Here is a 68,215-nt window from a genome sequence, read left to right as displayed (position 1 = left end):
GTAAAAACACGTGCGAGAGGGTGCATCCCGCAGGCTAGTCGAGTAAAAACACGTGCGAGAGGATGCATCCCGCAGGCTAGTCGAGTAAAAACACGTGCGAGAAGATGCATCCCGCAGGCTAGTCGAGTAAAAACACGTGCGAGAGGATGCATCCCGCAGGCTAGTCGAGCAAAAACACGTGCGGGATGATGCATCCCGCAGGCTAGTCGAGCAAAAACACGTGCGAGAGGATGCATCCCGCAGGCTAGTCGAGTAAAAACACGTGCGAGAGGATGCATCCCGCAGGCTAGTCGAGCAAAAACACGCGCGAGAGGATGCATCCCGCAGGCTAGTCGAGTAAAATCACGCGCGAGAGGATGCATCCCGCAGGCTAGTCGAGTAAAAACACGTGCGAGAGGATGCATCCCGCAGGCTAGTCGAGTAAAAACACGTGCGAGAGGATGCATCCCGCAGGCTAGTCGAGTAAAAACACGTGCCAGAGGATGCATCCCGCAGGCTAGTCGAGTAAAAACACGTGCGAGAGGATGCATCCCGCAGGCTAGTCGAGTAAAAACACGTGCGAGAGGATGCATCCCGCAGGCTAGTCGAGTAAAAACACGTGCGAGAGGATGCAACCCGCAGGCTAGTCGAGTAAAAACACGAGCGAGAGGATGCATCCCGCAGGCTAGTCGAGTAAAAACACGTGCGAGAGGATGCATCCCGCAGGCTAGTCGAGCAAACACACGTGCGAGGGGGTGCACGCCGTAGGCTAGTCGAGCAAAAACACGTGCGAGAGGATGGATCCCGCAGGCTAGTCGAGCAAAAACACGTGCGAGAGGATGGATCCCGCAGGCTAGTCGAGTAAAAACACGTGCGAGAGGGTGCATCCCGCAGGCTAGTCGAGTAAAAACACGTGCGAGAGGATGCATCCCGCAGGCTAGTCGAGTAAAAACACGTGCGAGAGGATGCATCCCGCAGGCTAGTCGAGTAAAAACACGTGCGAGAGGATGCATCCCGCAGGCTAGTCGAGCAAAAACACGTGCGGGAGGATGCATCCCGCAGGCTAGTCGAGCAAAAACACGTGCGAGAGGATGCATCCCGCAGGCTAGTCGAGCAAAAACACGAGCGAGAGGATGCATCCCGCAGGCTAGTCGAGTAAAAACACGTGCGAGAGGATGCATCCCGCAGGCTAGTCGAGCAAACACACGTGCGAGGGGGTGCACGCCGCAGGCTAGTCGAGCAAAAACACGTGCGAGAGGATGCTTCCCGCAGGCTAGTCGAGTAAAAAAACGTGCGAGAAGATGCATCCCGCAGGCTAGTCGAGCAAAAACACGTGCGGGAGGATGCTTCCCGCAGGCTAGTCGGGTAAAAAAACGTGCGAGAGGATGCATCCCTCAGGCTAGTCGAGTAAAAACACGTGCGAGAGGATGCATCCCGCAGGCTAGTCGAGCAAAAACACGTGCGGGAGGATGCATCCCGCAGGCTAGTCGAGCAAAAACACGTGCGAGAGGATGCATCCCGCAGGCTAGTCGAGTAAAAACACGTGCGAGAGGGTGCATCCCGCAGGCTAGTCGAGTAAAAACACGTGCGAGAGGATGCATCCCGCAGGCTAGTCGAGTAAAAACTCGTGCGAGAGGATGCATCCCGCAGGCTAGTCGAGTAAAAACACGTGCGAGAGGATGCATCCCGCAGGGTAGTCGAGTAAAAACACGTGCGAGAGGGTGCATCCCGCAGTCTAGTCGAGTAAAAACACGTGCGAGAGGATGCATCCCGCAGGCTAGTCGAGTAAAAACACGTGCTAGAGGATGCATCCCGCAGGCTAGTCGAGTAAAAACACGTGCGAGAGGATGCATCCCGCAGGCTAGTCGAGCAAAAACACGTGCGAGAGGATGCATCCAGCAGGCTAGTCGAGCAAAAACACGTGCGAGAGGATGCATCCCGCAGGCTAGTCGAGCAAATACACGTGCGGGAGGATGCATCCCGCAGGCTAGTCGAGAAAAAACACGTGCGGGAGGATGCTTCCCGCAGGCTAGTCGAGCCAAAACACGTGCGAGAGGATGCATCCCGCAGGCTAGTCGAGCAAAAACACGTGCGGGAGGATGCTTCCCGCAGGCTAGTCGAGCAAAAACACGTGCGAGAGGATGCATCCCGCAGGCTAGTCGAGCAAAAACACGTGCGAGAGGATGCATCCCGCAGGCTAGTCGGGTAAAAACACGTGCCAGAGGATGCATCCCGCAGGCTAGTCGAGTAAAAACACGTGCGAGAGGATGCATCCCGCAGGCTAGTCGAGTAAAAACACGTGCGAGAGGATGCATCCCGCAGGCTAGTCGAGTAAAAACACGTGCGAGAGGATGCATCCCGCAGGCTAGTCGAGTAAAAACAAGTGCGAGAGTATGCATCCCGCAGGCTAGTCGAGCAAAAACACGTGCGAGAGGATGCATCCCGCAGGCTAGTCGAGTAAAAACACGCGCGAGAGGATGCATCCCGCAGGCTAGCCGAGTAAAAACACGCGCGAGAGGATGCATCCCGCAGGCTAGTCGAGCAAAAACACGCGCGAGAGGATGCATCCCGCAGGCTAGTCGAGTAAAATCACGCGCGAGAGGATGCATCCCGCAGGCTAGTCGAGTAAAAACACGTGCGAGAGGATGCATCCCGCAGGCTAGTCGAGTAAAAACACGTGCGAGAGGATGCATCCCGCAGGCTAGTCGAGTAAAATCACGCGCGAGAGGATGCATCCCGCAGGCTAGTCGAGTAAAAACACGTGCGAGAGGATGCATCCCGCAGGCTAGTCGAGTAAAAACACGTGCGAGAGGATGCATCCCGCAGGCTAGTCGAGTAAAAACACGTGCGAGAGGATGCATCCCGCAGGCTAGTCGAGTAAAAACACGTGCCAGAGGATGCATCCCGCAGGCTAGTCGAGTAAAAACATGTGCGAGAGGATGCATCCCGCAGGCTAGTCGAGTAAAAACACGTGCGAGAGGATGCATCCCGCAGGCTAGTCGAGTAAAAACACGTGCGAGAGGATGCATCCCGCAGGCTAGTCGAGTAAAAACACGAGCGAGAGGATGCATCCCGCAGGCTAGTCGAGTAAAAACACGTGCGAGAGGATGCATCCCGCAGGCTAGTCGAGCAAACACACGTGCGAGGGGGTGCACGCCGCAGGCTAGTCGAGTAAAAACACGTGCGAGAGGATGCATCCCGCAGGCTAGTCGAGTAAAAACACGTGCGAGAGGATGCATCCCGCAGGCTAGTCGAGTAAAATCACGCGCGAGAGGATGCATCCCGCAGGCTAGTCGAGTAAAAACACGTGCGAGAGGATGCATCCCGCAGGCTAGTCGAGTAAAAACACGTGCGAGAGGATGCATCCCGCAGGCTAGTCGAGTAAAAACACGTGCGAGAGGATGCATCCCGCAGGCTAGTCGAGTAAAAACAAGTGCGAGAGTATGCATCCCGCAGGCTAGTCGAGTAAAAACACGTGCGAGAGGATGCATCCCGCAGGCTAGTCGAGTAAAAACACGTGCGAGAGGATGCATCCCGCAGGCTAGTCGAGTAAAAACACGAGCGAGAGGATGCATCCCGCAGGCTAGTCGAGTAAAAACACGTGCGAGAGGATGCATCCCGCAGGCTAGTCGAGCAAACACACGTGCGAGGGGGTGCACGCCGCAGGCTAGTCGAGCAAAAACACGTGCGAGAGGATGGATCCCGCAGGCTAGTCGAGCAAAAACACGTGCGAGAGGATGAATCCCGCAGGCTAGTAGAGTAAAAACACGTGCGAGAGGGTGCATCCCGCAGGCTAGTCGAGTAAAAACACGTGCGAGAGGATGCATCCCGCAGGCTAGTCGAGCAAAAACACGTGCGAGAGGATGCATCCCGCAGGCTAGTCGAGTAAAAACACGTGCGAGAGGATGCATCCCGCAGGCTAGTCGAGTAAAAACACGTGCGAGAATATGCATCCCGCAGGCTAGTCGAGTAAAAACACGTGCGAGAGGATGCATCCCGCAGGCTAGTCGAGTAAAAACACGTGCGAGAGGATGCATCCCGCAGGCCAGTCGAGCAAAAACACGTGCGAGAGGATGCATCCCGCAGGCCAGTCGAGCAAAAACACGTGCGAGAGGATGCATCCCGCAGGCTAGTCGAGTAATAACACGTGCGAGAGGATGCATCCCGCAGGCTAGTCGAGCAAAAACACGTGCGAGAGGATGCATCCCGCAGGCTAGTCGAGCAAAAACACGTGCGAGAGGATGCATCCCGCAGGCTAGTCGAGCAAAAACACGTGCGAGAGGATGCATCCCGCAGGCTAGTCGAGCAAAAACACGTGCGGGAGGATGCTTCCCGCAGGCTAGTCGGGTAAAAAAACGTGCGAGAGGATGCATCCCGCAGGCTAGTCGAGTAAAAACACGCTCGAGAGGATGCATCCCGCAGGCTAGTCGAGCAAAAACACGCGCGAGAGGATGCATCCCGCAGGCTAGTCGAGCAAAAACACGTGCGGGAGGTTGCTTCCCGCAGGCTAGTCGAGCAAAAACACGTGCGAGAGGATGCTTCCCGCAGGCTAGTCGAGTAAAAAAACGTGCGAGAAGATGCATCCCGCAGGCTAGTCGAGCAAAAACACGTGCGAGAGGGTGCTTCCCGCAGGCAAGTCGAGTAAAAAAACGTGCGAGAAGATGCATCCCGCAGGCTAGTCGAGCAAAAACACGTGCGGGAGGATGCTTCCCGCAGGCTAGTCGGGTAAAAAAACGTGCGAGAGGATGCATCCCTCAGGCTAGTCGAGTAAAAACACGTGCGAGAGGATGCATCCCGCAGGCTAGTCGAGCAAAAACACGTGCGGGAGGATGCTTCCCGCAGGCTAGTCGGGTAAAAAAAACGTGCGAGAGGATGCATCCCTCAGGCTAGTCGAGTAAAAACACGTGCGAGAGGATGCATCCCGCAGGCTAGTCGAGTAAAAACACGTGCGAGAGGATGCATCCCGCAGGCTAGTCGAGCAAAAACACGCGCGAGAGGATGCATCCCGCAGGCTAGTCGAGCAAAAACACGCGCGAGAGGATGCATCCCGCAGGCTAGTCGAGTAAAAACACGTGCCAGAGGATGCATCCCGCAGGCTAGTCGAGTAAAAACACGTGCGAGAGGATGCATCCCGCAGGCTAGTCGAGTAAAAACACGTGCGAGAGGATGCATCCCGCAGGCTAGTCGAGTAAAAACACGTGCGAGAGGATGCATCCCGCAGGCTAGTCGAGTAAAAACACGAGCGAGAGGATGCATCCCGCAGGCTAGTCGAGTAAAAACACGTGCGAGAGGATGCATCCCGCAGGCTAGTCGAGCAAACACACGTGCGAGGGGGTGCACGCCGCAGGCTAGTCGAGCAAAAACACGTGCGAGAGGATGGATCCCGCAGGCTAGTCGAGCAAAAACACGTGCGAGAGGATGGATCCCGCAGGCTAGTCGAGCAAAAACACGTGCGAGAGGATGGATCCCGCAGGCTAGTCGAGTAAAAACACGTGCGAGAGGGTGCATCCCGCAGGCTAGTCGAGTAAAAACACGTGCGAGAGGATGCATCCCGCAGGCTAGTCGAGCAAAAACACGTGCGAGAGGATGCATCCTGCAGGCTAGTCGAGTAAAAACACGTGCGAGAGGATGCATCCCGCAGGCTAGTCGAGCAAAAACACGTGCGGGAGGATGCATCCCGCAAGCTAGTCGAGCAAAAACACGTGCGAGAGGATGCATCCCGCAGGCTAGTCGAGTAAAAACACGCGCGAGAGGATGCATCCCGCAGGCTAGTCGAGCAAAAACAAGCGCGAGAGGATGCATCCCGCAGGCTAGTCGAGTAAAAACACGCGCGAGAGGATGCATCCCGCAGGCTAGTCGAGTAAAAACACGTGCGAGAGGATGCATCCCGCAGGCTAGTCGAGTAAAAACACGTGCGAGAGGATGCATCCCGCAGGCTAGTCGAGTAAAAACACGTGCGAGAGGATGCATCCCGCAGGCTAGTCGAGCAAAAAGACGTGCGAGAGGATGCATCCCGCAGGCTAGTCGAGCAAAAACACGTGCGAGAGGATGCATCCCGCAGGCTAGTCGAGCAAAAACACGTGCGAGAGGATGCATCCCGCAGGCTAGTCGAGCAAAAACACGTGCGAGAGGATGCATCCCGCAGGCCAGTCGAGCAAAAACACGTGCGAGAGGATGCATCCCGCAGGCCAGTCGAGCAAAAACACGTGCGAGAGGATGCATCCCGCAGGCTAGTCGAGTAATAACACGTGCGAGAGGATGCATCCCGCAGGCTAGTCGAGCAAAAACACGCGCGAGAGGATGCATCCCGCAGGCTAGTCGAGTAAAAACACGTGCGAGAGGATGCATCCCGCAGGCTAGTCGAGCAAAAACACGTGCGGGAGGATGCTTCCCGCAGGCTAGTCGGGTAAAAAAAACGTGCGAGAGGATGCATCCCTCAGGCTAGTCGAGTAAAAACACGTGCGAGAGGATGCATCCCGCAGGCTAGTCGAGTAAAAACACGTGCGAGAGGATGCATCCCGCAGGCTAGTCGAGCAAAAACACGCGCGAGAGGATGCATCCCGCAGGCTAGTCGAGCAAAAACACGCGCGAGAGGATGCATCCCGCAGGCTAGTCGAGTAAAAACACGTGCCAGAGGATGCATCCCGCAGGCTAGTCGAGTAAAAACACGTGCGAGAGGATGCATCCCGCAGGCTAGTCGAGTAAAAACACGTGCGAGAGGATGCATCCCGCAGGCTAGTCGAGTAAAAACACGTGCGAGAGGATGCATCCCGCAGGCTAGTCGAGTAAAAACACGAGCGAGAGGATGCATCCCGCAGGCTAGTCGAGTAAAAACACGTGCGAGAGGATGCATCCCGCAGGCTAGTCGAGCAAACACACGTGCGAGGGGGTGCACGCCGCAGGCTAGTCGAGCAAAAACACGTGCGAGAGGATGGATCCCGCAGGCTAGTCGAGCAAAAACACGTGCGAGAGGATGGATCCCGCAGGCTAGTCGAGCAAAAACACGTGCGAGAGGATGGATCCCGCAGGCTAGTCGAGTAAAAACACGTGCGAGAGGGTGCATCCCGCAGGCTAGTCGAGTAAAAACACGTGCGAGAGGATGCATCCCGCAGGCTAGTCGAGCAAAAACACGTGCGAGAGGATGCATCCTGCAGGCTAGTCGAGTAAAAACACGTGCGAGAGGATGCATCCCGCAGGCTAGTCGAGCAAAAACACGTGCGGGAGGATGCATCCCGCAAGCTAGTCGAGCAAAAACACGTGCGAGAGGATGCATCCCGCAGGCTAGTCGAGTAAAAACACGCGCGAGAGGATGCATCCCGCAGGCTAGTCGAGCAAAAACAAGCGCGAGAGGATGCATCCCGCAGGCTAGTCGAGTAAAAACACGCGCGAGAGGATGCATCCCGCAGGCTAGTCGAGTAAAAACACGTGCGAGAGGATGCATCCCGCAGGCTAGTCGAGTAAAAACACGTGCGAGAGGATGCATCCCGCAGGCTAGTCGAGTAAAAACACGTGCGAGAGGATGCATCCCGCAGGCTAGTCGAGCAAAAAGACGTGCGAGAGGATGCATCCCGCAGGCTAGTCGAGCAAAAACACGTGCGAGAGGATGCATCCCGCAGGCTAGTCGAGCAAAAACACGTGCGAGAGGATGCATCCCGCAGGCTAGTCGAGCAAAAACACGTGCGAGAGGATGCATCCCGCAGGCCAGTCGAGCAAAAAAACGTGCGAGAGGATGCATCCCGCAGGCCAGTCGAGCAAAAACACGTGCGAGAGGATGCATCCCGCAGGCTAGTCGAGTAATAACACGTGCGAGAGGATGCATCCCGCAGGCTAGTCGAGCAAAAACACGCGCGAGAGGATGCATCCCGCAGGCTAGTCGAGCAAAAACACGCGCGAGAGGATGCATCCCGCAGGCTAGTCGAGTAAAAACACGTGCCAGAGGATGCATCCCGCAGGCTAGTCGAGTAAAAACACGTGCGAGTTGATGCATCCCGCAGGCTAGTCGAGTAAAAACACGTGCGAGAGGATGCATCCCGCAGGCTAGTCGAGTAAAAACACGTGCGAGAGGATGCATCCCGCAGGCTAGTCGAGTAAAAACACGAGCGAGAGGATGCATCCCGCAGGCTAGTCGAGTAAAAACACGTGCGAGAGGATGCATCCCGCAGGCTAGTCGAGCAAACACACGTGCGAGGGGGTGCACGCCGCAGGCTAGTCGAGCAAAAACACGTGCGAGAGGATGGATCCCGCAGGCTAGTCGAGCAAAAACACGTGCGAGAGGATGGATCCCGCAGGCTAGTCGAGCAAAAACACGTGCGAGAGGATGGATCCCGCAGGCTAGTCGAGTAAAAACACGTGCGAGAGGGTGCATCCCGCAGGCTAGTCGAGTAAAAACACGTGCGAGAGGATGCATCCCGCAGGCTAGTCGAGCAAAAACACGTGCGAGAGGATGCATCCTGCAGGCTAGTCGAGTAAAAACACGTGCGAGAGGATGCATCCCGCAGGCTAGTCGAGCAAAAACACGTGCGGGAGGATGCATCCCGCAGGCTAGTCGAGCAAAAACACGTGCGAGAGGATGCATCCCGCAGGCTAGTCGAGTAAAAACACGCGCGAGAGGATGCATCCCGCAGGCTAGTCGAGCAAAAACAAGCGCGAGAGGATGCATCCCGCAGGCTAGTCGAGTAAAAACACGCGCGAGAGGATGCATCCCGCAGGCTAGTCGAGTAAAAACACGTGCGAGAGGATGCATCCCGCAGGCTAGTCGAGTAAAAACACGTGCGAGAGGATGCATCCCGCAGGCTAGTCGAGTAAAAACACGTGCGAGAGGATGCATCCCGCAGGCTAGTCGAGCAAAAAGACGTGCGAGAGGATGCATCCCGCAGGCTAGTCGAGCAAAAACACGTGCGAGAGGATGCATCCCGCAGGCTAGTCGAGCAAAAACACGTGCGAGAGGATGCATCCCGCAGGCTAGTCGAGCAAAAACACGTGCGAGAGGATGCATCCCGCAGGCCAGTCGAGCAAAAACACGTGCGAGAGGATGCATCCCGCAGGCCAGTCGAGCAAAAACACGTGCGAGAGGATGCATCCCGCAGGCTAGTCGAGTAATAACACGTGCGAGAGGATGCATCCCGCAGGCTAGTCGAGCAAAAACACGTGCGAGAGGATGCATCCCGCAGGCTAGTCGAGCAAAAACACGTGCGAGAGGATGCATCCCGCAGGCTAGTCGAGCAAAAACACGTGCGAGAGGATGCATCCCGCAGGCTAGTCGAGCAAAAACACGTGCGGGCTGATGCTTCCCGCAGGCTAGTCGGGTAAAAAAACGTGCGAGAGGATGCATCCCGCAGGCTAGTCGAGTAAAAACACGCGCGAGAGGATGCATCCCGCAGGCTAGTCGAGCAAAAACACGCGCGAGAGGATGCATCCCGCAGGCTAGTCGAGCAAAAACACGTGCGAGAGGATGCATCCCGCAGGCTAGTCGAGAAAAAACACGCGCGAGAGGATGCTTCCCGCAGGCTAGTCGAGTAAAAAAACGTGCGAGAGGATGCATCCCGCAGGCTAGTCGAGCAAAAACACGCGAGAGAGGATGCATCCCGCAGGCTAGTCGAGCAAAAACACGCGCGAGAGGATGCATCACGCAGGCTAGTCGAGCAAAAACACGTGCGGGAGGATGCTTCCCGCAGGCTAGTCGGGTTAAAAAACGTGCGAGAGGATGCATCCCGCAGGCTAGTCGAGTAAAAACACGCGCGAGAGGATGCATCCCGCAGGCTAGTCGAACAAAAACACGCGCGAGAGGATGCATCCCGCAGGCTAGTCGAGCAAAAACACGTGCGAGAGTATGCATCCCGCAGGCTAGTCGAGCAAAAACACGCGCGAGAGGATGCTTCCCGCAGGCTAGTCGAGTAAAAAAACGTGCGAGAGGATGCATCCCGCAGGCTAGTCGAGCAAAAACACGTGCGGGAGGTTGCTTCCCGCAGGCTAGTCGAGCAAAAACACGTGCGAGAGGATGCTTCCCGCAGGCTGGTCGAGTAAAAAAACGTGCGAGAAGATGCATCCCGCAGGCTAGTCGAGCAAAAACACGTGCGGGAGGATGCTTCCCGCAGGCTAGTCGGGTAAAAAAACGTGCGAGAGGATGCATCCCTCAGGCTAGTCGAGTAAAAACACGTGCGAGAGGATGCATCCCGCAGGCTAGTCGAGCAAAAACACGTGCGGGAGGATGCTTCCCGCAGGCTAGTCGAGCAAAAACACGTGCGAGAGGATGCATCACGCAGGCTAGTCGAGCAAAAACACGCGCGAGAGGATGCATCCCGCAGGCTAGTCGAGTAAAATCACGCGCGAGAGGATGCATCCCGCAGGCTAGTCGAGTAAAAACACGTGCGAGAGGATGCATCCCGCAGGCTAGTCGAGTAAAAACACGTGCGAGAGGATGCATCCCGCAGGCTAGTCGAGTAAAAACACGTGCCAGAGGATGCATCCCGCAGGCTAGTCGAGTAAAAACATGTGCGAGAGGATGCATCCCGCAGGCTAGTCGAGTAAAAACACGTGCGAGAGGATGCATCCCGCAGGCTAGTCGAGTAAAAACACGTGCGAGAGGATGCATCCCGCAGGCTAGTCGAGTAAAAACACGAGCGAGAGGATGCATCCCGCAGGCTAGTCGAGTAAAAACACGTGCGAGAGGATGCATCCCGCAGGCTAGTCGAGCAAACACACGTGCGAGGGGGTGCACGCCGCAGGCTAGTCGAGCAAAAACACGTGCGAGAGGATGGATCCCGCAGGCTAGTCGAGCAAAAACACGTGCGAGAGGATGGATCCCGCAGGCTAGTCGAGTAAAAACACGTGCGAGAGGGTGCATCCCGCAGGCTAGTCGAGTAAAAACACGTGCGAGAGGATGCATCCCGCAGGCTAGTCGAGTAAAAACACGTGCGAGAGGATGCATCCCGCAGGCTAGTCGAGTAAAAACACGTGCGAGAGGATGCATCCCGCAGGCTAGTCGAGCAAAAACACGTGCCGGAGGATGCATCCCGCAGGCTAGTCGAGCAAAAACACGTGCGAGAGGATGCATCCCGCAGGCTAGTCGAGCAAAAACACGTGCGAGAGGATGCATCCCGCAGGCTAGTCGAGCAAAAACACGTGCGGGAGAATGCTTCCCGCAGGCTAGTCGGGTAAAAAAACGTGAGAGAGGATGCATCCCGCAGGCTAGTCGAGTAAAAACACGTGCGAGAGGATGCATCCCGCAGGCTAGTCGAGGAAAAACACGTGAGAGAGAATGCATCCCTCAGGCTAGTCGAGTAAAAACACGTGCGAGAGGATGCATCCCGCAGGCTAGTCGAGTAAAAACACGTGCCAGAGGATGCATCCCGCAGGCTAGTCGAGTAAAAACACGTGCCAGAGGATGCATCCCGCAGGCTAGTCGAGTAAAAACACGTGCGAGAGGATGCATCCCGCAGGCTAGTCGAGTAAAAACACGTGAGAGAGAATGCATCCCTCAGCCTAGTCGAGTAAAAACACGTGCGAGAGGATGCATCCCGCAGGCTAGTCGAGTAAAAACACGTACCAGAGGATGCATCCCGCAGGCTAGTCGAGTAAAAACACGTGCCAGAGGATGCATCCCGCAGGCTAGTCGAGTAAAAACACGTGCGAGAGGATGCATCCCGCAGGCTAGTCGAGTAAAAACACGTGCCAGAGGATGCATCCCGCAGGCTAGTCGATATAAAAACACGTGCGAGAGGATGCATCCCTCAGGCTAGTCGAGTAAAAACACGTGCGAGAGGATGCATCCCGCAGGCTAGTCGAGCAAAAACACGCGCGAGAGGATGCATCCCGCAGGCTAGTCGAGCCAAAACACGCGCGAGAGGATGCATCCCGCAGGCTAGTCGAGCAAAAACACGCGCGAGAGGATGCATCCCGCAGGCTAGTCGAGCAAAAACACGCGCCAGAGGATGCATCCCGCAGGCTAGTCGAGCAAAAACACGCGCGAGAGGATGCATCACGCAGGCTAGTCGAGCAAAAACACGCGCGAGAGGATGCATCCCGCATGCTAGTCGAGCAAAAACACGCGCGAGAGGATGCATCACCCAGGCTAGTCGAGCAAAAACACGCGCGAGAGGATGCATCCCGCAGGCTAGTCGAGCAAAAACACGCGCGAGAGGATGCATCCCGCAGGCTAGTCTAGCAAAAACACGCGCGAGAGGATGCATCCCGCAGGCTAGTCGAGCAAAAACACGCGCGAGAGGATGCATCCCGCAGGCCAGTCGAGCAAAAACACGTGCGAGAGGATGCATCCCGCAGGCCAGTCGAGCAAAAACACGTGCGAGAGGATGCATCCCGCAGGCTAGTCGAGTAATAACACGTGCGAGAGGATGCATCCCGCAGGCTAGTCGAGCAAAAACACGCGCGAGAGGATGCATCCCGCAGGCTAGTCGAGCAAAAACACGCGCGAGAGGATGCATCCCGCAGGCTAGTCGAGTAAAAACACGTGCCAGAGGATGCATCCCGCAGGCTAGTCGAGTAAAAACACGTGCGAGAGGATGCATCCCGCAGGCTAGTCGAGTAAAAACACGTGCGAGAGGATGCATCCCGCAGGCTAGTCGAGTAAAAACACGTGCGAGAGGATGCATCCCGCAGGCTAGTCGAGTAAAAACACGAGCGAGAGGATGCATCCCGCAGGCTAGTCGAGTAAAAACACGTGCGAGAGGATGCATCCCGCAGGCTAGTCGAGCAAACACACGTGCGAGGGGGTGCACGCCGCAGGCTAGTCGAGCAAAAACACGTGCGAGAGGATGGATCCCGCAGGCTAGTCGAGCAAAAACACGTGCGAGAGGATGGATCCCGCAGGCTAGTCGAGCAAAAACACGTGCGAGAGGATGGATCCCGCAGGCTAGTCGAGTAAAAACACGTGCGAGAGGGTGCATCCCGCAGGCTAGTCGAGTAAAAACACGTGCGAGAGGATGCATCCCGCAGGCTAGTCGAGCAAAAACACGTGCGAGAGGATGCATCCTGCAGGCTAGTCGAGTAAAAACACGTGCGAGAGGATGCATCCCGCAGGCTAGTCGAGCAAAAACACGTGCGGGAGGATGCATCCCGCAGGCTAGTCGAGCAAAAACACGTGCGAGAGGATGCATCCCGCAGGCTAGTCGAGTAAAAACACGCGCGAGAGGATGCATCCCGCAGGCTAGTCGAGCAAAAACAAGCGCGAGAGGATGCATCCCGCAGGCTAGTCGAGTAAAAACACGCGCGAGAGGATGCATCCCGCAGGCTAGTCGAGTAAAAACACGTGCGAGAGGATGCATCCCGCAGGCTAGTCGAGTAAAAACACGTGCGAGAGGATGCATCCCGCAGGCTAGTCGAGTAAAAACACGTGCGAGAGGATGCATCCCGCAGGCTAGTCGAGCAAAAAGACGTGCGAGAGGATGCATCCCGCAGGCTAGTCGAGCAAAAACACGTGCGAGAGGATGCATCCCGCAGGCTAGTCGAGCAAAAACACGTGCGAGAGGATGCATCCCGCAGGCTAGTCGAGCAAAAACACGTGCGAGAGGATGCATCCCGCAGGCCAGTCGAGCAAAAACACGTGCGAGAGGATGCATCCCGCAGGCCAGTCGAGCAAAAACACGTGCGAGAGGATGCATCCCGCAGGCTAGTCGAGTAATAACACGTGCGAGAGGATGCATCCCGCAGGCTAGTCGAGCAAAAACACGTGCGAGAGGATGCATCCCGCAGGCTAGTCGAGCAAAAACACGTGCGAGAGGATGCATCCCGCAGGCTAGTCGAGCAAAAACACGTGCGAGAGGATGCATCCCGCAGGCTAGTCGAGCAAAAACACGTGCGGGCGGATGCTTCCCGCAGGCTAGTCGGGTAAAAAAACGTGCGAGAGGATGCATCCCGCAGGCTAGTCGAGTAAAAACACGCGCGAGAGGATGCATCCCGCAGGCTAGTCGAGCAAAAACACGCGCGAGAGGATGCATCCCGCAGGCTAGTCGAGCAAAAACACGTGCGAGAGGATGCATCCCGCAGGCTAGTCGAGAAAAAACACGCGCGAGAGGATGCTTCCCGCAGGCTAGTCGAGTAAAAAAACGTGCGAGAGGATGCATCCCGCAGGCTAGTCGAGCAAAAACACGCGAGAGAGGATGCATCCCGCAGGCTAGTCGAGCAAAAACACGCGCGAGAGGATGCATCACGCAGGCTAGTCGAGCAAAAACACGTGCGGGAGGATGCTTCCCGCAGGCTAGTCGGGTTAAAAAACGTGCGAGAGGATGCATCCCGCAGGCTAGTCGAGTAAAAACACGCGCGAGAGGATGCATCCCGCAGGCTAGTCGAACAAAAACACGCGCGAGAGGATGCATCCCGCAGGCTAGTCGAGCAAAAACACGTGCGAGAGTATGCATCCCGCAGGCTAGTCGAGCAAAAACACGCGCGAGAGGATGCTTCCCGCAGGCTAGTCGAGTAAAAAAACGTGCGAGAGGATGCATCCCGCAGGCTAGTCGAGCAAAAACACGTGCGGGAGGTTGCTTCCCGCAGGCTAGTCGAGCAAAAACACGTGCGAGAGGATGCTTCCCGCAGGCTGGTCGAGTAAAAAAACGTGCGAGAAGATGCATCCCGCAGGCTAGTCGAGCAAAAACACGTGCGGGAGGATGCTTCCCGCAGGCTAGTCGGGTAAAAAAACGTGCGAGAGGATGCATCCCTCAGGCTAGTCGAGTAAAAACACGTGCGAGAGGATGCATCCCGCAGGCTAGTCGAGCAAAAACACGTGCGGGAGGATGCTTCCCGCAGGCTAGTCGAGCAAAAACACGTGCGAGAGGATGCATCACGCAGGCTAGTCGAGCAAAAACACGCGCGAGAGGATGCATCCCGCAGGCTAGTCGAGTAAAATCACGCGCGAGAGGATGCATCCCGCAGGCTAGTCGAGTAAAAACACGTGCGAGAGGATGCATCCCGCAGGCTAGTCGAGTAAAAACACGTGCGAGAGGATGCATCCCGCAGGCTAGTCGAGTAAAAACACGTGCCAGAGGATGCATCCCGCAGGCTAGTCGAGTAAAAACATGTGCGAGAGGATGCATCCCGCAGGCTAGTCGAGTAAAAACACGTGCGAGAGGATGCATCCCGCAGGCTAGTCGAGTAAAAACACGTGCGAGAGGATGCATCCCGCAGGCTAGTCGAGTAAAAACACGAGCGAGAGGATGCATCCCGCAGGCTAGTCGAGTAAAAACACGTGCGAGAGGATGCATCCCGCAGGCTAGTCGAGCAAACACACGTGCGAGGGGGTGCACGCCGCAGGCTAGTCGAGCAAAAACACGTGCGAGAGGATGGATCCCGCAGGCTAGTCGAGCAAAAACACGTGCGAGAGGATGGATCCCGCAGGCTAGTCGAGTAAAAACACGTGCGAGAGGGTGCATCCCGCAGGCTAGTCGAGTAAAAACACGTGCGAGAGGATGCATCCCGCAGGCTAGTCGAGTAAAAACACGTGCGAGAGGATGCATCCCGCAGGCTAGTCGAGTAAAAACACGTGCGAGAGGATGCATCCCGCAGGCTAGTCGAGCAAAAACACGTGCCGGAGGATGCATCCCGCAGGCTAGTCGAGCAAAAACACGTGCGAGAGGATGCATCCCGCAGGCTAGTCGAGCAAAAACACGTGCGAGAGGATGCATCCCGCAGGCTAGTCGAGCAAAAACACGTGCGGGAGAATGCTTCCCGCAGGCTAGTCGGGTAAAAAAACGTGAGAGAGGATGCATCCCGCAGGCTAGTCGAGTAAAAACACGTGCGAGAGGATGCATCCCGCAGGCTAGTCGAGGAAAAACACGTGAGAGAGAATGCATCCCTCAGGCTAGTCGAGTAAAAACACGTGCGAGAGGATGCATCCCGCAGGCTAGTCGAGTAAAAACACGTGCCAGAGGATGCATCCCGCAGGCTAGTCGAGTAAAAACACGTGCCAGAGGATGCATCCCGCAGGCTAGTCGAGTAAAAACACGTGCGAGAGGATGCATCCCGCAGGCTAGTCGAGTAAAAACACGTGAGAGAGAATGCATCCCTCAGCCTAGTCGAGTAAAAACACGTGCGAGAGGATGCATCCCGCAGGCTAGTCGAGTAAAAACACGTACCAGAGGATGCATCCCGCAGGCTAGTCGAGTAAAAACACGTGCCAGAGGATGCATCCCGCAGGCTAGTCGAGTAAAAACACGTGCGAGAGGATGCATCCCGCAGGCTAGTCGAGTAAAAACACGTGCCAGAGGATGCATCCCGCAGGCTAGTCGATATAAAAACACGTGCGAGAGGATGCATCCCTCAGGCTAGTCGAGTAAAAACACGTGCGAGAGGATGCATCCCGCAGGCTAGTCGAGCAAAAACACGCGCGAGAGGATGCATCCCGCAGGCTAGTCGAGCAAAAACACGCGCGAGAGGATGCATCCCGCAGGCTAGTCGAGCAAAAACACGCGCGAGAGGATGCATCCCGCAGGCTAGTCGAGCAAAAACACGCGTCAGAGGATGCATCCCGCAGGCTAGTCGAGCAAAAACACGCGCGAGAGGATGCATCACGCAGGCTAGTCGAGCAAAAACACGCGCGAGAGGATGCATCCCGCATGCTAGTCGAGCAAAAACACGCGCGAGAGGATGCATCACCCAGGCTAGTCGAGCAAAAACACGCGCGAGAGGATGCATCCCGCAGGCTAGTCGAGCAAAAACACGCGCGAGAGGATGCATCCCGCAGGCTAGTCTAGCAAAAACACGCGCGAGAGGATGCATCCCGCAGGCTAGTCGAGCAAAAACACGCGCGAGAGGATGCATCCCGCAGGCTAGTCGAGCAAAAACACGCGCGAGAGGATGCATCCCGCAGGCTAGTCGAGAAAAAACACGTGCGAGAGGATGCATCCCGCAGGCTAGTCGAGTAAAAACACGTGCGAGAGGATGCATCCCGCAGGCTAGTCGATATAAAAACACGTGCGAGAGGATGCATCCCGCAGGCTAGTCGAGTAAAAACACGTGCGAGAGGATGCATCCCGCAGGCTAGTCGAGTAAAAACACGTGCCAGAGGATGCATCCCGCAGGCTAGTCGATATAAAAACACGTGCGAGAGGATGCATCCCTCAGGCTAGTCGAGTAAAAACACGTGCGAGAGGATGCATCCCGCAGGCTAGTCGAGCAAAAACACGCGCGAGAGGATGCATCCCGCAGGCTAGTCGAGCAAAAACACGCGCGAGAGGATGCATCCCGCAGGCTAGTCGAGCAAAAACACGCGCGAGAGGATGCATCCCGCAGGCTAGTCGAGCAAAAACACGCGCCAGAGGATGCATCCCGCAGGCTAGTCGAGCAAAAACACGCGCGAGAGGATGCATCACGCAGGCTAGTCGAGCAAAAACACGCGCGAGAGGATGCATCCCGCATGCTAGTCGAGCAAAAACACGCGCGAGAGGATGCATCACCCAGGCTAGTCGAGCAAAAACACGCGCGAGAGGATGCATCCCGCAGGCTAGTCGAGCAAAAACACGCGCGAGAGGATGCATCCCGCAGGCTAGTCTAGCAAAAACACGCGCGAGAGGATGCATCCCGCAGGCTAGTCGAGCAAAAACACGCGCGAGAGGATGCATCCCGCAGGCTAGTCGAGCAAAAACACGCGCGAGAGGATGCATCCCGCAGGCTAGTCGAGAAAAAACACGTGCGAGAGGATGCATCCCGCAGGCTAGTCGAGTAAAAACACGTGCGAGAGGATGCATCCCGCAGGCTAGTCGAGTAAAAACACGTGCGAGAGGATGCATCCCGCAGGCTAGTCGAGTAAAAACACGTGCGAGAGGATGCATCCCGCAGGCTAGTCGAGCAAATACACGTGCGGGAGGATGCATCCCGCAGGCTAGTCGAGCAAAAACACGTGCGGGAGGATGCATCCCGCAGGCTAGTCGAGCAATAACACGTGCGAGAGGATGCATCCCGCAGGCTAGTCGAGTAAAAACACGTGCGAGAGGGTGCATCCCGCAGGTTAGTCGAGTAAAAACACGTGCGAGAGGATGCATCCCGCAGGCTAGTCGAGTAAAAACTCGTGCGAGAGGATGCATCCCGCAGGCTAGTCGAGTAAAAACACGTGCGAGAGGATGCATCCCGCAGGGTAGTCGAGTAAAAACATGCGCGAGAGGATGCATCCCGCAGGCTAGTCGAGTAAAAACACGTGCCAGAGGATGCATCCCGCAGGCTAGTCGAGTAAAAACACGCGCGAGAGGATGCATCCCGCAGGCTAGTCGAGCAAAAACACGCGCGAGAGGATGCATCCCGCAGGCTAGTCGAGCAAAAACACGCGCGAGAGGATGCATCCCGCAGGCTAGTCGAGCAAAAACACGCGCGAGAGGATGCATCCCGCAGGCTAGTCGAGCAAAAACACGCGCGAGAGGATGCATCCCGCAGGCTAATCGAGAAAAAACACGTGCGGGAGGATGCATCCCGCAGGCTAGTCGAGTAAAAACACGTGCGAGAGGATGCATCCCGCAGGCTAGTCGAGTAAAAACACGTGCGAGAGGATGCATCCCGCAGGCTAGTCGAGTAAAAACACGTGCGAGAGGATGCATCCCGCAGGCTAGTCGAGCAAAAACACGTGCGAGAGGATGCATCCCGCAGGCTAGTCGAGCAAAAACACGTGCGAGAGGATGCATCCCGCAGGCTAGTCGAGCAAAAACACGTGCGGGAGGATGCTTCCCGCAGGCTAGTCGGGTAAAAAAACGTGAGAGAGGATGCATCCCGCAGGCTAGTCGAGTAAAAACACGTGCGAGAGGATGCATCCCGCAGGCTAGTCGAGGAAAAACACGTGAGAGAGAATGCATCCCTCAGGCTAGTCGAGTAAAAACACGTGCGAGAGGATGCATCCCGCAGGCTAGTCGAGTAAAAACACGTGCCAGAGGATGCATCCCGCAGGCTAGTCGAGTAAAAACACGTGCCAGAGGATGCATCCCGCAGGCTAGTCGAGTAAAAACACGTGCGAGAGGATGCATCCCGCAGGCTAGTCGAGTAAAAACACGTGAGAGAGAATGCATCCCTCAGGCTAGTCGAGTAAAAACACGTGCGAGAGGATGCATCCCGCAGGCTAGTCGAGCAAAAACACGTGCGAGAGGATGCATCCCGCAGGCTAGTCGAGCAAAAACACGTGCGAGAGAATGCATCCCGCAGGCTAGTCGAGCAAAAACACGTGCGGGAGGATGCTTCCCGCAGGCTAGTCGGGTAAAAAAACGTGAGAGAGGATGCATCCCGCAGGCTAGTCGAGTAAAAACACGTGCGAGAGGATGCATCCCGCAGGCTAGTCGAGGAAAAACACGTGAGAGAGAATGCATCCCTCAGGCTAGTCGAGTAAAAACACGTGCGAGAGGATGCATCCCGCAGGCTAGTCGAGTAAAAACACGTGCCAGAGGATGCATCCCGCAGGCTAGTCGTGTAAAAACACGTGCCAGAGGATGCATCCCGCAGGCTAGTCGAGTAAAAACACGTGCGAGAGGATGCATCCCGCAGGCTAGTCGAGTAAAAACACGTGAGAGAGAATGCATCCCTCAGGCTAGTCGAGTAAAAACACGTGCGAGAGGATGCATCCCGCAGGCTAGTCGAGTAAAAACACGTACCAGAGGATGCATCCCGCAGGCTAGTCGAGTAAAAACACGTGCCAGAGGATGCATCCCGCAGGCTAGTCGAGTAAAAACACGTGCGAGAGGATGCATCCCGCAGGCTAGTCGAGTAAAAACACGTGCCAGAGGATGCATCCCGCAGGCTAGTCGAGTAAAAACACGTGCGAGAGGATGCATCCCTCAGGCTAGTCGAGTAAAAACACGTGCGAGAGGATGCATCCCGCAGGCTAGTCGAGCAAAAACACGCGCGAGAGGATGCATCCCGCAGGCTAGTCGAGCAAAAAAACGCGCGAGAGGATGCATCCCGCAGGCTAGTCGAGCAAAAACACGCGCGAGAGGATGCATCCCGCAGGCTAGTCGAGCAAAAACACGCGCCAGAGGATGCATCCCGCAGGCTAGTCGAGCAAAAACACGCGCGGGAGGATGCTTCCCGCAGGCTAGTCGGGTAAAAAAACGTGAGAGAGAATGCATCCCTCAGGCTAGCCGAGTAAAAACACGTGCGAGAGGATGCATCCCGCAGGCTAGTCGAGTAAAAACACGTGCCAGAGGATGCATCCCGCAGGCTAGTCGAGTAAAAACACGTGCCAGAGGATGCATCCCGCAGGCTAGTCGAGTAAAAACACGTGCGAGAGGATGCATCCCGCAGGCTAGTCGAGTAAAAACACGTGCCAGAGGATGCATCCCGCAGGCTAGTCGAGTAAAAAAACGTGCGAGAGGATGCATCCCGCAGGCTAGTCGAGTAAAAACACGCGCGAGAGGATGCATCCCGCAGGCTAGTCGAGCAAAAACACGCGCGAGAGGATGCATCCCGCAGGCTAGTCGAGCAAAAACACGCGCGAGAGGATGCATCCCGCAGGCTAGTCGAGCAAAAACACGCGCGAGAGGATGCATCACGCAGGCTAGTCGAGCAAAAACACGCGCGAGAGGATGCATCCCGCATGCTAGTCGAGCAAAAACACGCGCGAGAGGATGCATCACGCAGGCTAGTCGAGCAAAAACACGCGCGAGAGGATGCATCCCGCAGGCTAGTCGAGCAAAAACACGCGCGAGAGGATGCATCCCGCAGGCTAGTCGAGCAAAAACACGCGCGAGAGGATGCATCCCGCAGGCTAGTCGAGCAAAAACACGCGCGAGAGGATGCATCCCGCAGGCTAGTCGAGCAAAAACACGCGCGAGAGGATGCATCCCGCTGGCTAGTCGAGAAAAAACCACGTGCGAGAGGATGCATCCCGCAGGCTAGTCGAGTAAAAACACGTGCGAGAGGATGCATCCCGCAGGCTAGTCGAGTAAAAACACGTGCGAGAGGATGCATCCCGCAGGCTAGTCGAGTAAAAACACGTGCGAGAGGATGCATCCCGCAGGCTAGTCGAGCAAAAACACGTGCGAGAGGATGCATCCCGCAGGCTAGTCGAGCAAAAACACGTGCGAGAGGATGCATCCCGCAGGCTAGTCGAGCAAAAACACGTGCGGGAGGATGCTTCCCGCAGGCTAGTCGGGTAAAAAAACGTGAGAGAGGATGCATCCCGCAGGCTAGTCGAGTAAAAACACGTGCGAGAGGATGCATCCCGCAGGCTAGTCGAGGAAAAACACGTGAGAGAGAATGCATCCCTCAGGCTAGTCGAGTAAAAACACGTGCGAGAGGATGCATCCCGCAGGCTAGTCGAGTAAAAACACGTGCCAGAGGATGCATCCCGCAGGCTAGTCGAGTAAAAACACGTGCCAGAGGATGCATCCCGCAGGCTAGTCGAGTAAAAACACGTGCGAGAGGATGCATCCCGCAGGCTAGTCGAGTAAAAACACGTGCCAGAGGATTCATCCCGCAGGCTAGTCGAGTAAAAACACGTGCGAGAGGATGCATCCCGCAGGCTAGTCGAGTAAAAACACGTGCGAGAGGATGCATCCCGGAGGCTAGTCGAGTAAAAACACGTGCGAGAGGATCCATCCCGCAGGCTAGTCGAGTAAAAACACGTGCGAGAGGATGCATCCCGCAGGCTAGTCGAGCAAATACACGTGCGGGAGGATGCATCCCGCAGGCTAGTCGAGCAAAAACACGTGCCGGAGGATGCATCCCGCAGGCTAGTCGAGCAAAAACACGTGCGAGAGGATGCATCCCGCATGCTAGTCGAGTAAAAACACGTGCGAGAGGGTGCATCCCGCAGGCTAGTCGAGTAAAAACACGTGCGAGAGGATGCATCCCGCAGGCTAGTCGAGTAAAAACTCGTGCGAGAGGATGCATCCCGCAGGCTAGTCGAGTAAAAACACGTGCGAGAGGATGCATCCCGCAGGGTAGTCGAGTAAAAACACGTGCGAGAGGATGCATCCCGCAGGCTAGTCGTGTAAAAACACGTGCCAGAGGATGCATCCCGCAGGCTAGTCGAGTAAAAACACGTGCGAGAGGATGCATCACGCAGGCTAGTCGAGCAAAAACACGCGCGAGAGGATGCATCCCGCATGCTAGTCGAGCAAAAACACGCGCGAGAGGATGCATCACGCAGGCTAGTCGAGCAAAAACACGCGCGAGAGGATGCATCCCGCAGGCTAGTCGAGCAAAAACACGCGCGAGAGGATGCATCCCGCAGGCTAGTCGAGCAAAAACACGCGCGAGAGGATGCATCCCGCAGGCTAGTCGAGCAAAAACACGCGCGAGAGGATGCATCCCGCAGGCTAGTCGAGCAAAAACACGCGCGAGAGGATGCATCCCGCAGGCTAGTCGAGAAAAAACACGTGCGAGAGGATGCATCCCGCAGGCTAGTCAAGTAAAAACACGTGCGAGAGGATGCATCCCGCAGGCTAGTCGAGTAAAAACACGTGCGAGAGGATGCATCCTGCAGGCTAGTCGAGTAAAAACACGTGCGAGAGGATGCATCCCGCAGGCTAGTCGAGCAAAAACACGTGCGAGAGGATGCATCCCGCAGGTTAGTCGAGCAAAAACACGTGCGAGAGGATGCATCCCGCAGGCTAGTCGAGCAAAAACACGTGCGGGAGGATGCTTCCCGCAGGCTAGTCGGGTAAAAAAACGTGAGAGAGGATGCATCCCGCAGGCTAGTCGAGTAAAAACACGTGCGAGAGGATGCATCCCGCAGGCTAGTCGAGGAAAAACACGTGAGAGAGAATGCATCCCTCACGCTAGTCGAGTAAAAACACGTGCGAGAGGATGCATCCCGCAGGCTAGTCGAGTAAAAACACGTGCCAGAGGATGCATCCCGCAGGCTAGTCGAGTAAAAACACGTGCCAGAGGATGCATCCCGCAGGCTAGTCGAGTAAAAACACGTGCGAGAGGATGCATCCCGCAGGCTAGTCGAGTAAAAACACGTGCCAGAGGATGCATCCCGCAGGCTAGTCGAGTAAAAACACGTGCGAGAGGATGCATCCCGCAGGCTAGTCGAGTAAAAACACGTGCGAGAGGATCCATCCCGCAGGCTAGTCGAGTAAAAACACGTGCCAGAGGATGCATCCCGCAGGCTAGTCGAGTAAAAACACGTGCGAGAGGATGCATCCCGCAGGCTAGTCGAGTAAAAACACGTGCGAGAGGATGCATCCCGCAGGCTAGTCGAGTAAAAACACGTGCGAGAGGATGCATCCCGCAGGCTAGTCGAGTAAAAACACGTGCGAGAGGATGCATCCCGGAGGCTAGTCGAGTAAAAACACGTGCGAGAGGATGCATCCCGCAGGCTAGTCGAGTAAAAACTCGTGCGAGAGGATGCATCCCGCAGGCTAGTCGAGTAAAAACACGTGCGAGAGGATGCATCCCGCAGGGTAGTCGAGTAAAAACTCGTGCGAGAGGATGCATCCCGCAGGCTAGTCGGACCGATTTTATGACAGCAATTTTATTCAAGATACGTGCTTCGTCAGGCCGTACCACGATAGTAAGAGCTCTCCTTGATCAGGGCTCCGAAGTCGCACTTGTCACGGAAAATTTAGCTCAATTGCTTCGTGCAAAAAAGACCCGTAGAAATGTTACGATTTCCGCGGTCGGCGGAGCCCACGTGGAAACTGTGCGATCGTCTGTCGAAATTCACGTGAGTCCAGTCCACTCGACTACTCCGTCGCTGGTCACAACTGCGTTGGTTATGCCAACGTTAACAGCTTATAACGCACAATGCACTGCAGATCCGTCTTCATTCCAACATTTGAGAGATCTTCAGTGGGCAGACCCGGTGCCCACAAATTCCGAGTCCATTCAAATGATCCTCGGAGCAGATCTATATGGCGATGTAATCCTAGACGGGATTCGTAAAGGACGTCAGGGACAACCGATAGCCCAGAATTCAATTTTCGGGTGGGTTATCTCGGGGCCCATTCCATCTTCTTCCGTCGATCGCGACGGTTCCTCCACCACGAACTCTTCCTTTTCGTGTGTAGAAGTTTCATCGTGCAAGAAGAATCGGTCCTCTTCGATCGCATTCTCGCACCACTGCTCTTCCTCTTTGGAGTCGGAGCTGCGTCGGTTCTGGGAGGTGGAAGAACTCCCTCGGTGCTCTCCGCTGTCTTCAACAGAACGACAATGCGAAGAACATTTTATGACCACTCACTCGCGCAATCCAGACGGACGGTTCGTAGTTCGTCTCCCGTTCACTCGCGATCCTCCGCTTGAAATAGGTCACTCTCGGCACTCGGCAGGACGCATACTATTCGCATTGACCAACAAATTCCGCAAAGATACCGAACTCGAACGAGAATACTGCGATTTTATGCGCGAATACGAAGCCCTCGGCCACATGCGATGCGTGACCGCGGAACTCCCCCCGGCCACACAGGCTGTCTACATTCCCCACCATCCTGTATTTCGGCCCGGGAGCGCAACGTCACATTTGCGCGTAGTCTTTAATGCATCAAGCTTGACCTCTAACGGTCACTCGCTCAATGACCTGCTCCTAGCAGGCCCAAAATTACAGACAGACCTGCCGTCTGTAATTCTGAAATGGCGTCATCATCGGTACGTTTACAGTGCTGACGTCGCAAAAATGTATCGACAGATTTTGGTCGATCCTCGCGACGTCAATTTTCAACGCATTCTTTGGCTAGATACCATTACAAAATCCCCTATCGACCACGTCCTGCTCACGGTCACATACGGCATGACGTGCGCTCCGTTCATTGCGCTTCGAGTCATTCAGCGCCTCCGTGAACTTGAGGGGGCAAATTTCCCTCTTGCGGTGCCCATTCTACGCGATCAGATTTACGTCGACGATGTCCTCTTTGGTGGCGATTCTGTCGAACTTGTCCGCGCGCGCCGCGATCAAGTCGTAGGGCTACTTCGCCGCGGTAAGTTCGAGCTTCGAAAGTGGTCGAGTAACTGCACGGAACTTCTTAGCGACATAGATCCGTCCGACCATGGATTGGCCTGCACCAGGTCATTGGCTGTCGATGACCACGTCAAGGTGCTCGGGATCGGGTGGAACCCGTTGGACGACGCGTTCCAAATTCAATTAAATATCCCGACGACCGTTCCCGAAACAAAGCGAGCGATTTTATCGGCGATTTCGAAAATTTATGATCCGTTGGGCTGGGTGACCCCCGTTACAATCACAGCCAAAATCCTCCTCCAGGATCTCTGGCGTCTGCGCGTCTCCTGGGATGAGGCTCTACAAAATGAAATTCGAGTACGGTGGAATTCCGTTTACACCGGATTAGAATCGCTGAAAGCATTATCGCTGCCTCGCTGGACCGGCCTCGACTCCAGTTCAGGTCCGGTCGAACTGCACGGTTTCTGCGATGCTTCGTCCCACGCATACGCTGCAGTCGTTTATTTGAAGACCACCTCCAAATCCGGTGTGGTCAACGTGTCTCTCTTGGCGAGCAAGTCTAAGGTAGCTCCCATATCCCCCCTAACGATACCGCGCTTAGAATTGTCCGCTGCTCTGCTCCTCGCGCGCCTTCTCGAATTCGTTCGGAATTCCCTAAACGGTCGCCCTCACTCATGTTTTTGCTGGGGTGACTCCACTATCGTGCTTGCATGGCTGCGCGACAGTCCGTCACGTTGGAAAACGTTCGTGGCCCACCGTGTGCACGAAATTCAAATTCGCGCTCCCGACGTCGTTTGGCGCTACGTGCCCTCGGAAGACAATCCGGCCGATTGTGCGTCACGCGGCATACTAGGAGGCGAGCTCGCAGCGCATTCTCTGTGGTGGTCAGGACCTTACTGGCTAGGCTCATCCGAGGAACAATGGCCTTCCGAACCCACGTCAGTTACGCCGATCGACTTGGTCTGTAGGGAGGAAAAGGCTGCGGTGTCCGTGGCTACAGTCACTTCCGAACCTTGGGACTTGTCGTCCAGATATTCGTCGTGGCCGAAACTTCTTCGCGTTACGGGATATCTATTTAAATTCTTGCGCGCTTGTCGCCCACGCCGCTCGCGTTCTCTCGCTCCCTCGACGCCAGGCCGAACTCTGTCGGCCGAGAACTGTGCCGCCGCGCGAATCTTCTGGATCAATTGCATTCAACGCGATTGTTTCCCTTCCGAAGTCGATGCGCTCCGTCAGCGCCGCAGTCTCTCCCCAAAAAGTTCGCTGTTAGCTCTCGATCCGTTCGTCGATGACGACGGAATTCTTCGAGTCGGTGGACGTCTACGACACGCTCCGGTGGCATTCAGTGTCAAACACCCAATCATACTCGCGTCACACCCATTGGTCAAGCAAATCATCGAGCATGCTCATCTACGCGCCCTGCACGCAGGCCTTCAATTGACCCTACATACGCTGCGGCAAACCTTCTGGATACTCCGTGCTCGCAGTTTGGTCAAGAGCACAATTCATGCTTGCGTAGTGTGTGTTCGCGAACGGGCCGCTGTCCCAGCTCAGTTGATGGGCCAACTTCCGACTCCACGCGTCTCCCCTTCGTCCAGATGTTTTTCTCACTGTGGAGTGGATTATGCTGGTCCGTTTCAAATCCGCGCGTCGTCCGGGCGCGGTATTACGTCGCGCAAAGCGTATGTGTCTCTGTTCGTTTGCCTAGCCACGAAGGCAATTCACCTCGAACTAGTATCCGACTATTCCACCCCAGCTTTCATTCGCGCATTTGATCGATTTTGTTCTCGACGTGGAATACCTTGCGCCATGTATTCCGATAACGGGACCACCTTCGTCGGCGCGGACCGTGAATTATGTCGAATGTACCGAGCGACCCTACGGAATCCGGACTTTCTAAATAAAACCGCCAGCGACTGTATCGTTTGGCATTTTATTCCCCCCTCCGCACCGCATTTCGGAGGTTTGTGGGAGGCCGGAGTGAAGAGCCTCAAACACCATCTGAGGCGGGTTGTCGGTGCTCGAACCTTTACGTTCGAGGAGTTTAGCACTTTGCTATGCTCCATTGAATGCTGCCTAAATTCGCGACCTCTAGCTCCATTGCGAGACTCCGTGGACGATTTTGATGTCCTCACGCCTGGACACTTCATAATAGGCTCCCCGCTCACGGCACCCCCACAACCGTCCGTCCTCGAACTGTCCGAGAATCGCCTCACGCGTTGGCAGCTCGTCAGATCTGTGACGGAACATTTCTGGAAGCGCTGGGTGAACGACTATTTAAACACCCTCCAGCAGCGAAGCAAGTGGCGACGGGAGCAGCCATCAATCGAACCCGGTCAGCTCGTCTTCATCCGGAACTCCGCGCTTCCCCCGTGCAAATGGGAACTCGGTCGCGTGAAAACCGTGCATCCAGGGGCAGACGGTCGGGTTCGCGTGGTCACCGTCAAGACCTCTTCAACCGAACTGACCCGTCCGATTGTGAAGCTGTGCCCGCTGCCAATTGTTTCCGCTTCTACCTAACTTTGTACAGTCACTCCTGTAGATAAAATTGTATTATCTCGACTCGTTAGTTGAGTTCTGCGTTAGCTTTGAGTTCGCGTGCGCCGAAAATGAAACTTGCGTGGCTGCGCGACGCCACCACTAAAAACCAAACGATAATGATTCCTCTGTAACGACTGTACACGTTCTCGAGACACTATAGACGATTACGCATTAATTAGGAGCACGAACTACTATAAGCTAGTTTGTATACCGCTCTAGCTGAATGCGAACACTCTTTGTTAACCGAACGCGGTCTTGGAAAAGGCGTTAGACGGGGAATAGATGTTCGACAGCGAACCTTCGGTTCCAGCGAAGAGTGCTATTCATGTTTGCGTCGTGAGTGTTCGTTTTGCGTCAAACAACAAAATTCTGTATGCGATGCGGCGGCGTTAACTCGTCGCTCTCTTTGAAAGCAACGTTTCAAGGCGGGCGGTATGTTCGCGATCGCGTGAACGTTCGAGGTTGTATCCTCGTCACGCGCCGCTCTCTCTCTTCGTCGTGACGTCAGCCGCCGACCGCTCTCATAGCGAACCGTGGTAAGAATCCGCGTTACCCCGTTTCCCCCTTTAGGGTCTATCGATCGTGTCCCAATCACCGATCGCCAATTATCGGATGATCCTTAAGGACCAATCCGCGATCCCGATGACGTGAATCCAGCTCGGTTTACGAAGTCTCCGCGAGTCTTGTCGGCTCTTTACGCTCATTACGCTTGTACAAGGAACACAATCAGAATACAGTCCACTTCTACTCATTGTTATCGTTCTTTATTTCTAAAGTTTAACTTCGCGCACAGCGCTGTGCGATTCCGGCGCCTCCTCCATCACGTATCGTTCGGTCGTCGATCGTTTCCGATACATAAAATTGTCGCTAGCCGGATTCGTAGAGCCTCGGACCCTGCGGGCCTCTTCGCCCCGCGCAGTTCGCTTTGCTCGATATCGTAGTGCTGCGGTATCCCGCTCGACATCGCAGTGCTACGTTATCCTGTCCCCTTCCGCCCTTTCGCGCTTCTTCTTCTCTACAAGGAGACCCCCAGTACACAACGTCCTCTATCAATCGTCGTCCTAATCCAGACCCAACCTCGTGTCTAAGGCAGGGCCTGCTAGATAGCCTTACTGATGAGTCCTCTAGCAGGCTCAGGACGAAACGCTCCCTTCCGCCTCCTCTGTCTTTCCTTTCGCTCACACACATTCGCAATTGGCGTCTCGAGGAGAACCAATCATCCAGAGGAGGAGGAGGATACTACCATCTTGGAGCAAAACAATCGAGGACTACATTTCGCGCCCCGGGAAGGGGATGGCGGCTGTCATTCGCTCATCGCCTCGCTCGATGCGTAGTGCTCTACGAATTTTATGTATCGGAAACGATCGACGACCGAACGATACGTGATGGAGGAGGCGCCGGAATCGCACAGCGCTGTGCGCGAAGTTAAACTTTAGAAATAAAGAACGATAACAATGAGTAGAAGTGGACTGTATTCTGATTGTGTTCCTTGTACAAGCGTAATGAGCGTAAAGAGCCGACAAGACTCGCGGAGACTTCGTAAACCGAGCTGGATTCACGTCATCGGGATCGCGGATTGGTCCTTAAGGATCATCCGATAATTGGCGATCGGTGATTGGGACACGATCGATAGACCCTAAAGGGGGAAACGGGGTAACGCGGATTCTTACCACGGTTCGCTATGAGAGCGGTCGGCGGCTGACGTCACGACGAAGAGAGAGAGCGGCGCGTGACGAGGATACAACCTCGAACGTTCACGCGATCGCGAACATACCGCCCGCCTTGAAACGTTGCTTTCAAAGAGAGCGACGAGTTAACGCCGCCGCATCGCATACAGAATTTTGTTGTTTGACGCAAAACGAACACTCACGACGCAAACATGAATAGCACTCTTCGCTGGAACCGAAGGTTCGCTGTCGAACATCTATTCCCCGTCTAACGCCTTTTCCAAGACCGCGTTCGGTTAACAAAGAGTGTTCGCATTCAGCTAGAGCGGTATACAAACTAGCTTATAGTAGTTCGTGCTCCTAATTAATGCGTAATCGTCTATAGTGTCTCGAGAACGTGTACAGTCGTTACAGAGGAATCATTATCGTTTGGTTTTTAGTGGTGGCGTCGCGCAGCCACGCAAGTTTCATTTTCGGCGCACGCGAACTCAAAGCTAACGCAGAACTCAACTAACGAGTCGAGATAATACAATTTTATCTACAGGAGTGACTGTACAAAGTTAGGTAGAAGCGGAAACAATTGGCAGCGGGCACAGCTTCACAATCGGACGGGTCAGTTCGGTTGAAGAGGTCTTGACGGTGACCACGCGAACCCGACCGTCTGCCCCTGGATGCACGGTTTTCACGCGACCGAGTTCCCATTTGCACGGGGGAAGCGCGGAGTTCCGGATTAAGACGAGCTGACCGGGTTCGATTGATGGCTGCTCCCGTCGCCACTTGCTTCGCTGCTGGAGGGTGTTTAAATAGTCGTTCACCCAGCGCTTCCAGAAATGTTCCGTCACAGATCTGACGAGCTGCCAACGCGTGAGGCGATTCTCGGACAGTTCGAGGACGGACGGTTGTGGGGGTGCCGTGAGCGGGGAGCCTATTATGAAGTGTCCAGGCGTGAGGACATCAAAATCGTCCACGGAGTCTCGCAATGGAGCTAGAGGTCGCGAATTTAGGCAGCATTCAATGGAGCATAGCAAAGTGCTAAACTCCTCGAACGTAAAGGTTCGAGCACCGACAACCCGCCTCAGATGGTGTTTGAGGCTCTTCACTCCGGCCTCCCACAAACCTCCGAAATGCGGTGCGGAGGGGGGAATAAAATGCCAAACGATACAGTCGCTGGCGGTTTTATTTAGAAAGTCCGGATTCCGTAGGGTCGCTCGGTACATTCGACATAATTCACGGTCCGCGCCGACGAAGGTGGTCCCGTTATCGGAATACATGGCGCAAGGTATTCCACGTCGAGAACAAAATCGATCAAATGCGCGAATGAAAGCTGGGGTGGAATAGTCGGATACTAGTTCGAGGTGAATTGCCTTCGTGGCTAGGCAAACGAACAGAGACACATACGCTTTGCGCGACGTAATACCGCGCCCGGACGACGCGCGGATTTGAAACGGACCAGCATAATCCACTCCACAGTGAGAAAAACATCTGGACGAAGGGGAGACGCGTGGAGTCGGAAGTTGGCCCATCAACTGAGCTGGGACAGCGGCCCGTTCGCGAACACACACTACGCAAGCATGAATTGTGCTCTTGACCAAACTGCGAGCACGGAGTATCCAGAAGGTTTGCCGCAGCGTATGTAGGGTCAATTGAAGGCCTGCGTGCAGGGCGCGTAGATGAGCATGCTCGATGATTTGCTTGACCAATGGGTGTGACGCGAGTATGATTGGGTGTTTGACACTGAATGCCACCGGAGCGTGTCGTAGACGTCCACCGACTCGAAGAATTCCGTCGTCATCGACGAACGGATCGAGAGCTAACAGCGAACTTTTTGGGGAGAGACTGCGGCGCTGACGGAGCGCATCGACTTCGGAAGGGAAACAATCGCGTTGAATGCAATTGATCCAGAAGATTCGCGCGGCGGCACAGTTCTCGGCCGACAGAGTTCGGCCTGGCGTCGAGGGAGCGAGAGAACGCGAGCGGCGTGGGCGACAAGCGCGCAAGAATTTAAATAGATATCCCGTAACGCGAAGAAGTTTCGGCCACGACGAATATCTGGACGACAAGTCCCAAGGTTCGGAAGTGACTGTAGCCACGGACACCGCAGCCTTTTCCTCCCTACAGACCAAGTCGATCGGCGTAACTGACGTGGGTTCGGAAGGCCATTGTTCCTCGGATGAGCCTAGCCAGTAAGGTCCTGACCACCACAGAGAATGCGCTGCGAGCTCGCCTCCTAGTATGCCGCGTGACGCACAATCGGCCGGATTGTCTTCCGAGGGCACGTAGCGCCAAACGACGTCGGGAGCGCGAATTTGAATTTCGTGCACACGGTGGGCCACGAACGTTTTCCAACGTGACGGACTGTCGCGCAGCCATGCAAGCACGATAGTGGAGTCACCCCAGCAAAAACATGAGTGAGGGCGACCGTTTAGGGAATTCCGAACGAATTCGAGAAGGCGCGCGAGGAGCAGAGCAGCGGACAATTCTAAGCGCGGTATCGTTAGGGGGGATATGGGAGCTACCTTAGACTTGCTCGCCAAGAGAGACACGTTGACCACACCGGATTTGGAGGTGGTCTTCAAATAAACGACTGCAGCGTATGCGTGGGACGAAGCATCGCAGAAACCGTGCAGTTCGACCGGACCTGAACTGGAGTCGAGGCCGGTCCAGCGAGGCAGCGATAATGCTTTCAGCGATTCTAATCCGGTGTAAACGGAATTCCACCGTACTCGAATTTCATTTTGTAGAGCCTCATCCCAGGAGACGCGCAGACGCCAGAGATCCTGGAGGAGGATTTTGGCTGTGATTGTAACGGGGGTCACCCAGCCCAACGGATCATAAATTTTCGAAATCGCCGATAAAATCGCTCGCTTTGTTTCGGGAACGGTCGTCGGGATATTTAATTGAATTTGGAACGCGTCGTCCAACGGGTTCCACCCGATCCCGAGCACCTTGACGTGGTCATCGACAGCCAATGACCTGGTGCAGGCCAATCCATGGTCGGACGGATCTATGTCGCTAAGAAGTTCCGTGCAGTTACTCGACCACTTTCGAAGCTCGAACTTACCGCGGCGAAGTAGCCCTACGACTTGATCGCGGCGCGCGCGGACAAGTTCGACAGAATCGCCACCAAAGAGGACATCGTCGACGTAAATCTGATCGCGTAGAATGGGCACCGCAAGAGGGAAATTTGCCCCCTCAAGTTCACGGAGGCGCTGAATGACTCGAAGCGCAATGAACGGAGCGCACGTCATGCCGTATGTGACCGTGAGCAGGACGTGGTCGATAGGGGATTTTGTAATGGTATCTAGCCAAAGAATGCGTTGAAAATTGACGTCGCGAGGATCGACCAAAATCTGTCGATACATTTTTGCGACGTCAGCACTGTAAACGTACCGATGATGACGCCATTTCAGAATTACAGACGGCAGGTCTGTCTGTAATTTTGGGCCTGCTAGGAGCAGGTCATTGAGCGAGTGACCGTTAGAGGTCAAGCTTGATGCATTAAAGACTACGCGCAAATGTGACGTTGCGCTCCCGGGCCGAAATACAGGATGGTGGGGAATGTAGACAGCCTGTGTGGCCGGGGGGAGTTCCGCGGTCACGCGTCGCATGTGGCCGAGGGCTTCGTATTCGCGCATAAAATCGCAGTATTCTCGTTCGAGTTCGGTATCTTTGCGGAATTTGTTGGTCAATGCGAATAGTATGCGTCCTGCCGAGTGCCGAGAGTGACCTATTTCAAGCGGAGGATCGCGAGTGAACGGGAGACGAACTACGAACCGTCCGTCTGGATTGCGCGAGTGAGTGGTCATAAAATGTTCTTCGCATTGTCGTTCTGTTGAAGACAGCGGAGAGCACCGAGGGAGTTCTTCCACCTCCCAGAACCGACGCAGCTCCGACTCCAAAGAGGAAGAGCAGTGGTGCGAGAATGCGATCGAAGAGGACCGATTCTTCTTGCACGATGAAACTTCTACACACGAAAAGGAAGAGTTCGTGGTGGAGGAACCGTCGCGATCGACGGAAGAAGATGGAATGGGCCCCGAGATAACCCACCCGAAAATTGAATTCTGGGCTATCGGTTGTCCCTGACGTCCTTTACGAATCCCGTCTAGGATTACATCGCCATATAGATCTGCTCCGAGGATCATTTGAATGGACTCGGAATTTGTGGGCACCGGGTCTGCCCACTGAAGATCTCTCAAATGTTGGAATGAAGACGGATCTGCAGTGCATTGTGCGTTATAAGCTGTTAACGTTGGCATAACCAACGCAGTTGTGACCAGCGACGGAGTAGTCGAGTGGACTGGACTCACGTGAATTTCGACAGACGATCGCACAGTTTCCACGTGGGCTCCGCCGACCGCGGAAATCGTAACATTTCTACGGGTCTTTTTTGCACGAAGCAATTGAGCTAAATTTTCCGTGACAAGTGTGACTTCGGAGCCCTGATCAAGGAGAGCTCTTACTATCGTGGTACGGCCTGACGAAGCACGTATCTTGAGCCTCGCTGTCGCCAAGAGTACGAGTGAGGGGGGACGACGGGGAGTCATCGCAGACAACGATACAACGGTAGAGCAGCCCGGTAATGGAGGTGAAGAGCGGGGCGCGGACGGATCGACTAGGTTCGCGCGACTTGTCGACGCGTCGTGAAGAGAGGAATGGTGAGTTTGTTGACAAACGCGACATTTGAATTTGCTCGAACAATCGGACACCGCGTGTCGTTCGCTTAGGCAATTATAACATCGCGAGAGCCGGTTTACAATTTCGCGTCGCTTTTCCGGAGATTCGGCTAGGTATTGCGGACATGAACTCAGAAAGTGTCGTGAATGACAGAGTGGGCAAGACGATTGCGAAAACGGAGTATTCGTCTTTCCCGTATTATCTGATCTCCGCCGCAATTCTGAGGAAGCGCTCGGACGCTCGGACGATTGCGAGTTCGTGACGGCGTGTACGCGAGGGCATGACGTCGTCTTCGACGTCACAGAATCGCAGGGTTCGACGGACATTTCATCGAGCGCACGCGCACGAGCGAATAGGAAAGTCGTTAATTCGGTAAATGATTTTGGCGTGTCGGACTGAGATGAAGCGATGCACCATGCTTTCGACGTAACGGGATCAAGTTTTCGCGATACTAAAAGAACTAACATATCCGTCCACAATTCTTCTGGAGAGCGATCCAGTTTCGACAGTGATGTGTTCGCTACGTTCGCTCGATCAATCAAAGAGTGCAGATCGACTGCAGATTCGCGCTCAACCGCTGGTAAATCGATCAGATTCGACAAATGCATTTTAATCAGTCGACGTTTGCTCTCGAATCGCGTAGTCAGAGTGCGCCACGCTGTCGAAAAGTTGTCGGCGGTTATCGGAATGTTTCCGAGGGCTTCGAGCGCGGGCCCTGTAAGCGACGACACTAAATAATGCATGCGCATGAAATCCGTTAATTCGCGATTTGACATGATAAGCGACTTGAACCGATCTCGAAATGACTCCCATTCGTTTGGGTCGCCGCTAAACGGAGCTAACGGTACGCGAGGAAGATGCGCAAGCGCGACGGAAGGCTTGAGTAGACTCGTGGAGGAGTTGTCCGGAGAATGCAATGTTGGACTCACGTGTGACCCCAGGTTATCGAGGGCGTCCAGTAGAACATCCCTGGAGCTGATGTAAGTATCCTCAGTTGTCTGGAAGTGGTCGTCCGCGAAATAAGATACAGTCGGGTGGTCTTCCTCAGGTACATTGGTGAGCAGCTGCACGTGGCCATCACTGAACGCAGTCCAAGCGTTTTCGAGAGAAGAGAGTCGCGCTTGAACTTTGCTGATTGTGAGGTTGGCTTTCCCGATCTTTCGAAAATTCTCAACCGTCCGCAGGATCGTCCGTTGCAGCATGGCTTGCCGGTGGAAGTCCGCCATCTTGAGAGAGCACGTGTGAACTCCGAAATTTGCCGTTTACTCTAACTTCGAATCCGGCTCGAAGGACCAATTTTATGTATCGGAAACGATCGACGACCGAACGATACGTGATGGAGGAGGCGCCGGAATCGCACAGCGCTGTGCGCGAAGTTAAACTTTAGAAATAAAGAACGATAACAATGAGTAGAAGTGGACTGTATTCTGATTGTGTTCCTTGTACAAGCGTAATGAGCGTAAAGAGACGACAAGACTCGCGGAGACTTCGTAAACCGAGCTGGATTCACGTCATCGGGATCGCGGATTGGTCCTTAAGGATCATCCGATAATTGGCGATCGGTGATTGGGACACGATCGATAGACCCTAAAGGGGGAAACGGGGTAACGCGGATTCTTACCACGGTTCGCTATGAGAGCGGTCGGCGGCTGACGTCACGACGAAGAGAGAGAGCGGCGCGTGACGAGGATACAACCTCGAACGTTCACGCGATCGCGAACACCGCAGGCTAGTCGAGTAAAAACACGTGCGAGAGGATCCATCCCGCAGGCTAGTCGAGTAAAAACACGTGCGGGAGGATGCATCCCGCAGGCTAGTCGAGCAAATACACGTGCGGGAGGATGCATCCCGCAGGCTAGTCGAGCAAAAACACGTGCGGGAGGATGCATCCCGCAGGCTAGTCGAGCAAAAACACGTGCGAGAGGATGCATCCCGCAGGCTAGTCGAGTAAAAACACGTGCGAGAGGGTGCATCCCGCAGGCTAGTCGAGTAAAAACACGTGCGAGAGGATGCATCCCGCAGGCTAGTCGAGTAAAAACACGTGCGAGAGGATGCATCCCGCAGGCTAGTCGAGTAAAAACACGTGCGAGAGGGTGCATCCCGCAGGGTAGTCGAGTAAAAACTCGTGCGAGAGGATGCATCCCGCAGGCTAGTCGAGTAAAAACTCGTGCGAGAGGATGCATCCCGCAGGCTAGTCGAGTAAAAACACGTGCGAGAGGGTGCATCCCGCAGGCTAGTCGAGTAAAAACACGTGCGAAAGGATGCATCCCGCAGGCTAGTCGAGTAAAAACACGTGCTAGAGGATGCATCCCGCAGGCTAGTCGAGTAAAAACACGTGCGAGAGGATGCATCCCGCAGGCTAGTCGAGCAAAAACACGTGCGAGAGGATGCATCCCGCAGGCTAGTCGAGTAAAAACACGTGCTAGAGGATGCATCCCGCAGGCTAGTCGAGTAAAAACACGTGCGAGAGGATGCATCCCGCAGGCTAGTCGAGCAAAAACACGTGCGAGAGGATGCATCCCGCAGGCTAGTCGAGTAAAAACACGTGCTAGAGGATGCATCCCGCAGGCTAGTCGAGTAAAAACTCGTGCGAGAGGATGCATCCCGCAGGCTAGTCGAGCAAAAACACGTGCGAGAGGATGCATCCAGCAGGCTAGTCGAGCAAAAACACGCGCGAGAGGATGCATCCCGCAGGCTAGTCGAGCAAAAACACGCGCGAGAGGATGCATCCCGCAGGCTAGTCGAGCAAAAACACGCGCGAGGGGATGCATCCCGCAGGCTAGTCGAGCAAAAACACGCGCGAGAGGATGCATCACGCAGGCTAGTCGAGCAAAAACACGCGCGAGAGGATGCATCCCGCATGCTAGTCGAGCAAAAACACGCGCGAGAGGATGCATCACGCAGGCTAGTCGAGCAAAAACACGCGCGAGAGGATGCATCCCGCAGGCTAGTCGAGCAAAAACACGCGCGAGAGGATGCATCCCGCAGGCTAGTCGAGCAAAAACACGCGCGAGAGGATGCATCCCGCAGGCTAGTCGAGCAAAAACACGCGCGAGAGGATGCATCCCGCTGGCTAGTCGAGAAAAAACCACGTGCGAGAGGATGCATCCCGCAGGCTAGTCGAGTAAAAACACGTGCGAGAGGATGCATCCCGCAGGCTAGTCGAGTAAAAACACGTGCGAGAGGATGCATCCCGCAGGCTAGTCGAGTAAAAACACGTGCGAGAGGATGCATCCCGCAGGCTAGTCGAGCAAAAACACGTGCGAGAGGATGCATCCCGCAGGCTAGTCGAGCAAAAACACGTGCGAGAGGATGCATCCCGCAGGCTAGTCGAGGAAAAACACGTGAGAGAGAATGCATCCCTCAGGCTAGTCGAGTAAAAACACGTGCGAGAGGATGCATCCCGCAGGCTAGTCGAGTAAAAACACGTGCCAGAGGATGCATCCCGCAGGCTAGTCGAGTAAAAACACGTGCCAGAGGATGCATCCCGCAGGCTAGTCGAGTAAAAACACGTGCGAGAGGATGCATCCCGCAGGCTAGTCGAGTAAAAACACGTGCCAGAGGATGCATCCCGCAGGCTAGTCGAGTAAAAACACGTGCGAGAGGATGCATCCCGCAGGCTAGTCGAGTAAAAACACGTGCGAGAGGATGCATCCCGGTGGCTAGTCGAGTAAAAACACGTGCGAGAGGATCCATCCCGCAGGCTAGTCGAGTAAAAACACGTGCGAGAGGATGCATCCCGCAGGCTAGTCGAGCAAATACACGTGCGGGAGGATGCATCCCGCAGGCTAGTCGAGCAAAAACACGTGCCGGAGGATGCATCCCGCAGGCTAGTCGAGCAAAAACACGTGCGAGAGGATGCATCCCGCATGCTAGTCGAGTAAAAACACGTGCGAGAGGGTGCATCCCGCAGGCTAGTCGAGTAAAAACACGTGCGAGAGGATGCATCCCGCAGGCTAGTCGAGTAAAAACTCGTGCGAGAGGATGCATCCCGCAGGCTAGTCGAGTAAAAACACGTGCGAGAGGATGCATCCCGCAGGGTAGTCGAGTAAAAACACGTGCGAGAGGATGCATCCCGCAGGCTAGTCGAGTAAAAACACGTGCCAGAGGATGCATCCCGCAGGCTAGTCGAGTAAAAACACGTGCGAGAGGATGCATCACGCAGGCTAGTCGAGCAAAAACACGCGCGAGAGGATGCATCCCGCAGGCTAGTCGAGCAAAAACACGCGCGAGAGGATGCATCCCGCAGGCTAGTCGAGCAAAAACACGTGCGAGAGGATGCATCCCGCAGGCTAGTCAAGTAAAAACACGTGCGAGAGGATGCATCCCGCAGGCTAGTCGAGTAAAAACACGTGCGAGAGGATGCATCCTGCAGGCTAGTCGAGTAAAAACACGTGCGAGAGGATGCATCCCGCAGGCTAGTCGAGCAAAAACACGTGCGAGAGGATGCATCCCGCAGGTTAGTCGAGCAAAAACACGTGCGAGAGGATGCATCCCGCAGGCTAGTCGAGCAAAAACACGTGCGGGAGGATGCTTCCCGCAGGCTAGTCGGGTAAAAAAACGTGAGAGAGGATGCATCCCGCAGGCTAGTCGAGTAAAAACACGTGCGAGAGGATGCATCCCGCAGGCTAGTCGAGGAAAAACACGTGAGAGAGAATGCATCCCTCACGCTAGTCGAGTAAAAACACGTGCGAGAGGATGCATCCCGCAGGCTAGTCGAGTAAAAACACGTGCCAGAGGATGCATCCCGCAGGCTAGTCGAGTAAAAACACGTGCCAGAGGATGCATCCCGCAGGCTAGTCGAGTAAAAACACGTGCGAGAGGATGCATCCCGCAGGCTAGTCGAGTAAAAACACGTGCGAGAGGATGCATCCCGCAGGCTAGTCGAGTAAAATCACGCGCGAGAGGATGCATCCAACAGGCTAGTCGAGTAAAAACACGTGCGAGAGGATGCATCCCGCAGGCTAGTCGAGTAAAAACACGTGCGAGAGGATGCATCCCGCAGGCTAGTCGAGTAAAAACACGTGCCAGAGGATGCATCCCGCAGGCTAGTCGAGTAAAAACACGTGCGAGAGGATGCATCCCGCTGGCTAGTCGAGTAAAAACACGTGCGAGAGGATGCATCCCGCAGGCTAGTCGAGTAAAAACACGTGCGAGAGGATGCATCCCGCAGGCTAGTCGAGCAAAAACACGTGCGAGAGGATGGATCCCGCAGGCTAGTCGAGTAAAAACACGTGCGAGAGGATGGATCCCGCAGGCTAGTCGAGTAAAAACACGTGCGAGATTGTGCATCCCGCAGGCTAGTCGAGTAAAAACACGTGCGAGAGGATGCATCCCGCAGGCTAGTCGAGCAAAAACACGTGCGAGAGGATGCATCCCGCAGGCCAGTCGAGCAAAAACACGTGCGAGAGGATGCATCCCGCAGGCCAGTCGAGCAAAAACACGTGCGAGAGGATGCATCCCGCAGGCTAGTCGAGTAATAACACGTGCGAGAGGATGCATCCCGCAGGCTAGTCGAGCAAAAACACGTGCGAGAGGATGCATCCCGCAGGCTAGTCGAGCAAAAACACGTGCGAGAGGATGCATCCCGCAGGCTAGTCGAGCAAAAACACGTGCGAGAGGATGCATCCCGCAGGCTAGTCGAGCAAGAACACGTGCGGGAGGATGCTTCCCGCAGGCTAGTCGGGTAAAAAAACGTGCGAGAGGATGCATCCCGCAGGCTAGTCGAGTAAAAACACGCGCGAGAGGATGCATCCCGCAGGCTAGTCGACCAAAAACACGCGCGAGAGGATGCATCCCGCAGGCTAGTCGAGCAAAAACACGTGCGAGAGGATGCATCCCGCAGGCTAGTCGAGAAAAAACACGCGCGAGAGGATGCTTCCCGCAGGCTAGTCGAGTAAAAAAACGTGCGAGAGGATGCATCCCGCAGGCTAGTCGAGCAAAAACACGCGAGAGAGGATGCATCCCGCAGGCTAGTCGAGCAAAAACACGCGCGAGAGGATGCATCACGCAGGCTAGTCGAGCAAAAACACGTGCGGGAGGATGCTTCCCGCAGGCTAGTCGGGTAAAAAAACGTGCGAGAGGATGCATCCCGCAGGCTAGTCGAGTAAAAACACGCGCGAGAGGATGCATCCCGCAGGCTAGTCGAGCAAAAACACGCGCGAGAGGATGCATCCCGCAGGCTAGTCGAGCAAAAACACGTGCGAGAGTATGCATCCCGCAGGCTAGTCGAGCAAAAACACGCGCGAGAGGATGCTTCCCGCAGGCTAGTCGAGTAAAAAAACGTGCGAGAGGATGCATCCCGCAGGCTAGTCGAGCAAAAACACGTGCGGGAGGTTGCTTCCCGCAGGCTAGTCGAGCAAAAACACGTGCGAGAGGATGCTTCCCGCAGGCTAGTCGAGTAAAAAAACGTGCGAGAAGATGCATCCCTCAGGCTAGTCGAGCAAAAACACGTGCGAGAGGATGCATCCCGCAGGCTAGTCGAGTAAAAACACGTGCGAGAGGATGCATCCCGCAGGCTAGTCGAGCAAAAACACGTGCGGGAGGATGCATCCCGCAGGCTAGTCGAGCAAAAACACGTGCGAGAGGATGCATCCCGCAGGCTAGTCGCGTAAAAACACGCGCGAGAGGATGCATCCCGCAGGCTAGTCGAGCAAAAACAAGCGCGAGAGGATGCATCCCGCAGGCTAGTCGAGTAAAAACACGCGCGAGAGGATGCATCCCGCAGGCTAGTCGAGTAAAAACACGTGCGAGAGGATGCATCCCGCAGGCTAGTCGAGTAATAACACGTGCGAGAGGATGCATCCCGCAGGCTAGTCGAGTAAAAACACGTGCGAGAGGATGCATCCCGCAGGCTAGTCGAGCAAAAAGACGTGCGAGAGGATGCATCCCGCAGGCTAGTCGAGCAAAAACACGTGCGAGAGGATGCATCCCGCAGGCTAGTCGAGCAAAAACACGTGCGAGAGGATGCATCCCGCATTCCAGTCGAGCAAAAACACGTGCGAGAGGATGCATCCCGCAGGCCTGTCGAGCAAAAACACGTGCGAGAGGATGCATCCCGCAGGCTAGTCGAGTAATAACACGTGCGAGAGGATGCATCCCGCAGGCTAGTCGAGCAAAAACACGTGCGAGAGGATGCATCCCGCAGGCTAGTCGAGCAAAAACACGTGCGAGAGGATGCATCCCGCAGGCTAGTCGAGCAAAAACACGTCCGAGAGGATGCATCCCGCAGGCTAGTCGAGCAAAAACACGTGCGGGAGGATGCTTCCCGCAGGCTAGTCGGGTAAAAAAACGTGCGAGAGGATGCATCCCGCAGGCTACTCGAGTAAAAACACGCGCGAGAGGATGCATCCCGCAGGCTAGTCGAGCAAAAACACGCGCGAGAGGATGCATCCCGCAGGCTAGTCGAGCAAAAACACGTGCGAGAGGATGCATCCCGCAGGCTAGTCGAGAAAAAACACGCGCGAGAGGATGCTTCCCGCAGGCTAGTCGAGTAAAAAAACGTGCGAGAGGATGCATCCCGCAGGCTAGTCGAGCAAAAACACGCGCGAGAGGATGCATCCCGCAGGCTAGTCGAGCAAAAACACGCGCGAGAGGATGCATCACGCAGGCTAGTCGAGCAAAAACACGTGCGGGAGGATGCTTCCCGCAGGCTAGTCGGGTAAAAAAACGTGCGAGAGGATGCATCCCGCAGGCTAGTCGAGTAAAAACACGCGCAAGAGGATGCATCCCGCAGGCTAGTCGAGCAAAAACACGCGCGAGAGGATGCATCCCGCAGGCTAGTCGAGCAAAAACACGTGCGAGAGTATGCATCCCGCAGGCTAGTCGAGCAAAAACACGCGCGAGAGGATGCTTCCCGCAGGCTAGTCGAGTAAAAAAACGTGCGAGAGGATGCATCCCGCAGGCTAGTCGAGCAAAAACACGTGCGGGAGGTTGCTTCCCGCAGGCTAGTCGAGCAAAAACACGTGCGAGAGGATGCTTCCCGCAGGCTAGTCGAGTAAAAAAACGTGCGAGAAGATGCATCCCGCAGGCTAGTCGAGCAAAAACACGTGCGAGAGGATGCTTCCCGCAGGCAAGTCGAGTAAAAAAACGTGCGAGAAGATGCATCCCGCAGGCTAGTCGAGCAAAAACACGTGCGAGAGGATGCTTCCCGCAGGCTGGTCGAGTAAAAAAACGTGCGAGAAGATGCATCCCGCAGGCTAGTCGAGCAAAAACACGTGCGGGAGGATGCTTCCCGCAGGCTAGTCGGGTAAAAAAACATGCGAGAGGATGCATCCCTCAGGCTAGTCGAGTAAAAACACGTGCGAGAGGATGCATCCCGCAGGCTAGTCGAGCAAAAACACGCGCGAGAGGATGCAGCCCGCAGGCTAGTCGAGCAAAAACACGCGCGAGAGGATGCATCCCGCAGGCTAGTCGAGAAAAAACACGTGCGAGAGGATGCATCCCGCAGGCTAGTCGAGTAAAAACACGTGCGAGAGGATGCATCCCGCAGGCTAGTCGAGTAAAAACACGTGCGAGAGGATGCATCCCGCAGGCTAGTAGAGTAAAAACACGTGCGAGAGGATGCATCCTGCAGGCTAGTCGAGCAAAAACACGTGCGAGAGGATGCATCCCGCAGGCTAGTCGAGCAAAAACACGTGCGAGAGAATGCATCCCGCAGGCTAGTCGAGCAAAAACACGTGCGGGAGGATGCTTCCCGCAGACTAGTCGGGTAAAAAAACGTGAGAGAGGATGCATCCCGCAGGCTAGTCGAGTAAAAACACGTGCGAGAGGATGCATCCCGCAGGCTAGTCGAGGAAAAACACGTGAGAGAGAATGCATCCCTCAGGCTAGTCGAGTAAAAACACGTGCGAGAGGATACATCCCGCAGGCTAGTCGAGTAAAAACACGTGCCAGAGGATGCATCCCGCAGGCTAGTCGAGTAAAAACACGTGCCAGAGGATGCATCCCGCAGGCTAGTCGAGTAAAAACACGTGCGAGAGGATGCATCCCGCAGGCTAGTCGAGTAAAAACACGTGCCAGAGGATGCATCCCGCAGGCTAGTCGAGTAAAAACACGTGCGAGAGGATGCATCCCGCAGGCTAGTCGAGTAAAAACACGTGCGAGAGGATGCATCCCGCAGGCTAGTCGAGTAAAAACACGTGCGAGAGGATGCATCCCGCTGGCTAGTCGAGTAAAAACACGTGCGAGAGGATTCATCCCGCAGGCTAGTCGAGTAAAAACACGTGCGAGAGGATGCATCCCGCAGGCTAGTCGAGCAAAAACACGTGCGGGAGGATGCATACCGCAGGCTAGTCGAGCAAAAACACGTGCGAGAGGATGCATCCCGCAGGCTAGTCGACTAAAAACACGTGCGAGAGGGTGCATCCCGCAGGCTAGTCGAGTAAAAACACGTGCGAGAGGATGCATCCCGCAGGGTAGTCGAGTAAAAACTCGTGCGAGAGGATGCATCCCGCAGGCTAGTCGAGTAAAAACACGTGCGAGAGGATGCATCCCGCAGGGTAGTCGAGTAAAAACTCGTGCGAGAGGATGCATCCCGCAGGCTAGTCGAGTAAAAACACGTGCGAGAGGATGCATCCCGCAGGGTAGTCGAGTAAAAACACGTGCGAGAGGGTGCATCCCGCAGGCTAGTCGAGTAAAAACACGTGCGAGAGGATGCATCCCGCAGGCTAGTCGAGTAAAAACAAGTGCGAGAGGATGCATCCCGCAGGCTAGTCGAGCAAAAACACGTGCGAGAGGATGCATCCCGCAGGCTAGTCGAGCAAAAACACGTGCTAGAGGAGGCATCCCGCAGGCTAGTCGAGCAAAAACACGTGCGAGAGGATGCATCCCGCAGGCTAGTCGAGTAAAAACAAGTGCGAGAGTATGCATCGCGCAGGCTAGTCGAGCAAAAACACGTGCGAGAGGATGCATCCCGCAGGCTAGTCGAGTAAAAACACGCGCGAGAGGATGCATCCCGCAGGCTAGCCGAGTAAAAACACGCGCGAGAGGATGCATCCCGCAGGCTAGCCGAGCAAAAACACGCGCGAGAGGATGCATCCATCAGGCTAGTCGAGTAAAATCACGCGCGAGAGGATGCATCCCGCAGGCTAGTCGAGTAAAAACACGTGCGAGAGGATGCATCCCGCAGGCTAGTCGAGTAAAAACACGTGCGAGGGGATGCATCCCGCAGGCTAGTCGAGTAAAAACACGTGCCAGAGGATGCATCCCGCAGGCTAGTCGAGTAAAAACATGTGCGAGAGGATGCATCCCGCAGGCTAGTCGAGTAAAAACACGTGCGAGAGGGTGCATCCCGCAGGCTAGTCGAGTAAAAACACGTGCGAGAGGATGCATCCCGCAGGCTAGTCGAGTAAAAACACGAGCGAGAGGATGCATCCCGCAGGCTAGTCGAGTAAAAACACGTGCGAGAGGATGCATCCCGCAGGCTAGTCGAGCAAACACACGTGCGAGGGGGTGCACGCCGCAGGCTAGTCGAGCAAAAACACGTGCGAGAGGATGGATCCCGCAGGCTAGTCGAGCAAAAACACGTGCGAGAGGATGGATCCCGCAGGCTAGTCGAGTAAAAACACGTGCGAGAGGGTGCATCCCGCAGGCTAGTCGAGTAAAAACACGTGCGAGAGGATGCATCCCGCAGGCTAGTCGAGTAAAAACACGTGCGAGAGGATGCATCCCGCAGGCTAGTCGAGTAAAAACACGTGCGAGAGGATGCATCCCGCAGGCTAGTCGAGCAAAAACACGTGCCGGAGGATGCATCCCGCAGGCTAGTCGAGCAAAAACACGTGCGAGAGGATGCATCCCGCAGGCTAGTCGAGCAAAAACACGAGCGAGAGGATGCATCCCGCAGGCTAGTCGAGCAAAAACACGTTCGAGAGGATGCATCCCGCAGGTTAGTCGAGCAAAAACACGTGCGAGAGGATGCATCCCGCAGGCTAGTCGAGCAAAAACACGTGCGGGAGGATGCTTCCCGCAGGCTAGTCGGGTAAAAAAACGTGAGAGAGGATGCATCCCGCAGGCTAGTCGAGTAAAAACACGTGCGAGAGGATGCATCCCGCAGGCTAGTCGAGGAAAAACACGTGAGAGAGAATGCATCCCTCACGCTAGTCGAGTAAAAACACGTGCGAGAGGATGCATCCCGCAGGCTAGTCGAGTAAAAACACGTGCCAGAGGATGCATCCCGCAGGCTAGTCGAGTAAAAACACGTGCCAGAGGATGCATCCCGCAGGCTAGTCGAGTAAAAACACGTGCGAGAGGATGCATCCCGCAGGCTAGTCGAGTAAAAACACGTGCGAGAGGATGCATCCCGCAGGCTAGTCGAGTAAAATCACGCGCGAGAGGATGCATCCAACAGGCTAGTCGAGTAAAAACACGTGCGAGAGGATGCATCCCGCAGGCTAGTCGAGTAAAAACACGTGCGAGAGGATGCATCCCGCAGGCTAGTCGAGTAAAAACACGTGCCAGAGGATGCATCCCGCAGGCTAGTCGAGTAAAAACACGTGCGAGAGGATGCATCCCGCTGGCTAGTCGAGTAAAAACACGTGCGAGAGGATGCATCCCGCAGGCTAGTCGAGTAAAAACACGTGCGAGAGGATGCATCCCGCAGGCTAGTCGAGCAAAAACACGTGCGAGAGGATGGATCCCGCAGGCTAGTCGAGTAAAAACACGTGCGAGATGATGGATCCCGCAGGCTAGTCGAGTAAAAACACGTGCGAGAGGGTGCATCCCGCAGGCTAGTCGAGTAAAAACACGTGCGAGAGGATGCATCCCGCAGGCTAGTCGAGCAAAAACACGTGCGAGAGGATGCATCCCGCAGGCCAGTCGAGCAAAAACACGTGCGAGAGGATGCATCCCGCAGGCCAGTCGAGCAAAAACACGTGCGAGAGGATGCATCCCGCAGGCTAGTCGAGTAATAACACGTGCGAGAGGATGCATCCCGCAGGCTAGTCGAGCAAAAACACGTGCGAGAGGATGCATCCCGCAGGCTAGTCGAGCAAAAACACGTGCGAGAGGATGCATCCCGCAGGCTAGTCGAGCAAAAACACGTGCGAGAGGATGCATCCCGCAGGCTAGTCGAGCAAGAACACGTGCGGGAGGATGCTTCCCGCAGGCTAGTCGGGTAAAAAAACGTGCGAGAGGATGCATCCCGCAGGCTAGTCGAGTAAAAACACGCGCGAGAGGATGCATCCCGCAGGCTAGTCGACCAAAAACACGCGCGAGAGGATGCATCCCGCAGGCTAGTCGAGCAAAAACACGTGCGAGAGGATGCATCCCGCAGGCTAGTCGAGAAAAAACACGCGCGAGAGGATGCTTCCCGCAGGCTAGTCGAGTAAAAAAACGTGCGAGAGGATGCATCCCGCAGGCTAGTCGAGCAAAAACACGCGAGAGAGGATGCATCCCGCAGGCTAGTCGAGCAAAAACACGCGCGAGAGGATGCATCACGCAGGCTAGTCGAGCAAAAACACGTGCGGGAGGATGCTTCCCGCAGGCTAGTCGGGTAAAAAAACGTGCGAGAGGATGCATCCCGCAGGCTAGTCGAGTAAAAACACGCGCGAGAGGATGCATCCCGCAGGCTAGTCGAGCAAAAACACGCGCGAGAGGATGCATCCCGCAGGCTAGTCGAGCAAAAACACGTGCGAGAGTATGCATCCCGCAGGCTAGTCGAGCAAAAACACGCGCGAGAGGATGCTTCCCGCAGGCTAGTCGAGTAAAAAAACGTGCGAGAGGATGCATCCCGCAGGCTAGTCGAGCAAAAACACGTGCGGGAGGTTGCTTCCCGCAGGCTAGTCGAGCAAAAACACGTGCGAGAGGATGCTTCCCGCAGGCTAGTCGAGTAAAAAAACGTGCGAGAAGATGCATCCCTCAGGCTAGTCGAGCAAAAACACGTGCGAGAGGATGCATCCCGCAGGCTAGTCGAGTAAAAACACGTGCGAGAGGATGCATCCCGCAGGCTAGTCGAGCAAAAACACGTGCGGGAGGATGCATCCCGCAGGCTAGTCGAGCAAAAACACGTGCGAGAGGATGCATCCCGCAGGCTAGTCGCGTAAAAACACGCGCGAGAGGATGCATCCCGCAGGCTAGTCGAGCAAAAACAAGCGCGAGAGGATGCATCCCGCAGGCTAGTCGAGTAAAAACACGCGCGAGAGGATGCATCCCGCAGGCTAGTCGAGTAAAAACACGTGCGAGAGGATGCATCCCGCAGGCTAGTCGAGTAATAACACGTGCGAGAGGATGCATCCCGCAGGCTAGTCGAGTAAAAACACGTGCGAGAGGATGCATCCCGCAGGCTAGTCGAGCAAAAAGACGTGCGAGAGGATGCATCCCGCAGGCTAGTCGAGCAAAAACACGTGCGAGAGGATGCATCCCGCAGGCTAGTCGAGCAAAAACACGTGCGAGAGGATGCATCCCGCATTCCAGTCGAGCAAAAACACGTGCGAGAGGATGCATCCCGCAGGCCAGTCGAGCAAAAACACGTGCGAGAGGATGCATCCCGCAGGCTAGTCGAGTAATAACACGTGCGAGAGGATGCATCCCGCAGGCTAGTCGAGCAAAAACACGTGCGAGAGGATGCATCCCGCAGGCTAGTCGAGCAAAAACACGTGCGAGAGGATGCATCCCGCAGGCTAGTCGAGCAAAAACACGTCCGAGAGGATGCATCCCGCAGGCTAGTCGAGCAAAAACACGTGCGGGAGGATGCTTCCCGCAGGCTAGTCGGGTAAAAAAACGTGCGAGAGGATGCATCCCGCAGGCTAGTCGAGTAAAAACACGCGCGAGAGGATGCATCCCGCAGGCTAGTCGAGCAAAAACACGCGCGAGAGGATGCATCCCGCAGGCTAGTCGAGCAAAAACACGTGCGAGAGGATGCATCCCGCAGGCTAGTCGAGAAAAAACACGCGCGAGAGGATGCTTCCCGCAGGCTAGTCGAGTAAAAAAACGTGCGAGAGGATGCATCCCGCAGGCTAGTCGAGCAAAAACACGCGCGAGAGGATGCATCCCGCAGGCTAGCCGAGCAAAAACACGCGCGAGAGGATGCATCACGCAGGCTAGTCGAGCAAAAACACGTGCGGGAGGATGCTTCCCGCAGGCTAGTCGGGTAAAAAAACGTGCGAGAGGATGCATCCCGCAGGCTAGTCGAGTAAAAACACGCGCAAGAGGATGCATCCCGCAGGCTAGTCGAGCAAAAACACGCGCGAGAGGATGCATCCCGCAGGCTAGTCGAGCAAAAACACGTGCGAGAGTATGCATCCCGCAGGCTAGTCGAGCAAAAACACGCGCGAGAGGATGCTTCCCGCAGGCTAGTCGAGTAAAAAAACGTGCGAGAGGATGCATCCCGCAGGCTAGTCGAGCAAAAACACGTGCGGGAGGTTGCTTCCCGCAGGCTAGTCGAGCAAAAACACGTGCGAGAGGATGCTTCCCGCAGGCTAGTCGAGTAAAAAAACGTGCGAGAAGATGCATCCCGCAGGCTAGTCGAGCAAAAACACGTGCGAGAGGATGCTTCCCGCAGGCAAGTCGAGTAAAAAAACGTGCGAGAAGATGCATCCCGCAGGCTAGTCGAGCAAAAACACGTGCGAGAGGATGCTTCCCGCAGGCTGGTCGAGTAAAAAAACGTGCGAGAAGATGCATCCCGCAGGCTAGTCGAGCAAAAACACGTGCGGGAGGATGCTTCCCGCAGGCTAGTCGGGTAAAAAAACATGCGAGAGGATGCATCCCTCAGGCTAGTCGAGTAAAAACACGTGCGAGAGGATGCATCCCGCAGGCTAGTCGAGCAAAAACACGTGCGGGAGGATGCTTCCCGCAGGCTAGTCGGGTAAAAAAAACGTGCGAGAGGATGCATCCCTCAGGCTAGTCGAGTAAAAACACGTGCGAGAGGATGCATCCCGCAGGCTAGTCGAGTAAAAACACGTGCGAGAGGATGCATCCCGCAGGCTAGTCGAGCAAAAACACGCGCGAGAGGATGCAGCCCGCAGGCTAGTCGAGCAAAAACACGCGCGAGAGGATGCATCCCGCAGGCTAGTCGAGAAAAAACACGTGCGAGAGGATGCATCCCGCAGGCTAGTCGAGTAAAAACACGTGCGAGAGGATGCATCCCGCAGGCTAGTCGAGTAAAAACACGTGCGAGAGGATGCATCCCGCAGGCTAGTAGAGTAAAAACACGTGCGAGAGGATGCATCCTGCAGGCTAGTCGAGCAAAAACACGTGCGAGAGGATGCATCCCGCAGGCTAGTCGAGCAAAAACACGTGCGAGAGAATGCATCCCGCAGGCTAGTCGAGCAAAAACACGTGCGGGAGGATGCTTCCCGCAGACTAGTCGGGTAAAAAAACGTGAGAGAGGATGCATCCCGCAGGCTAGTCGAGTAAAAACACGTGCGAGAGGATGCATCCCGCAGGCTAGTCGAGGAAAAACACGTGAGAGAGAATGCATCCCTCAGGCTAGTCGAGTAAAAACACGTGCGAGAGGATACATCCCGCAGGCTAGTCGAGTAAAAACACGTGCCAGAGGATGCATCCCGCAGGCTAGTCGAGTAAAAACACGTGCCAGAGGATGCATCCCGCAGGCTAGTCGAGTAAAAACACGTGCGAGAGGATGCATCCCGCAGGCTAGTCGAGTAAAAACACGTGCCAGAGGATGCATCCCGCAGGCTAGTCGAGTAAAAACACGTGCGAGAGGATGCATCCCGCAGGCTAGTCGAGTAAAAACACGTGCGAGAGGATGCATCCCGCAGGCTAGTCGAGTAAAAACACGTGCGAGAGGATGCATCCCGCTGGCTAGTCGAGTAAAAACACGTGCGAGAGGATTCATCCCGCAGGCTAGTCGAGTAAAAACACGTGCGAGAGGATGCATCCCGCAGGCTAGTCGAGCAAAAACACGTGCGGGAGGATGCATACCGCAGGCTAGTCGAGCAAAAACACGTGCGAGAGGATGCATCCCGCAGGCTAGTCGACTAAAAACACGTGCGAGAGGGTGCATCCCGCAGGCTAGTCGAGTAAAAACACGTGCGAGAGGATGCATCCCGCAGGGTAGTCGAGTAAAAACTCGTGCGAGAGGATGCATCCCGCAGGCTAGTCGAGTAAAAACACGTGCGAGAGGATGCATCCCGCAGGGTAGTCGAGTAAAAACTCGTGCGAGAGGATGCATACCGCAGGCTAGTCGAGTAAAAACACGTGCGAGAGGATGCATCCCGCAGGGTAGTCGAGTAAAAACACGTGCGAGAGGGTGCATCCCGCAGGCTAGTCGAGTAAAAACACGTGCGAGAGGATGCATCCCGCAGGCTAGTCGAGTAAAAACAAGTGCGAGAGGATGCATCCCGCAGGCTAGTCGAGCAAAAACACGTGCGAGAGGATGCATCCCGCAGGCTAGTCGAGCAAAAACACGTGCTAGAGGAGGCATCCCGCAGGCTAGTCGAGCAAAAACACGTGCGAGAGGATGCATCCCGCAGGCTAGTCGAGTAAAAACAAGTGCGAGAGTATGCATCCCGCAGGCTAGTCGAGCAAAAACACGTGCGAGAGGATGCATCCCGCAGGCTAGTCGAGTAAAAACACGCGCGAGAGGATGCATCCCGCAGGCTAGCCGAGTAAAAACACGCGCGAGAGGATGCATCCCGCAGGCTAGCCGAGCAAAAACACGCGCGAGAGGATGCATCCATCAGGCTAGTCGAGTAAAATCACGCGCGAGAGGATGCATCCCGCAGGCTAGTCGAGTAAAAACACGTGCGAGAGGATGCATCCCGCAGGCTAGTCGAGTAAAAACACGTGCGAGGGGATGCATCCCGCAGGCTAGTCGAGTAAAAACACGTGCCAGAGGATGCATCCCGCAGGCTAGTCGAGTAAAAACATGTGCGAGAGGATGCATCCCGCAGGCTAGTCGAGTAAAAACACGTGCGAGAGGGTGCATCCCGCAGGCTAGTCGAGTAAAAACACGTGCGAGAGGATGCATCCCGCAGGCTAGTCGAGTAAAAACACGAGCGAGAGGATGCATCCCGCAGGCTAGTCGAGTAAAAACACGTGCGAGAGGATGCATCCCGCAGGCTAGTCGAGCAAACACACGTGCGAGGGGGTGCACGCCGCAGGCTAGTCGAGCAAAAACACGTGCGAGAGGATGGATCCCGCAGGCTAGTCGAGCAAAAACACGTGCGAGAGGATGGATCCCGCAGGCTAGTCGAGTAAAAACACGTGCGAGAGGGTGCATCCCCCAGGCTAGTCGAGTAAAAACACGTGCGAGAGGATGCATCCCGCAGGCTAGTCGAGTAAAAACACGTGCGAGAGGATGCATCCCGCAGGCTAGTCGAGTAAAAACACGTGCGAGAGGATGCATCCCGCAGGCTAGTCGAGCAAAAACACGTGCCGGAGGATGCATCCCGCAGGCTAGTCGAGCAAAAACACGTGCGAGAGGATGCATCCCGCAGGCTAGTCGAGCAAAAACACGAGCGAGAGGATGCATCCCGCAGGCTAGTCGAGTAAAAACACGTGCGAGAGGATGCATCCCGCAGGCTAGTCGAGTAAAAACACGTGCGAGAGGATGCATCCCGCAGGCTAGTAGAGCAAAAACACGTGCGAGAGGATGCATCCCGCAGGCTAGTCGAGCAAAAACACGTGCGAGACGATGCATCCCGCAGGCTAGTCGAGCAAAAACACGTGCGAGAGGATGCATCCCGCAGGCTAGTCGAGCAAAAACACGTGCGGGAGGATGCTTCCCGCAGACTAGTCGGGTAAAAAAACGTGAGAGAGGATGCATCCCGCAGGCTAGTCGAGTAAAAACACGTGCGAGAGGATGCATCCCGCAGGCTAGTCGAGGAAAAACACGTGAGAGAGAATGCATCCCTCAGGCTAGTCGAGTAAAAACACGTGCGAGAGGATGCATCCCGCAGGCTAGTCGAGTAAAAACACGTGCCAGAGGATGCATCCCGCAGGCTAGTCGAGTAAAAACACGTGCGAGAGGATGCATCCCGCAGGCTAGTCGAGCAAACACACGTGCGAGGGGGTGCACGCCGCAGGCTAGTCGAGCAAAAACACGTGCGAGAGGATGGATCCCGCAGGCTAGTCGAGCAAAAACACGTGCGAGAGGATGGATCCCGCAGGCTAGTCGAGTAAAAACACGTGCGAGAGGGTGCATCCCGCAGGCTAGTCGAGTAAAAACACGTGCGAGAGGATGCATCCCGCAGGCTAGTCGAGCAAAAACACGTGCCGGAGGATGCATCCCGCAGGCTAGTCGAGCAAAAACACGTGCGAGAGGATGCATCCCGCAGGCTAGTCGAGCAAAAACACGAGCGAGAGGATGCATCCCGCAGGCTAGTCGAGTAAAAACACGTGCGAGAGGATGCATCCCGCAGGCTAGTCGAGTAAAAACACGTGCGAGAGGATGCATCCCGCAGGCTAGTAGAGTAAAAACACGTGCGAGAGGATGCATCCCGCAGGCTAGTCGAGCAAAAACACGTGCGAGACGATGCATCCCGCAGGCTAGTCGAGCAAAAACACGTGCGAGAGGATGCATCCCGCAGGCTAGTCGAGCAAAAACACGTGCGGGAGGATGCTTCCCGCAGACTAGTCGGGTAAAAAAACGTGAGAGAGGATGCATCCCGCAGGCTAGTCGAGTAAAAACACGTGCGAGAGGATGCATCCCGCAGGCTAGTCGAGGAAAAACACGTGAGAGAGAATGCATCCCTCAGGCTAGTCGAGTAAAAACACGTGCGAGAGGATGCATCCCGCAGGCTAGTCGAGTAAAAACACGTGCCAGAGGATGCATCCCGCAGGCTAGTCGAGTAAAAACACGTGCCAGAGGATGCATCCCGCAGGCTAGTCGAGTAAAAACACGTGCGAGAGGATGCATCCCGCAGGCTAGTCGAGTAAAAACACGTGCCAGAGGATGCATCCCGCAGGCTAGTCGAGTAAAAACACGTGCGAGAGGATGCATCCCGCAGGCTAGTCGAGTAAAAACACGTGCGAGAGGATGCATCCCGCAGGCTAGTCGAGTAAAAACACGTGCGAGAGGATGCATCCCGCAGGCTAGTCGAGTAAAAACACGTGCGAGAGGATTCATCCCGCAGGCTAGTCGAGTAAAAACACGTGCGAGAGGATGCATCCCGCAGGCTAGTCGAGCAAAAACACGTGCGGGAGGATGCATACCGCAGGCTAGTCGAGCAAAAACACGTGCGAGAGGATGCATCCCGCAGGCTAGTCGACTAAAAACACGTGCGAGAGGGTGCATCCCGCAGGCTAGTCGAGTAAAAACACGTGCGAGAGGATGCATCCCGCAGGGTAGTCGAGTAAAAACTCGTGCGAGAGGATGCATCCCGCAGGCTAGTCCAGTAAAAACACGTGCGAGAGGATGCATCCCGCAGGGTAGTCGAGTAAAAACTCGTGCGAGAGGATGCATCCCGCAGGCTAGTCGAGTAAAAACACGTGCGAGAGGATGCATCCCGCAGGGTAGTCGAGTAAAAACACGTGCGAGAGGGTGCATCCCGCAGGCTAGTCGAGTAAAAACACGTGCGAGAGGATGCATCCCGCAGGCTAGTCGAGTAAAAACAAGTGCGAGAGGATGCATCCCGCAGGCTAGTCGAGCAAAAACACGTGCGAGAGGATGCATCCCGCAGGCTAGTCGAGCAAAAACACGTGCTAGAGGAGGCATCCCGCAGGCTAGTCGAGCAAAAACACGTGCGAGAGGATGCATCCCGCAGGCTAGTCGAGTAAAAACAAGTGCGAGAGTATGCATCCCGCAGGCTAGTCGAGCAAAAACACGTGCGAGAGGATGCATCCCGCAGGCTAGTCGAGTAAAAACACGCGCGAGAGGATGCATCCCGCAGGCTAGCCGAGTAAAAACACGCGCGAGAGGATGCATCCCGCAGGCTAGCCGAGCAAAAACACGCGCGAGAGGATGCATCCATCAGGCTAGTCGAGTAAAATCACGCGCGAGAGGATGCATCCCGCAGGCTAGTCGAGTAAAAACACGTGCGAGAGGATGCATCCCGCAGGCTAGTCGAGTAAAAACACGTGCGAGGGGATGCATCCCGCAGGCTAGTCGAGTAAAAACACGTGCCAGAGGATGCATCCCGCAGGCTAGTCGAGTAAAAACATGTGCGAGAGGATGCATCCCGCAGGCTAGTCGAGTAAAAACACGTGCGAGAGGGTGCATCCCGCAGGCTAGTCGAGTAAAAACACGTGCGAGAGGATGCATCCCGCAGGCTAGTCGAGTAAAAACACGAGCGAGAGGATGCATCCCGCAGGCTAGTCGAGTAAAAACACGTGCGAGAGGATGCATCCCGCAGGCTAGTCGAGCAAACACACGTGCGAGGGGGTGCACGCCGCAGGCTAGTCGAGCAAAAACACGTGCGAGAGGATGGATCCCGCAGGCTAGTCGAGCAAAAACACGTGCGAGAGGATGGATCCCGCAGGCTAGTCGAGTAAAAACACGTGCGAGAGGGTGCATCCCCCAGGCTAGTCGAGTAAAAACACGTGCGAGAGGATGCATCCCGCAGGCTAGTCGAGTAAAAACACGTGCGAGAGGATGCATCCCGCAGGCTAGTCGAGTAAAAACACGTGCGAGAGGATGCATCCCGCAGGCTAGTCGAGCAAAAACACGTGCCGGAGGATGCATCCCGCAGGCTAGTCGAGCAAAAACACGTGCGAGAGGATGCATCCCGCAGGCTAGTCGAGCAAAAACACGAGCGAGAGGATGCATCCCGCAGGCTAGTCGAGTAAAAACACGTGCGAGAGGATGCATCCCGCAGGCTAGTCGAGTAAAAACACGTGCGAGAGGATGCATCCCGCAGGCTAGTAGAGCAAAAACACGTGCGAGAGGATGCATCCCGCAGGCTAGTCGAGCAAAAACACGTGCGAGACGATGCATCCCGCAGGCTAGTCGAGCAAAAACACGTGCGAGAGGATGCATCCCGCAGGCTAGTCGAGCAAAAACACGTGCGGGAGGATGCTTCCCGCAGACTAGTCGGGTAAAAAAACGTGAGAGAGGATGCATCCCGCAGGCTAGTCGAGTAAAAACACGTGCGAGAGGATGCATCCCGCAGGCTAGTCGAGGAAAAACACGTGAGAGAGAATGCATCCCTCAGGCTAGTCGAGTAAAAACACGTGCGAGAGGATGCATCCCGCAGGCTAGTCGAGTAAAAACACGTGCCAGAGGATGCATCCCGCAGGCTAGTCGAGTAAAAACACGTGCGAGAGGATGCATCCCGCAGGCTAGTCGAGCAAACACACGTGCGAGGGGGTGCACGCCGCAGGCTAGTCGAGCAAAAACACGTGCGAGAGGATGGATCCCGCAGGCTAGTCGAGCAAAAACACGTGCGAGAGGATGGATCCCGCAGGCTAGTCGAGTAAAAACACGTGCGAGAGGGTGCATCCCGCAGGCTAGTCGAGTAAAAACACGTGCGAGAGGATGCATCCCGCAGGCTAGTCGAGCAAAAACACGTGCCGGAGGATGCATCCCGCAGGCTAGTCGAGCAAAAACACGTGCGAGAGGATGCATCCCGCAGGCTAGTCGAGCAAAAACACGAGCGAGAGGATGCATCCCGCAGGCTAGTCGAGTAAAAACACGTGCGAGAGGATGCATCCCGCAGGCTAGTCGAGTAAAAACACGTGCGAGAGGATGCATCCCGCAGGCTAGTAGAGTAAAAACACGTGCGAGAGGATGCATCCCGCAGGCTAGTCGAGCAAAAACACGTGCGAGACGATGCATCCCGCAGGCTAGTCGAGCAAAAACACGTGCGAGAGGATGCATCCCGCAGGCTAGTCGAGCAAAAACACGTGCGGGAGGATGCTTCCCGCAGACTAGTCGGGTAAAAAAACGTGAGAGAGGATGCATCCCGCAGGCTAGTCGAGTAAAAACACGTGCGAGAGGATGCATCCCGCAGGCTAGTCGAGGAAAAACACGTGAGAGAGAATGCATCCCTCAGGCTAGTCGAGTAAAAACACGTGCGAGAGGATGCATCCCGCAGGCTAGTCGAGTAAAAACACGTGCCAGAGGATGCATCCCGCAGGCTAGTCGAGTAAAAACACGTGCCAGAGGATGCATCCCGCAGGCTAGTCGAGTAAAAACACGTGCGAGAGGATGCATCCCGCAGGCTAGTCGAGTAAAAACACGTGCCAGAGGATGCATCCCGCAGGCTAGTCGAGTAAAAACACGTGCGAGAGGATGCATCCCGCAGGCTAGTCGAGTAAAAACACGTGCGAGAGGATGCATCCCGCAGGCTAGTCGAGTAAAAACACGTGCGAGAGGATGCATCCCGCAGGCTAGTCGAGTAAAAACACGTGCGAGAGGATTCATCCCGCAGGCTAGTCGAGTAAAAACACGTGCGAGAGGATGCATCCCGCAGGCTAGTCGAGCAAAAACACGTGCGGGAGGATGCATACCGCAGGCTAGTCGAGCAAAAACACGTGCGAGAGGATGCATCCCGCAGGCTAGTCGACTAAAAACACGTGCGAGAGGGTGCATCCCGCAGGCTAGTCGAGTAAAAACACGTGCGAGAGGATGCATCCCGCAGGGTAGTCGAGTAAAAACTCGTGCGAGAGGATGCATCCCGCAGGCTAGTCCAGTAAAAACACGTGCGAGAGGATGCATCCCGCAGGGTAGTCGAGTAAAAACTCGTGCGAGAGGATGCATCCCGCAGGCTAGTCGAGTAAAAACACGTGCGAGAGGATGCATCCCGCAGGGTAGTCGAGTAAAAACACGTGCGAGAGGGTGCATCCCGCAGGCTAGTCGAGTAAAAACACGTGCGAGAGGATGCATCCCGCAGGCTAGTCGAGTAAAAACACGTGCTAGAGGATGCATCCCGCAGGCTAGTCGAGTAAAAACACGTGCGAGAGGATGCATCCCGCAGGCTAGTCGAGCAAAAACACGTGCGAGAGGATGCATCCAGCAGGCTAGTCGAGCAAAAACACGTGCGAGAGGATGCATCCCGCAGGCTAGTCGAGCAAATACACGTGCGGGAGGATGCATCCCGCAGGCTAGTCGAGCAAAAACACGTGCGGGAGGATGCTTCCCGCAGGCTAGTCGAGCCAAAACACGTGCGAGAGGATGCATCCCGCAGGCTAGTCGAGCAAAAACACGTACGGGAGGATGCTTCCCGCAGGCTAGTCGAGCAAAAACACGTGCGAGAGGATGCATCCCGCAGGCTAGTCGAGCAAAAACACGTGCGAGAGGATGCATCCCGCAGGTTAGTCGAGCAAAAACACGTGCGGGAGGATGCATACCGCAGGCTAGTCGAGCAAAAACACGTGCGAGAGGATGCATCCCGCAGGCTAGTCGAGCAAAAACACGTGCGAGAGGATGCATCCCGCAGGCTAGTCGAGCAAAAACACGTGCGAGAGGATGCATCCCGCAGGCTAGTCGAGCAAAAACACGTGCGGGAGGATGCTTCCCGCAGGCTAGTCGGGTAAAAACACGTGCGAGAGGATGCATCCCGCAGGCTAGTCGAGCAAAAACACGTGCGACAGGATGCTTCCCGCAGGCTAGTCGGGCAAAAACACGTGCGAGAGGATGCATCCCGCAGGCTAGTCGAGCAAAAACACGTGCGAGAGGATGCATCCCGCAGGCTAGTCGAGCAAAAACACGTGCGGGAGGATGCTTCCCGCAGGCTAGTCGGGTAAAAACACGTGCGAGAGGATGCATCTCGCAGGCTAGTCGAGTAAAAACACGTGCGAGAGGATGCATCCCGCAGGCTAGTCGAGTAAAAACACGTGCGAGAGGTTGCATCCCGCAGGCTAGTCGAGTAAAAACACGTGCGAGAGGATGCATCCCGCAGGCTAGTCGAGCAAACACACGTGCGAGGGGGTGCACGCCGCAGGCTAGTCGAGCAAAAACACGTGCGAGAGGATGGATCCCGCAGGCTAGTCGAGCAAAAACACGTGCGAGAGGATGGATCCCGCAGGCTAGTCGAGTAAAAACACGTGCGAGAGGGTGCATCCCGCAGGCTAGTCGAGTAAAAACACGTGCGAGAGGATGCATCCCGCAGGCTAGTCGAGTAAAAACACGTGCGAGAGGATGCATCCCGCTGGCTAGTCGAGCAAAAACACGCGCGAGTGGATGCATCCCGCAGGCTAGTCGAGCAAAAACACGCGCGAGAGGATGCATCCCGCAGGCTAGTCGAGCAAAAACACGCGCGAGAGGATGCATCACGCAGGCTAGTCGAGGAAAAACACGCGCGAGAGGATGCATCCCGCATGCTAGTCGAGCAAAAACACGCGCGAGAGGATGCATCACGCAGGCTAGTCGAGCAAAAACACGCGCGAGAGGATGCATCCCGCAGGCTAGTCGAGCAAAAACACGCGCGAGAGGATGCATCCCGCAGGCTAGTCGAGCAAAAACACGCGCGAGAGGATGCATCACGCAGGCTAGTCGAGCAAAAACACGTGCGAGAGGATGGATCCCGCAGGCTAGTCGAGTAAAAACACGTGCGAGAGGGTGCATCCCGCAGGCTAGTCGAGTAAAATCACGTGCGAGAGGATGCATCCCGCAGGCTAGTCGAGTAAAAACACGTGCGAGAGGATGCATCCCGCAGGCTAGTCGAGTAAAAACACGTGCGAGAGGATGCATCCCGCAGGCTAGTCGGGTAAAAAAACGTGCGATAGGATGCATCCCTCAGGCTAGTCAAGTAAAAACACGTGCGAGAGGATGCATCCCGCAGGCTAGTCGAGCAAAAACACCCGCGAGAGGATGCATCCCGCAGGCTAGTCGAGCAAAAACACGCGCGAGAGGATGCATCCCGCTGGCTAGTCGAGCAAAAACACGCGCGAGTGGATGCATCCCGCAGGCTAGTCGAGCAAAAACACGCGCGAGAGGATGCATCCCGCAGGCTAGTCGAGCAAAAACACGCGCGAGAGGATGCATCACGCAGGCTAGTCGAGGAAAAACACGCGCGAGAGGATGCATCCCGCATGCTAGTCGAGCAAAAACACGCGCGAGAGGATGCATCACGCAGGCTAGTCGAGCAAAAACACGCGCGAGAGGATGCATCCCGCAGGCTAGTCGAGCAAAAACACGCGCGAGAGGATGCATCCCGCAGGCTAGTCGAGCAAAAACACGCGCGAGAGGATGCATCCCGCAGGCTAGTCGAGCAAAAACACGCGCGAGAGGATGCATCCCGCAGGCTAGTCGAGCAAAAACACGCGCGAGAGGATGCATCCCGCAGGCTAGTCGAGAAAAAACACGTGCGAGAGGATGCATCCCGCAGGCTAGTCGAGTAAAAACACGTGCGAGAGGATGCATCCCGCAGGCTAGTCGAGTAAAACCACGTGCGAGAGGATGCATCCCGCAGGCTAGTCGAGTAAAAACACGTGCCAGAGGATGCATCCCGCAGGCTAGTCGAGTAAAAACACGTGCGAGAGGATGCATCCCTCAGGCTAGTCGAGTAAAAACACGTGCGAGAGGATGCATCCCGCAGGCTAGTCGAGCAAAAACACGCGCGAGAGGATGCATCCCGCAGGCTAGTCGAGCAAAAACACGCGCGAGAGGATGCATCCCGCAGGCTAGTCGAGCAAAAACACGCGCGAGAGGATGCATCCCGCAGGCTAGTCGAGCAAAAACACGCGCCAGAGGATGCATCCCGCAGGCTAGTCGAGCAAAAACACGCGCGAGAGGATGCATCACGCAGGCTAGTCGAGCAAAAACACGCGCGAGAGGATGCATCCCGCATGCTAGTCGAGCAAAAACACGCGCGAGAGGATGCATCACGCAGGCTAGTCGAGCAAAAACACGCGCGAGAGGATGCATCCCGCAGGCTAGTCGAGCAAAAACACGCGCGAGAGGATGCATCCCGCAGGCTAGTCTAGCAAAAACACGCGCGAGAGGATGCATCCCGCAGGCTAGTCGAGCAAAAACACGCGCGAGAGGATGCATCCCGCAGGCTAGTCGAGCAAAAACACGCGCGAGAGGATGCATCCCGCAGGCTAGTAGAGAAAAAACACGTGCGAGAGGATGCATCCCGCAGGCTAGTCGAGTTAAAACACGTGCGAGAGGATGCATCCCGCAGGCTAGTCGAGTAAAAACACGTGCGAGAGGATGCATCCCGCAGGCTAGTCGAGTAAAAACACGTGCGAGAGGATGCATCCCGCAGGCTAGTCGAGCAAAAACACGTGCGAGAGGATGCATCCCGCAGGCTAGTCGAGCAAAAACACGTGCGAGAGGATGCATCCCGCAGGCTAGTCGAGCAAAAACACGTGCGGGAGGATGCTTCCCGCAGGCTAGTCGGGTAAAAAAACGTGAGAGAGGATGCATCCCGCAGGCTAGTCGAGTAAAAACACGTGCGAGAGGATGCATCCCGCAGGCTAGTCGAGCAAAAACACGCGCGAGAGGATGCATCCCGCAGGCTAGTCTAGCAAAAACACGCGCGAGAGGATGCATCCCGCAGGCTAGTCGAGCAAAAACACGCGCGAGAGGATGCATCCCGCAGGCTAGTCGAGCAAAAACACGCGCGAGAGGATGCATCCCGCAGGCTAGTAGAGAAAAAACACGTGCGAGAGGATGCATCCCGCAGGCTAGTCGAGTTAAAACACGTGCGAGAGGATGCATCCCGCAGGCTAGTCGAGTAAAAACACGTGCGAGAGGATGCATCCCGCAGGCTAGTCGAGTAAAAACACGTGCGAGAGGATGCATCCCGCAGGCTAGTCGAGCAAAAACACGTGCGAGAGGATGCATCCCGCAGGCTAGTCGAGCAAAAACACGTGCGAGAGGATGCATCCCGCAGGCTAGTCGAGCAAAAACACGTGCGGGAGGATGCTTCCCGCAGGCTAGTCGGGTAAAAAAACGTGAGAGAGGATGCATCCCGCAGGCTAGTCGAGTAAAAACACGTGCGAGAGGATGCATCCCGCAGGCTAGTCGAGGAAAAACACGTGAGAGAGAATGCATCCCTCAGGCTAGCCGAGTAAAAACACGTGCGAGAGGATGCATCCCGCAGGCTAGTCGAGTAAAAACACGTGCCAGAGGATGCATCCCGCAGGCTAGTCGAGTAAAAACACGCGCGAGAGGATGCATCCCGCAGGCTAGTCGAGCAAAAACACGCGCGAGAGGATGCATCCCGCAGGCTAGTCGAGCAAAAACACGCGCGAGAGGATGCATCCCGCAGGCTAGTCGAGCAAAAACACGCGCGAGAGGATGCATCCCGCAGGCTAGTCGAGCAAAAACACGCGCGAGAGGATGCATCCCGCAGGCTAGTCGAGAAAAAACACGTGCGAGAGGATGCATCCCGCAGGCTAGACGAGTAAAAACACGTGCGAGAGGATGCATCCCGCAGGCTAGTCGAGTAAAAACACGTGCGAGAGGATGCATCCCGCAGGCTAGTCGAGTAAAAACACGTGCGAGAGGATGCATCACGCAGGCTAGTCGAGCAAAAACACGTGCGAGAGGATGCATCCCGCAGGCTAGTCGAGCAAAAACACGTGCGAGAGGATGCATCCCGCAGGCTAGTCGAGGAAAAACACGTGAGAGAGAATGCATCCCTCAGGCTAGTCGAGTAAAAACACGTGCGAGAGGATGCATCCCGCAGGCTAGTCGAGTAAAAACACGTGCCAGAGGATGCATCCCGCAGGCTAGTCGAGTAAAAACACGTGCCAGAGGATGCATCCCGCAGGCTAGTCGAGTAAAAACACGTGCGAGAGGATGCATCCCGCAGGCTAGTCGAGCAATCACACGTGCGAGGGGGTGCACGCCGCAGGCTAGTCGAGCAAAAACACGTGCGAGAGGATGGATCCCGCAGGCTAGTCGAGCAAAAACACGTGCGAGAGGATGGATCCCGCAGGCTAGTCGAGTAAAAACACGTGCGAGAGGGTGCATCCCGCAGGCTAGTCGAGTAAAAACACGTGCGAGAGGATGCATCCCGCAGGCTAGTCGAGTAAAAACACGTACCAGAGGATGCATCCCGCAGGCTAGTCGAGTAAAAACACGTGCCAGAGGATGCATCCCGCAGGCTAGTCGAGTAAAAACACGTGCGAGAGGATGCATCCCGCAGGCTAGTCGAGTAAAAACACGTGCCAGAGGATGCATCCCGCAGGCTAGTCGAGTAAAAACACGTGCGAGAGGATGCATCCCTCAGGCTAGTCGAGTAAAAACACGTGCGAGAGGATGCATCCCGCAGGCTAGTCGAGCAAAAACACGCGCGAGAGGATGCATCCCGCAGGCTAGTCGAGCAAAAACACGCGCGAGAGGATGCATCCCGCAGGCTAGTCGAGCAAAAACACGCGCGAGAGGATGCATCCCGCAGGCTAGTCGAGCAAAAACACGCGCCAGAGGATGCATCCCGCAGGCTAGTCGAGCAAAAACACGCGCGAGAGGATGCATCACGCAGGCTAGTCGAGCAAAAACACGCGCGAGAGGATGCATCCCGCATGCTAGTCGAGCAAAAACACGCGCGAGAGGATGCATCACGCAGGCTAGTCGTGCAAAAACACGCGCGAGAGGATGCATCCCGCAGGCTAGTCGAGCAAAAACACGCGCGAGAGGATGCATCCCGCAGGCTAGTCGAGCAAAAACACGCGCGAGAGGATGCATCCCGCAGGCTAGTCGAGAAAAAACACGTGCGAGAGGATGCATCCCGCAGGCTAGACGAGTAAAAACACGTGCGAGAGGATGCATCCCGCAGGCTAGTCGAGTAAAAACACGTGCGAGAGGATGCATCCCGCAGGCTAGTCGAGTAAAAACACGTGCGAGAGGATGCATCCCGCAGGCTAGTCGAGCAAAAACACGTGCGAGAGGATGCATCCCGCAGGCTAGTCGAGCAAAAACACGTGCGAGAGGATGCATCCCGCAGGCTAGTCGAGGAAAAACACGTGAGAGAGAATGCATCCCTCAGGCTAGTCGAGTAAAAACACGTGCGAGAGGATGCATCCCGCAGGCTAGTCGAGTAAAAACACGTGCCAGAGGATGCATCCCGCAGGCTAGTCGAGTAAAAACACGTGCCAGAGGATGCATCCCGCAGGCTAGTCGAGTAAAAACACGTGCGAGAGGATGCATCCCGCAGGCTAGTCGAGCAATCACACGTGCGAGGGGGTGCACGCCGCAGGCTAGTCGAGCAAAAACACGTGCGAGAGGATGGATCCCGCAGGCTAGTCGAGCAAAAACACGTGCGAGAGGATGGATCCCGCAGGCTAGTCGAGTAAAAACACGTGCGAGAGGGTGCATCCCGCAGGCTAGTCGAGTAAAAACACGTGCGAGAGGATGCATCCCGCAGGCTAGTCGAGTAAAAACACGTACCAGAGGATGCATCCCGCAGGCTAGTCGAGTAAAAACACGTGCCAGAGGATGCATCCCGCAGGCTAGTCGAGTAAAAACACGTGCGAGAGGATGCATCCCGCAGGCTAGTCGAGTAAAAACACGTGCCAGAGGATGCATCCCGCAGGCTAGTCGAGTAAAAACACGTGCGAGAGGATGCATCCCTCAGGCTAGTCGAGTAAAAACACGTGCGAGAGGATGCATCCCGCAGGCTAGTCGAGCAAAAACACGCGCGAGAGGATGCATCCCGCAGGCTAGTCGAGCAAAAACACGCGCGAGAGGATGCATCCCGCAGGCTAGTCGAGCAAAAACACGCGCGAGAGGATGCATCCCGCAGGCTAGTCGAGCAAAAACACGCGCCAGAGGATGCATCCCGCAGGCTAGTCGAGCAAAAACACGCGCGAGAGGATGCATCACGCAGGCTAGTCGAGCAAAAACACGTGCGAGAGGATGCATCCCGCAGGCTAGTCGAGTAAAAACACGCGCGAGAGGATGCATCCCGCAGGCTAGTCGAGTAAAAACACGTGCCAGAGGATGCATCCCGCAGGCTAGTCGAGCAAAAACACGCGCGAGAGGATGCATCCCGCAGGCTAGTCGAGAAAAAACACGTGCGAGAGGATGCATCCCGCAGGCTAGTCGAGTAAAAACACGTGCGAGAGGATGCATCCCGCAGGCTAGTCGAGTAAAAACACGTGCGAGAGGATGCATCCCGCAGGCTAGTCGAGTAAAAACACGTACGAGAGGATGCATCCCGCAGGCTAGTCGAGCAAAAACACGTGCGAGAGGATGCATCCCGCAGGCTAGTCGAGCAAAAACACGTGCGAGAGGATGCATCCCGCAGGCTAGTCGAGCAAAAACACGTGCGGGAGGATGCTTCCCGCAGGCTAGTCGGGTAAAAAAACGTGAGAGAGGATGCATCCCGCAGGCTAGTCGAGTAAAAACACGTGCGAGAGGATGCATCCCGCAGGCTAGTCGAGGAAAAACACGTGAGAGAGAATGCATCCCTCAGGCTAGCCGAGTAAAAACACGTGCGAGAGGATGCATCCCGCAGGCTAGTCGAGTAAAAACACGTGCCAGAGGATGCATCCCGCAGGCTAGTCGAGTAAAAACACGTGCCAGAGGATGCATCCCGCAGGCTAGTCGAGTAAAAACACGTGCGAGAGGATGCATCCCGCAGGCTAGTCGAGTAAAAACACGTGCGAGAGGATGCATCCCGCAGGCTAGTCGAGTAAAAACACGTGCGAGAGGATGCATCCCGCAGGCTAGTCGAGCAAAAACACGTGCGAGAGTATGCATCCCGCAGGCTAGTCGAGCAAAAACACGTGCGAGAGGATGCATCCCGCAGGCTAGTCGAGCAAAAACACGTGCGGGAGGATGCTTCCCGCAGGCTAGTCGGGTAAAAAAACGTGAGAGAGGATGCATCCCGCAGGCTAGTCGAGTAAAAACACGTGCGAGAGGATGCATCCCGCAGGCTAGTCGAGTAAAAACACGTGCCAGAGGATGCATCCCGCAGGCTAGTCGAGTAAAAACACGTGCCAGAGGATGCATCCCGCAGGCTAGTCGAGTAAAAACACGTGCCAGAGGATGCATCCCGCAGGCTAGTCGAGTAAAAACACGTGCGAGAGGATGCATCCCGCAGGCTAGTCGAGCAAACACACGTGCGAGGGGGTGCACGCCGCAGGCTAGTCGAGCAAAAACACGTGCGAGAGGATGGATCCCGCAGGCTAGTCGAGCAAAAACACGTGCGAGAGGGTGCATCCCGCAGGCTAGTCGAGTAAAAACACGTGCGAGAGGATGCATCCCGCAGGCTAGTCGAGTAAAAACACGTACCAGAGGATGCATCCCGCAGGCTAGTCGAGTAAAAACACGTGCCAGAGGATGCATCCCGCAGGCTGGTCGAGTAAAAACACGTGCGAGAGGATGCATCCCGCAGGCTAGTCGAGTAAAAACACGTGCCAGAGGATGCATCCCGCAGGCTAGTCGAGTAAAAACACGTGCGAGAGGATGCATCCCTCAGGCTAGTCGAGTAAAAACACGTGCGAGAGGATGCATCCCGCAGGCTAGTCGAGCAAAAACACGCGCGAGAGGATGCATCCCGCAGGCTAGTCGAGCAAAAACACGCGCGAGAGGATGCATCCCGCAGGCTAGTCGAGCAAAAACACGCGCGAGAGGATGCATCCCGCAGGCTAGTCGAGCAAAAACACGCGCCAGAGGATGCATCCCGCAGGCTAGTCGAGCAAAAACACGCGCGAGAGGATGCATCACGCAGGCTAGTCGAGCAAAAACACGCGCGAGAGGATGCATCCCGCATGCTAGTCGAGCAAAAACACGCGCGAGAGGATGCATCACGCAGGCTAGTCGAGCAAAAACACGCGCGAGAGGATGCATCCCGCAGGCTAGTCGAGCAAAAACACGCGCGAGAGGATGCATTCCGCAGGCTAGTCGAGTAAAAACACGTGCGAGAGGATGCATCCCGCAGGCTAGTCGAGTAAAAACACGCGTGAGAGGATGCATCCCGCAGGCTAGTCGAGCAAAAACACGCGCGAGAGGATGCATCCCGCAGGCTAGTCGAGCAAAAACACGCGCGAGAGGATGCATCCCGCAGGCTAGTCGAGTAAAAACACGCGTGAGAGGATGCATCCCGCAGGCTAGTCGAGCAAAAACACGCGCGAGAGGATGGATCCCGCAGGCTAGTCGAGCAAAAACACGCGCGAGAGGATGCATCCCGCAGGCTAGTCGAGCAAAAACACGCGCGAGAGGATGCATCACGCAGGCTAGTCGAGCAAAAACACGCGCGAGTGGATGCATCCCGCATGCTAGTCGAGCAAAAACACGCGCGAGAGGATGCATCACGCAGGCTAGTCGAGCAAAAACACGCGCGAGAGGATGCATCCCGCAGGCTAGTCGAGCAAAAACACGCGCGAGAGGATGCATCCCGCAGGCTAGTCGAGCAAAAACACGCGCGAGAGGATGCATCCCGCAGGCTAGTCGAGAAAAAACACGTGCGAGAGGATGCATCCCGCAGGCTAGTCGAGTAAAAACACGTGCGAGAGGATGCATCCCGCAGGCTAGTCGAGTAAAAACACGTGCGAGAGGATGCATCCCGCAGGCTAGTCGAGTAAAAACACGTGCGAGAGGATGCATCCCGCAGGCTAGTCGAGCAAAAACACGTGCGAGAGGATGCATCCCGCAGGCTAGTCGAGCAAAAACACGTGCGAGAGGATGCATCCCGCAGGCTAGTCGAGCAAAAACACGTGCGGGAGGATGCTTCCCGCAGGCTAGTCGGGTAAAAAAACGTGACAGAGGATGCATCCAGCAGGCTAGTCGAGTAAAAACACGTGCGAGAGGATGCATCCCGCAGGCTAGTCGAGGAAAAACACGTGAGAGAGAATGCATTCCTCAGGCTAGTCGAGTAAAAACACGTGCGAGAGGATGCATCCCGCAGGCTAGTCGAGTAAAAACACGTGCCAGAGGATGCATTCCGCAGGCTAGTCGAGTAAAAACACGTGCCAGAGGATGCATCCCGCAGGCTAGTCGAGTAAAAACACGTGCGAGAGGATGCATCCCGCAGGCTAGTCGAGTAAAAACACGTGCCAGAGGATGCATCCCGCAGGCTAGTCGAGTAAAAACACGTGCCAGAGGATGCATCCCGCAGGCTAGTCGAGTAAAAACACGTGCGAGAGGATGCATCCCGCAGGCTAGTCGAGTAAAAACACGTGCCAGAGGATGCATCCCGCAGGCTAGTCGAGTAAAAACACGTGCGAGAGGATGCATCCCGCAGGCTAGTCGAGTAAAAACACGTGCGAGAGGATGCATCCCGCAGGCTAGTCGAGTAAAAACACGTGCGAGAGGATCCATCCCGCAGGCTAGTCGAGTAAAAACACGTGCGAGAGGATGCATCCCGCAGGCTAGTCGAGCAAATACACGTGCGGGAGGATGCATCCCGCAGGCTAGTCGAGCAAAAACACGTGCGGGAGGATGCATCCCGCAGGCTAGTCGAGCAAAAACACGTGCGAGAGGATGCATCCCGCAGGCTAGTCGAGTAAAAACACGTGCGAGAGGGTGCATCCCGCAGGCTAGTCGAGTAAAAACACGTGCGAGAGGATGCATCCCGCAGGCTAGTCGAGTAAAAACTCGTGCGAGAGGATGCATCCCGCAGGCTAGTCGAGTAAAAACACGTGCGAGAGGATGCATCCCGCAGGGTAGTCGAGTAAAAACACGCGCGAGAGGATGCATCCCGCAGGCTAGTCGAGTAAAAACACGTGCCAGAGGATGCATCCCGCAGGCTAGTCGAGTAAAAACACGCGCGAGAGGATGCATCCCGCAGGCTAGTCGAGCAAAAACACGCGCGAGAGGATGCATCCCGCAGGCTAGTCGAGCAAAAACACGCGCGAGAGGATGCATCCCGCAGGCTAGTCGAGCAAAAACACGCGCGAGAGGATGCATCCCGCAGGCTAGTCGAGCAAAAACACGCGCGAGAGGATGCATCCCGCAGGCTAGTCGAGAAAAAACACGTGCGAGAGGATGCATCCCGCAGGCTAGTCGAGTAAAAACACGTGCGAGAGGATGCATCCCGCAGGCTAGTCGAGTAAAAACACGTGCGAGAGGATGCATCCCGCAGGCTAGTCGAGTAAAAACACGCGCGAGAGGATGCATCCCGCAGGCTAGTCGAGTAAAAACACGTGCCAGAGGATGCATCCCGCAGGCTAGTCGAGCAAAAACACGTGCGAGAGGATGCATCCCGCAGGCTAGTCGAGCAAAAACACGAGCGAGAGAATGCATCCCGCAGGCTAGTCGAGTAAAAACACGTGCGAGAGGATGCATCCCGCAGGCTAGTCGAGCAAAAACACGCGCGAGAGGATGCATCCCGCAGGCTAGTCGAGCAAAAACACGTCGCGAGAGGATGCATCCCGCAGGCTAGTCGAGCAAAAACACGCGCGAGAGGATGCATCCCGCAGGCTAGTCGAGCAAAAACACGCGCGAGAGGATGCATCCCGCAGGCTAGTCGAGCAAAAACACGCGCGAGAGGATGCATCCCGCAGGCTAGTCGAGCAAAAACACGCGCGAGAGGATGCATCCCGCAGGCTAGTCGAGCAAAAACACGCGCGAGAGGATGCATCCCGCAGGCTAGTCGAGCAAAAACACGCGCGAGAGGATGCATCCCGCAGGCTAGTCGAGCAAAAACACGCGCGAGAGGATGCATCCCGCAGGCTAGTCGAGCAAAAACACGCGCGAGAGGATGCATCCCGCAGGCTAGTCGAGCAAAAACACGCGCGAGAGGATGCATCCCGCAGGCTAGTCGAGCAAAAACACGCGCGAGAGGATGCATCCCGCAGG

At 55.6% G+C, this 68,215-nt stretch overlaps 2 protein-coding genes across 2 annotated transcripts; one reads left to right on the top strand and one right to left on the bottom strand.

Annotated features, from left to right (window-relative positions):
* Positions 1-23,368: 23,368 nt before the first annotated feature.
* LOC143220300 (uncharacterized) lies at positions 23,369-27,319 on the top strand. The gene has a single exon (XM_076445969.1). The coding sequence runs from the start codon at positions 23,369-23,371 to the stop codon at positions 27,317-27,319; it is 3,951 nt and encodes a 1,316-aa protein (XP_076302084.1).
* Positions 27,320-29,567: 2,248 nt separating this feature from the next.
* On the bottom strand, positions 29,568-34,907 carry LOC143220299 (uncharacterized). Its single transcript, XM_076445968.1, has one exon. The coding sequence runs from the start codon at positions 34,905-34,907 to the stop codon at positions 29,568-29,570; it is 5,340 nt and encodes a 1,779-aa protein (XP_076302083.1).
* Positions 34,908-68,215: the final 33,308 nt, after the last annotated feature.

This window comes from Lasioglossum baleicum, unplaced genomic scaffold, assembly GCF_051020765.1.
Source record: "Lasioglossum baleicum unplaced genomic scaffold, iyLasBale1 scaffold0699, whole genome shotgun sequence".
Lineage (NCBI taxonomy): Eukaryota > Metazoa > Arthropoda > Insecta > Hymenoptera > Halictidae > Lasioglossum > Lasioglossum baleicum.
The sequence above is the reverse complement of the archived record's forward strand: the minus strand, read 5'-3'. Positions and strand labels throughout refer to the sequence as shown.

What these genes read in the sequence shown, in the direction of transcription:
- LOC143220300 (XM_076445969.1), top strand. Translation starts at nt 23,369, where the DNA reads ATGACAGCAATTTTATTCAAGATACGTGCTTCGTCAGGCCGTACCACG.
- LOC143220299 (XM_076445968.1), bottom strand. Translation starts at nt 34,907, where the DNA reads ATGGCGGACTTCCACCGGCAAGCCATGCTGCAACGGACGATCCTGCGG.